Here is a 72,089-nt window from a genome sequence, read left to right on the forward strand (position 1 = left end):
TTTTTTTGTGTACAACAGTGTTGTTGTGAGGCAGTGCATGTAAATATAATGAGCAGAAATAGTGCGCCACAGCTGAAATCAATACAATGCTATCAATGGGAATACTTTTCCAATATTTGTGCAGATCAAGATCAAATGTATGCAAAATATTTTACAATCATAGATGGCATTCTTCTATGTATCTGTACAATATAAATGATCACTTAAAATGTGAACAATTTCTATTTCTAATTTTACAACAAACAACTCTGTTTTTTGCTGAATTATCTGACTGACAATCTGTTCTAGCATCTTTTTAAGAGATTTTTTAGCTGCACTATTTTCAATTAACTAATAAGACATAACAAGTTGTATTTTGTATCAAATTAGTCAAAAACTAGAAATAATATGTTCATTATTAGACATTATTAGACCCTTATTAGACTTTATTAGAGTGTCAGTTTGGACAGATTACAACAGAACTGTACTGTAAACTGTAATCCACATTTTATTTCTAGTTTTTATCTAGTTTAGTACAAAGTACAGCTTGATACATTAGTGTACTGTAAAATAAATTGCAGCCCAATTATTTGTAAGTAAAAACTGCTTCTTATTTATTTATTCATTTATTTCTTTTGCCGAAAAAGGATTTCAGGGGAATTCATACAGCCCTGAGTGTCTGCAGTCTTCTTCCTAAGCTGCATACAGCCTCATCAACCTCCACCAAGAAGGTCCGCCAGCTGGTATGTTACCTGAGAGGTGAAATCCTCCTGCTGTGAGCACACAGTGATAACAGGAGGAGACAGATGATTATAATATTTTGATAAACCCACATCCCATCTGGATTTTGGTGGCTCGACAGTAAGAGGACAATTTTAGTGGACTTTTGGTGAATTAATCAAATAGAAACTGGAAAAGTTAGGGGAGGGGAATAGGTTTTTGAGACGTAATTCACCTGCAAGGCCTGAACTGAGGCAAAGACATGTCTTTAAGAGTGGAAAATGTTTTAAGTGGAATATTTTGCTTATCCCCAAGTTTAAAGGTCCAGTGTGTAAGATTAATGTTTGTACATTAACTTAAAACAGCAAAACAGAGCTCAACAATAAGGACTACTCGCTTGCCTGGGGCAAATAAAACACTAGTAATTCTAACAACTCATTTGCATGACCGGGCAAGTAGTAAAACAGAATTAAAACAATTAAATATTTTTATTATAAATTAATTGGTTTTTCATGCAAAAATGACAGAAAATGCTGTTTTTGGCTTTTCAAAGGAGAATTAAATTGAATATCTTTGGTCATAGGCTGACAAATAAGACATTTAAAGACATCACCTTGGACTTTGCAGCCCTAGATTAAACATGATGATTAATTTTAGTCTTTGTTGTTATTTGATAACTGTTAGTAAATGTGACATTTTGTAGAGGTGCAAGTAAAAACTGACTTTGGGCGAGTAGATTTCTGACCTACTTGACCAACTGGGCAAGTGGAAAAAAATCATTAATGTTCAACCCTGGACTAACTAAACACTGGCTCTAGCCTTTTGCATTTTTGGCAGTTTCATGGCCTCCGTAGGTTCTCCTATGCGTTTGGAAGGGGAGGGTGAGGGGAGGTGTTTTAAGTCTGCAGTCTTCTCACCACTAGATGCCGTTTCATCAAAGGCTCATATTTCTCTAAAATGTCTCTGCTATGAATATCTATGAAGATTTCAGCATGTATTGGATTTGGGTTACAAAGTAAATGTTGGAGGAAGGGATGTCAGTGATTAATCATAACTCGATCAGTCACCATTAAAAATTTAACTGATTAAAGATGGATTATTTGGTAAACCATTTCTCTGGAGCTCACAGGTTTTCTCACGGTTGGGTTTGGTCTGCCTTGACCAGCATTTGACAGTTTTGTTTGGTGGCGTAATTTATTGAAGGACAGGCAAACAAGGGCAGCTGTTACTTATTATGTTTGTTTAGATTGTGATTTGTGAATTAATGTTTCACAGAACAAATGTGCTACTAGAATTGTTGAAACAAAACTTACAAAACATGCATTTTGTCCCTCATTAATTATTAATTATTAATCAATGGTTAGCAGTTGAGGAAAATGCACAAAATTTGCAACCCTAGTTGGGGGCGTGTTGATTAATAAAAGTTCAAGCCTCCAGCATCTTAAATCAACAAATTGGAAGCACGCAATAAATAAATCCTCTCTCACAAACACACATATATTTGCAGTGGTGTTATTGGGCACAATCCCAAAGGACTGAATGAGTAATAATGAGATGCTTGACAGTGAAGAATGTGTATTGGTCCGTTAATGACTACAATTCATGAACATACAGAGACAAGAAAGGGAGGAGAAAACTGGAGTTCCTATTGATTCAAGTTTAATCAAAGGCTTATATTTCCGCAAAATATCCCCGCTGTGCATATTTATCAAATATCCGTGAGTCTGGGATTTGTATTCCAAAGCAAATGTCGGAGGCATGTTGATTAATAAAAGTTCAAGCCACCAGCATCATAAAACGACAAATTGGCATCACACACTAAATGAATCCTCTCTCACAAACACACACAGATCTTAGCAGTGGTGTTATTGGGCACAGTCCCACAGGACTGAATGAGTAATAATGAGATGCTTGACAGCGAACGGTGCGCATGTGAGAGAGCATGACGCCTGTGGCTGCACATTTAGTTCGTGTCCATTCGTCAAAGGCATCAAATGGACATGCACACCTCCTGTCAGGAGTAAATCCATGCACTGCTACACCATCATTACATTTCACTCAACATTTCCTCTTATCTGTGGCACTCATAAATGAAAACTGAGAGTCTCAAACCTGTAAACATGAGTAATGGCTTTCCTCTACGCTCCATTTATCTATTCAGTCCCTTTTTTCCCCTCTTTATCTATTTATTTCTTTTTGGTTCCTCTCTGCTGTTTTATAGCTGCGTTCTCCTGGCTACATTGTGCCTGATAAGCACTTTTCCTCCCCGGACAACTCGTTTGTCTGACGCTACCTCTTCTGTGAAATTGTACTTGTCACATGCAGGCGTGCATTTTGACGAAATATGATTGCACAAATTCAAACGCACACACATCTCGCCATCGGAGGCTCAACCACAGGGAGAGCGAACACCCCCACTCGCCTTGTTTCCCACTTTTCAATTCCTCACTTCACAGCCTTCAGCAAGAAGCAGAAGAACTTTCTCTGAGACATTACTTGAAATCCATCTTCAGACACTGAAAAGTCTTTTACTTTTTAATAACACTCTTTCAGCAGACTTTTAATCATACTTTTCCTGCAGTGCACTGTATTGTAGTGTGTGTGTGTGTGTGTGTGTGTTGGTGGGTGAAGAGAGAAGCGTGGCAGTGATGTGGGCAGTGACTGAAAGCCAAGAGAATAAAAAGAGACCCCATCATTACACGCAGACGTTCTGTCGTTCCATTAGAAAGAACAAAATGACCCTTATCACCCTGTCTTCCCTACAGAGACATAATTGGGTTTTCAGGGGAAAATTTCTTAGGACCTAAATTGCATTTGTTCTGTCTCCTCCCCATGCTGCCCTGCTCAGCCCACCCCTGCAGCAAGCAGTCCACGAGGGCTCCACAGGAAATAATAATTCCTGTTGTCACACACTAATGGTCATTGCAGCATAACCGCATCGCCGCGTGGAGAATAATAACGTTAATCCTTTGGTGATGGGTGTCGTCAACTTACATATGAGGCCAATTTCTTTGGATCCGAGTGGGCTGTGGTTGTGAAATTATGAAACAAGTGCCGAATGACCCATCGCTCATTTGGGTTGGCTGATTGCTTTTTGTCCTCTGGTACTACTTGACACATAGGTGTGTTTAATCGCCTCAATTAAAATAACAGAAGGATTTATTCACACAACCAGAAAGTGAGCATGGCTGGATTAAACTGCTTAAGGGCCCTCGCAGAAATGAGCTATGGGCCACTATTGATTCATTAGGAGTGCATTATTTATAAGCGTAAATGTATGTAGAGTTATTGCCATATATTGTGCTATAGTGAAATTTCTGGAAAATCAGTTGGGAAATAATTTAAAATGGCCAAGTAGGAATTTAAGCAAATCAGATGAATTAATGGTATAGTGTTCAAGATTTTCCTTAGAAATAATGTATAGACTCATAAAAATAATCTCTGTAAGTCATCATCACTTATGAGCCACTACAAGTGTGTGATATTGTCTGTATCTGATTCTACACAGACCCTGCCCTCCACCTCTATTTTCTTATTTTCTTGTATTTTGCTGTGTTCTGGGCTTAAAAGGATAGTTCACACAAAATTGAAAATTCAGTCATTCTCATCATCATCCTCATACAGACTGAAGTTCAGGTTGTTTAGTCCACAAAACACTGCTGGAGTTTCACAGGAAAACAGCGTTGCAGAATCTCCCAAAATGATGCAAGTAAATGGTGACCAGTTTTCAAACATAGGTAGAAGTTGTTTTCCAGTAATTCTGTTCTGCCTCCCCAAAATCAGTGAAAAATCTACAGCATGAACTAGAACTTCAGTCATTACTGACCAGTCATTCAGGGTGTTGTTTCATGTGTTTGCTTAGTTGTAAATTTCATGGTCCCCCCGATTGTCAAAGACTAAAAAAATCTGTGGAAATCGCTATAAACAATCTTCATGTGCTGTCTTTGCAGGTTTCAGCTCGCTAGCAGTTCAAACGGCTCTGAACCGATATCTGGGCCGTCGGTGGAGGTGGAGGCTCTGCAAAACTGAAGTCACAGTCACTGCTTTCAATTTCAGAAAAAGACACCTTGGGTCGCTTGAGAGAAATATTACCGGATGGTTTGCTGCTCTCGTCCACACATATTTTTTTTTCCAAGTGTGTGTGAGATTGGCACAGGCTGGTGGAAGTCCGTGTACTACGGTAACAGCTCAGATCAGCAGAGGCCTTTAATCGATGTGACAAACAGTATCTGAGTGACCACTACCGCCGCAAGTGAAAATGACTTCTGTCAGACAGATATGCTTGTCACCTTTTGTCTTTGGTAACTACACCCTTCAAGAAAGAAATGGACTAACATCAACTGAATGAATGACGTGTCAATTCAGATCAGGTTAAACTTTATTAAAATCACAAATCAGGTTCTGCTTTAGCAGTCTTTACAATCTACCCTCTGTCCTGTGCACCCTTGTAAGAGTGAGGGGACCCCCCGCCCCCCCTATTTAAACAGCACTTATAAACACATCTTGTTAATCCAGCCTTTCTATACGACTGCTCACTACAATATGTTACACAGGCTCTTTTAATGGCCCTTTTATGGTGTTTTTAATTGGCTGCTAATGCACTTTAATCAACTTGCATGCTGTTTTTAAATGGCACTTTGTGAGTTAAATGACCTTTAATGCCTTAAAGTTTTGATTATGTCTTCAGTTGTATTTTTTCTGTATTTTTTTTTTTTTAACAATCTATCAATTAAAAAATAAAAATATAAACTTCCCAGGATGGAGAAACATGAAAATAAAGCTCAGCTTTTCCCCTCATTCATTCGTAGCTCTCTCTTCCTCCCTTTTCTGCTTATTCTCAATCAGCTGATTACTTGTCAGTTACCCAATCAGATGTAGCCGCTCTCTCCATCAGCCAATCATATCGTTGCCGACAAACTTTAAAATCTGTTCTCCTCTCTGCTGTTGTCAGCTGTCATTTCGGTGTGGAATCGTTGCGACCCTCCTCCATCCCGTTCACCTCCAGTCCTTCATATCCAGAGTCCAGGTTGAGCTCATCCTGATCTTAAAGCCATCCCTTCACCGCCACCACCAGTGTCTAGACTCCATCGGGGGATTCCTACTGTAATCGCGGCTTCACTTCCCCCTTATACATGATGACGTCACGATCGAGTCTAATCGCCAAAGACTAAGTGAGTTTCTGAAACACAAAAATTAAAAAAATATATGTAGAGAATGGATAGATGGACTAAGTGGAACTTTTTAAGTTATTAGTTATTGAATATACATCGATCACATGGAAATCTTTGAGCTACTATCACCTGGTTTTAATAATCCTGGCATTGGTTGACAGTTGACAGTGGGAAAATGAGTCCATGAATAGAAAAAGAGGCTGAAAACAGCCTAATTCAAAAAGTTAACTTTGCTACTTCAACTCTATTGATTAACAGAACCTGTAGGTCACATAATGAAAGCAATGATTAACTTAAGATGTGTTGAACAATGGGGCCACACTCATCAAGTGTTTGTGCTTTCAGTTAAATCATCACATTCAGTTTCATTATCAACCGTCTCCATGTTTCATCTGAGGTTGTCTGTCTTCTAATGAGCCTATTTCTATTCATTGTTGTGTTTGGCAAATCATAAGCAGCATGAGAACAGTGGCAAACTGCGCGTGTGTGTAGTGAGTGAGTGTACAAACACACACAGGTGGCTCTGTATGCGGCTAAATTGGAGGAATAAAGTGTACGGGAGCTGTTTAGTCTCTGTGTAAACTGAGTGGGTGGTCAAAGCTTCGGATTCCTAATGAGAGGGGGAAGGTCTCGGCAAGTGTGCGGTTGAAGCGGGGAAAACTCCCTCTTCCATTGATTTTCCTGTCTTTGTGCTGCTGCCGTGGGTGAAATTAAGGCTTAAGGTGTTTAAAAGTGCTTAAGATTCGCTGACACTGTGTTGCCGAAGGAGCTTTTTGCTGAGTTACATCTGTGCGGTGCAGTATGTTTATACCTGGATTTAGTTAATCCCTGTTTCTTCAGCTCTAATCTCAGTTTGTTTAACTGCAGTGCGTGAATGAATTAAACGTTTCTTATGATCAACCAAACATTTACTTTCGGCCGTTATTTTTCCGCGCATGACATCAACAACTCACCAAGTCATATATCAAAATGTCCAGCGACTTTCTGATCTGTTGTTCCAAATTGATGTGACGTTCACATGAATTTTCCCTGTCGGGAAGTCATTTTTCTGATTATTCTGACACCACATCACATTTTTTGCAACATCTGTTCAGCATCTTCTGCATGAAATTTCCTGTACTTTCTAAAATGACGTTGCTGCAACGTTGCCATACCGGGTGTCCGAACAAACACGGTACGTCGCTGCAACGTTGTAATTGTGACGTTCATTTATGTTTTGATGTAGTGACATTCCTGCAACATTACACATAAAACGTTATGTTGCAGCAAAATTCCAGAGACATACCATTTAAGATGCTATGTTGCATTTACGTTCCTGCAACATTACACTTAAAATGTGACATTGCAGTGATGTTTCAGCAACAACCCTAATTTTGTGGAAATGTTGGGACAACATACAGGCGGTGTTTACTATACATGCTGGCGAAATAAATAAATAAATAAATAAATGCTGGCAACCACACTCTGGAATTTCACTTGGCAGGTTGCCACAGCGTCACATGGTGCAAATATTTCATTGCAACTACGTTCTTGCAACAACTTCGTGTTAGTAGGGATTGCATAGGCAAAGTTTGTTGTCATTTGCTCAGATGTACACTGGAGACCACACAATCCATAATGGTTTTCAGACATGATGCCTCAGTGAACACATTACTCGTACGTCTGGAACGATGGGTTGACTATAATCAGCCTCCATTCTCCATTAAACACCCTTCATATTTCTCTCCCAGCAGCAGTGTAGCTCATTATCCTCTCTGTCTCTCTTATATGCACTTTATCCAGTGAGAAACGCTTGCCAAGAGGACAAAATTAGGGCATTAACAACAGCCTATTAAAACTGCATCGCATTGCACTGTTGGATTGCTTATTGACATCTGGCAAAGCTGTTGCACCAGCGATGTGATGACAGTAAAAACACAAGGAAGAGAAAGATCAAACAGCATTTATTATCATCTTAATATAATTTATATTTAGATAAAACTAAGATCGACTATAAGTGTAGTGTTGCATACATTAAACAATGGATTTAGTGTATACATGCACAACTCTGGCAGGATGATCAAGTTCCCATTAAGCATGATGTTTGTGTTGTTTTGTGTGTAACAAAGCCTGTATGAATGCCTCTGCTATGAAACAGAAAATCACAGTAATTCCAGTAAAGGTTGTGTCTCAAGAAAAAAAACAAATAAATTGTCAGTAAACCATCAGTTTTTCTCCAAAGTTCAGTACATCTCTGAATCTGTTTCCATCTCCTCCTGTCTGTGGTCAGAGGTCAGTGGGAGTCTCTTGTGGTCTGAGACTGTCTGGGTTTTAGCGGTCGGCGTTCATCTTCCGCAGCTTCGGCGGCAAGTTGTCCTCTGGCCTCCCTCCAGCTGAGAGGAGCGGGCTGTGCATGGGGACCGGAGCAGGGGACAGCGTGGGCGCCAGGCTGTGCTGGTACAGGTCTCCAGTAGACTGGGTCATGGGTTCGAAGCCCACCTTGAGGGACTTAAGTTGCAGGCGATTCTCCGCCTCGGGTCCTGGTGAGGAGGAGCTGAGGCGCTGGAGCTTCAGGGGCAGGTCTCCCGTGCTGCAGGCCTTCTCCGAGTGCTGAGAGCTGAGCAGAAGCACCTTCCTTTGCAGGTCCTCCTTCCCGGACGAACTCATCCTCTGCAGCTTACTCGGCAGTCGGCCCCCAGCCCCCCCCTGACGGCCCCTCTCCTCTGATGTGTTGATGCAATCCACGGAAAACACCCGGTCACGCCGGGTGCCATGGCTCTCAGTCAGTGCGGGTGTGGGAGTGGACAGAGGCGAGGGCAGCGAGTTCTTCTCTTCATGCTCTTTGACGCTGTACGGTGGTGTCGGCACCTCGAACGTGCTGTGGAACTGAGAGTAGTCGACCCTGAAGAAGCCCTCCTCCAGGGACATCACCGGCAGGAAACGATGGCCCCATAAAACCTCATCCTCGGTGTATGATGTCCGTGCCTGGCATGTCATACCTACGAGAGAGTGACAGAATGTAGTAATAATACATAAATAAATGGGATGTAGCTTCAACAAAACAATTACCGGCTGATAAGGAAGCATGTGAAAGGGCAGCATTCACTCCCATTATCTCTTTTTCCGCTCTGCTCTTTTTTATTGCTCGTGGAGTCACTGCTTCATGCTCCTTCCTGTGTAATCTACCACCTAGTCCCATTAAGTCACATACCAGAGATTTAAATAGTGTTTCAACAGTAAATCCACAGGGAAGGATTCTTACCATTTCCCCAGTGGTTCATGAAAGCAGTTAAACAATGAGATCGTATTTAATATACAATCTATGACTGAAGCAAGTTGTTCATGCTTCCCCCTCCTTCTCAAAACGAGCACAACTTTGTAATTTGACAATAACAAGTGTTGACGAGTCCTATACTCTGAGTCAATCAGTGGCTTATATCTATTAATCAACAATAATCAATAGTCTGTCAAACTAAACCTGAGCCTGACTGACTGCCAGACTCCATTAACTTGCTCAATTTAACAGTTATAAACATCTACTCCTTCTACAAGATTGTTAATAATTTGTTATGACTCATAAATGGATACTGACTCATTCATAATCATTTGGCTTTAATTTGAACTCTAATTAATATGAAGCAGTAAACAATACCCAGTTTCATCTATCATTTTGTCTATTAAAAGAAAATTGTGAAAAGCGCTCATCACAATTTCCCAGAGCCGAAAGTGACAATTTCAAACGGCTTCTTTTGTCCAACCAGCAGTCCAAAACCCAAAGAGTCTTCATTTATTCTCATGAATGACAAAGAAAAGCAGCAATTTTTAACATTTAACAGGACTCATACAGCTTTTTAGAGCGATATTAAGACACTTTTCTTGCACTTACAAGGTACCTAAACCAAAAATTTCCAGACTATCAAGGCCTTTATCACCACTCATCTAAACTGTTACTATAAATTGAACTGCAAATTCCTTTATAACCACAGAAACCAGGGTATGTTGTCACTTTGCTGATCCCAATTATTTAATGCTCGCTATCTTCTAGAGGACTTATTTTCATTATGACAAATAGGAAGACGGGATTGTTCATTTTAAATATTCAGGGCTCAACAGTACCACGCTGGGCTAGTAAATCTACCAACTCTCTTCCCCAATCTGGCAAGTGGTAAAAAAGAATGAAACTATTAAACCATTCTGATCACTGATTAATCACTAAAGTAATTTCTCATGCAAAAAAGACAAAAAATGTTGTTTTCAACCTGTCAAATACGAAGATTTCCTGCTTTTCTCTGTTTATATTCATATTAAAGTGAATTAGCAGCTGTACGGCACCATTCCCACATCAGTACATCAATGGCAGTCCTGGGTCCTGTCTTTACATGTTGTTATTGTACCTTGTGGTGCTGATTGTGTATTGTACCGGCCCGAACCTGTCCTCATCTCAAAGACAATCTTTGACTAATGTCTAATTCGTATGCGTGTTTTTGTCAATAATTCAAGCATGAAGTATTGAGAAGTAAAGATTTTCTACTAATGTCGGTGCCTGTGTGTCTGCTGTACACACAAACACTTCTTTCCGTTTGACCTCGGCCATTGTAAAATAATTTTCTTGACATTTGAATGCTTGTTGGAGGTCTTTCGCGATCGATAGGCTCTTAGTCCTTTTTTTTTTTTTCTGATCCACTGGCTCTGCTTCAACCTGAGCTTTTCTGTTAAACACTACAGTAAGCTGTAGAGTAGGAGTCTGATCCCGTCCCTCTGAGGGATGATATGTGCACTGTTATGTCATAGCCTGATGCTATTCCAGGCTCACTACTCATCTCTCTCCACTGAAAACCTTCAACACATCCACACAAAGGTCTTTTTCTTTTTCTTAATTGGCCGAGAGGCTTGGCTTTAATTGCACGGTTAGTCTGGCATCATTTTCCAGATGCGTTCTCCGTCTTACCAGGAGGATAACTGTATTTCTGCTGACTGAAGACACATAAGACAGCAGTAATGTCAGTGCCGTGGAAGCTCGTGGGTTTAGCGCCTGACAGGCATGCCAGTTTTGTTTCATCATTCAGGCGTCATATGGGTATTCAACCAGCTGGTTAATGTTTACCCCATCCATGAAAATAAAAGCCCTTAGCACAACTATGCAAACACTTGGCAGACAGCGAACAGGGCGTCCCTGAAGAAGACTTTATGTAAAATTCCTGCCAGTAGCCTTCACTACCACTGTTTACAGAGTGTATTATGATGCTCAGCAGGCATAGACAGAAATAATTTTAAGCACTGGCCCCCAGAGGCCAACAAGCTCCTGGCCATTTTTGGTGGCCCAAATATAAACTTGTGTAAGGCAATTTAACACAACTTAAAGGAGCAGTATGTAGTAATTGTGCGTGCCAAAATGAGTAAAGCAGTCCAAATAGTGAGTGGGAGCAAGTTGTTTCCCACCCACCCCCTCCTCCGAGTCCTCCACTGTGAGCTGATCAGCTGTCAGTTGTCTGTCAACGTAAAGTTAAGCCCGTTATCCTGAAAACAAAAGCGCACTACTCTGAAACACACTCTGGGGTTTGAGTGAAGTGTCTGCCTGTCTCACCGCCTGCCAGACTCCATTAAAATATTGCTCAATTTAACATTTACAGCTTTGATTAATGTGCTGTTTTTAGAGGTATTCACAATCCTTTTTGTTCCCATACAAACTGAGTTTAAATGACATTCAGTCTAATTGGGTCCAGGTAGGCATTTTTAATACCCGTGTGGATTTGAACAGAGTAGTTGTCTTTCTTTCCAAGCAGGAAATGCTTAAAGTCAATAAGTTATTGTGTTTAGCCTAGTTCGTCACAGTATTGAGTCAATAAGCGTAAAACAATAAACACTGTTACTGTGAAGGTCATTTTTTTCTATAGACTACGTTCTCTTCAGCCGCTCACACCTGTTCAGGCTAACATATTGTTTCAACCCTTTATTTTTGTGGAGAAACACTTATCTCTGTCTGCTTTTTTCCCCCCTGACATGTAAAAGGCAGAATCAATACCACCTCGAAGACGAGAACCAAAACTGACAACTATTAGAGTAACTGCAGGTCTGGTTGACACATTAGAATGAGTTTGGGAGACAATCAACTAGCTGAACAGCTGTGTCAGCAGCAGCTGGATGTGAGGGGATGACTCTTAATGTGTTTGGGTTAATGGGATGTGCGTTACTGTGAGGATAACAGGATATCGTGGCCCACTGAAGGTGACAGCGCCGGGGCTTCCCTCTTCTACTCTACTTGTGGCTGCTCTCTGATTTAATGGTATTATCACCAGAGCACAGACCGTGTTGCCTGCACGCCTGCTGATCCCTCCCTCCTGCTCTAAGCCTATTCAGCTCCGTGGTTCCTTCTACAGCAGTGAGGGTTACGGGGGATGGAGGGGAGCAGAGCTAAAAAGAAAAGAGCGAGATGGATTTATTTGTACTGGACTTCAGGGAAAAATCACTGTGTTAAATATACAAGAGAGAGAGCGTCGTCATCGCTGAGAGTACTCCAGCATGGCTGCCTGTAGTTTACAGTGGTGGCTTTATAACAATGTCTCTCAGGCTCAGAATTACCTCTGCTCTCAGCTGTCATCTGAAAAATGGAGTGGAACTTCTACTAAAACCCCAGCTCATTCATCATAGTGACACACGCATCTATGACCACAGGCTTTTATTATGCATAGGGTGGGCATAAACCGATTCTGCAGTAATAAAATATCCCTCATAATTCAATCAGCGTGTCATTCTCATGTGTTGTTCTCATTCCCAATTTTTTCCACCTCCTGCGTTCTTCAAATATGCTAAACTGAGAAGTCAGGGAAATGAGATTTCACAGTCTAGATTACGAGTATCTATTAGACAGAACTGTTATGTGGGTTGATATTAATATGAATTTACATTTAGATTGAGAGTGAGAGGAGTAAAGGAAATAAGCAGTGAGAGTGGGAAGGAGGTGGATGCAAAAAGTGAAAAAGGAAAGGGGTGAAAGAAGTGAAGATTAAATCAGGAGGAAGCCCTCACCGGTGGTCTCCACGATGCCCTCGAGAATAACGACAATCTCGAACTGTTCGTTCATGAGAGAGCGCTGGGATAAGTCGAAAAAGGGGCTCTTGGGATTGATTTCGTGGCAAATGGTGAGAGGGGACACCAGGAAGAGCTGGTCCGCACCCGTCCCGAAGCCAACATCCAATTCACACTGGTCCAGAGGCAAGAACTCGCCCTCGGGTGTCTGACGAGACTGAAAGACAGTGGACAACAAGAGAGAGGCGGAGAGAGAAGATGGAGGGAAGAGCCGGGAAAGTGAAGTAAAGACAGAAAAGAAGAAGAAAGAAACAGGAAAGTGAGGATTAGATGCATAAATATATAAAAGTCCTGTATTCATCGTGTTACTTAAAAGTAAAAGTTAATAGCAAAAACATGCTCTTATTAGATTGTTAATACTGATGCATCAATACATAAACAGCATTTTAGAGCCTCAACTAAAGTTAGCTAGCTAAGTCCAGTGGTTTGAAGGGTTAAATCTGATAGAAAATAAATCTGAGGAGTTTTAAGAAGAAAGAAAGTTATAATACACAATGCAATGGAAGCCAGTTCCTGCCAATGTGATGGGAATAAAAGATCCTGCAAGTCATTATAGTGAGAAACTTCCTAAAAATAGCGACGCAGTCTCTCAAAATATTGAGAAACTTTGACAAAATAATGGTATCTCAGTGTCATGAGAAACTTTCTGCTGATAAAGTTTCTCATTATTTTTGAGATACTGCATCATTATTTCGTGAAAGTTTCTCATTATACAGCGCGACCTCATACATCCACGACAGAATATGTCGGTTGCAAATGATGCCCAAAACTACATATATTATTACACACATGGTTTATGTTTTAAAACGTTCACAGTTTTGTTTCTTGGTGACTTGGTTAGGTTTAGGTCCTAAAACTACTTTGTTAGGTTAGGATTAGGAGAGACTGCATTTCAATAAGTTATAGGATTTTTTCCCCATCACATTGACGGCAATGAGCTTCCATACAAATCAGTTTTTAGACTTTTTTCTAACTTTTGTTTTTTAGCGTGGGAAATATCAGATAATTTTTATCTGTATTAAGTACCAGACAATGGAACTATTCAAGTAGCATAAGTACCTCAAAATCGTGCTCAAATGCAGTATTTGAGTAAATGTACTTTCCACAGTGCTTCAGCGTGGGCGTGATGGGTGTCATGGTGTCATTCTCTAAATAAACATACTGTATATATCACCCTCATAAAAAAGGTGATGGAAGATGTTTTCTGTTTCAATCTACTGCATCTCCTCTTTCTCAAATATCCATTAGTTCCGTGTTTGCAGTGGCCACAGACTTGGCACTTCACAATGATTTCTAGAAGAAGTTGCAGGCGGACGTATGAGACAGCCGTATTTGGACAGGACTTTCCCACAGAGTGTTAACTGGTGCGGAAGCATTTAATTGCCCAGATGAGGTTGGAGCGCAGCACTGAGGTCCTGGATGCATTTTCTCCTCTCCTGTCTTATTCTGTCTAATCAATCCGTTCACCTTTTCTCTTCCTGTTTGCTTCCCTCATTTAACAGTCTGCTTTACCCCTTTTTCTCTTCAATGCCTGGCCATTTTTTTTAAATCCTGCCTTCACAAAGAGCCTTGCAGCTTTTTCAAAAGCTTTAATACATTAATAATATTTCAATAAAAGCTTGAAGGAATGGCCAACCCTGCAAAAAAAAACAGCTTTTGTGTGTTCCAGAGTTAGATGAAAGGTTTTTTGCCGAGTCATTTAAGAGAAAAAAAAAACTTCAGATTTTAAGATTATCTTTACAAATCATCAGGTTTGAGATAACAAGGAGCAGAGCAGATTTGTTTTGTGGTAATGGTGAGATTAATTTTGTGTTTTTCTTTTTCTACTTATAGCATCACAAAAATTCTACACGCTTCTTTTTAAGCCAACAATTAACATTAGCATAACAACAACAACAAAAATCAGTGTCAAGTTGATTTTCTCATAAAAGATTTAATAGCAAAAGCTGATTTTTACACTCTTTTCTCTTTTTCTTCATTGTTACACCTCCAACCAATAATTGGGATGCGTCAGCCAACAGCCACCCACCCACACACACACAAAACACACACACACACACACACACACACTATCCTCTACCACACACAGCTTCATAATGATCTCCCACACAGATACACACACAGTCCCACCCCCTTCTCTACAACCCTTTCTGCCATTTCTGGATCTTTTGTTTTCGCTCTAAATCCTAAAATAATCGACACATTATTCTCACAAAGGCAGTTTCCTCTTTCAGCCTTTGTTACTGAGTCGGTGTCATCTGGTGATAAAATAGAAAAGTGGATAATCTTTGACTGCAACACAACGTAACTTGCTCTAGTTACATCATAGATACTGCTTTTTTATGCTGTTGCAGCATTGCGCAGACCCATAGACTGAATATATCATGTTTGCAATAATACTGGTGGCAGATTACCCATCAAACCAGGCGCCTAATCTCTAGCCAGCAATTGACCCTTTGCTTAGCCCCTCCTTCGAGTAGCAACAGTAACTAAGCACCACAGGCCTGTCAAGCTTTGCATTTCTCTACATGTTGAAACAGTGTGCATGCACTCTGTGTCTCATGAATTTGGAGGGTATTTCAAAAAATATAATACAAGACGTGTGAGGAGTGGATCTTCTGTAAGATAAGCTGCAAACTTTAGCATGTTTAGCTCACTCCCTCCAGCACTGTTACCTCAAGTCAACTTACATTAGATACCACCGTCTTTGCCAAGCTATGGCTTATTTCCAGGGGTTACATTGGGATTTGTTATATGGGGGACTGAGGAGGAGGATGTGGGCTGCAGAAAACGTGGCCCAACGACGATGCATCTCACTCTGGCTCACTCTCTTGGGTCTGAGCCGGTGCAGTTTAGTTCTTATTCTGGCGCTCTTCCTGTGGGCGATCACAGTCTGGCTGGGTGACCTGCTCAATGTCTGCTGCTACATCACATACACACACTGTACATGTCACATCTGACCAGTGTTTGCTGGGATATACTGTAACTTTAGCCTCTGTCTTTTGGGGTGTTTATATTAGCTAGCTACATTTCTGAACTCTGCTAGCAAGAGTCATAGCGGGACATGCTAACAATTGCAATATATGTTAGAGTAGTTACACAGTTTAATCATCAATAATACACTTTTGTTTCTCTTGTTCTCTTACTCTTGTGTCACTGCTTCAGCATGTTTTGAAATCCAAAGCTTCACAGACCTGCTGTGCCATGACTGGACAATTGCAATTTTGGGAGAATGTATATCTGTGGCCTCACAGATTATGTATGCCGTCACATTTACAGAGGTTTCTAACATTGTGTTAGGAATAAAGGACAAAAAGACAGGGACTTGTGTCAGGATTCAAGGGGTGAGCAAATGATTTTCATTCATAACTAAATGAGATTTCAGTGGGTTTACTACATCTCATTCACCCATCCAGACCACTGCTGGACTGCAGCTTCATCCTGACCTCCCTCTGACATTGCTTTATAGTTTATCCCTCCGAGACGCAAACTGTGACTGAAGTGTGAGTAAACAGACTTTGCATTGCCAGAAAACATTGCGTTCTATTTCTATCTCCTGTGAATATCAATGAGATGCTCTTCTGGATTTATGTTGGAGAACGACTTTCATGTCGGGGGGGGGGCATTGTTCACTTGTCAGGTGCTTACAGGCTGCTGAATACAGTTTGGCATCGCTCCTCCATGTGGGTTATCTCATGTTAGCTACGGGAAATTCTACTTTTCACTCTCTGTCTTTGTCGCTTAAGATTAAAAAGATGGATGACTATATGCAAACACTGACAGGCAAAGCTCCTTACACAGGCCCCCGTTGGCACTCTCCTACGCTTCTTCGTGTACAAAGATTCTGAGATAGCTGAGCTTGTTGAATTTTTTTTTCTTTTCTTTTCTGTAAACACATAAACAGATTTTTCTCCCGGAGCTCTGATGCATCCAGACAGGGACTTTTTTTTAAGATATTTTTCTTCGATACTTTTGAGGAGATTGTGCAGAAGAAAAAAAAAAAAAACGCTGGACACATCTCTGTTCAAAATTCTATCCTTCACGTCCGACCACTCACTGACCCAATCTACCTGTCAGCTGCTCATTATCATTAGAAAAGCAACATGGGTTTGTTTCATGCTCACAAAAGGAGCGTTTCAGTGCTTTGAGTGATGCTCATTCATGAAGACAGGTGATAAATAAAATTGATTAGACCTAGAGTGGCCTGATCTTCCTACTCAACTCCTCTCCATGCTCTGCCAGGCCTTCATCAATCAGTAGCCTGAGAGGGGGCTGGAGGAGCTTGTAGGCAATCAGGTCGACTGACAAGCCAGCCAATTCACGCAGGCTTTCACACTGCCAGATACCGTCTGACTCAGTACATCTCAGTACATTTGGGTCAGTCTAACATTTCTCCCAATGCAGCAAAGACTGAATGAGATGAACTGCTCAAATCAAATCAAGTCAAATGAATTGGACGTCTAATGTGGGATCGACTGCACAGTTTTCTCCTGGTCTCATGAGATGGGCATTTGTGCATGTGTCAAAGACAGTGGTGCAAAATACTTTACTTCATTACAATTTAAGCCTCAACACAACAATCCTGCAATAGAAAAAGAGGTTTTAATTTAGCTGCATTCATTTTGGAGGATGTAGTTTATGGTGTGTTACAAATGGGGTTGACAAAATAATAACACCTGTCAGTATAATCAGGTCCCACAGCTAAAAATGTATAGAAACTAGTTAGAAAGAGAGGTTCATGTTGCTAAAAGTAATGGATAATTGCCAAAACAGATAGCTACAAGTACCGATTACTACAGAGGAAACTGTGATCACATCTGTCTGCCTCAAATTGATCACTAAAGCCCCCTTTTACACTGGACCAATAATATCTGGCTTTTTACTTCAGTGAGAAAGGATGAACTCAGCATTCAGTCCCAGGTAAAATGACTCTGCGGTACTCATGGGTATTTATCGGCTCCAGCTCCGACTGATGGAAACATGGCACCTGGGTAAACACACTAATTTTGCTGCTTGGCTTGACTCGGTGTGTGTCAGCCCAGCACAGAGGAGTTTGCTCCCACTTGAAGGCGTGCACTCGACTGAAACGCAGCTGTCTTTTGTAGAACGTCTTTCTTTTAACTTAACACAACTGCTTTACAGCTGAAAGTGAACATGAAACAGTAAAATAAAGCAGATACCTGAAAGTATAAACCGTGATGCAGGAGACAAACTAAATCTCAAACCACAGACATTCAGGCCTTTTTTTTAACTGAGTTATCTTCAAATTCCTACAGTTCAAATTAGAAACTGTAATCCAGTTACAGAGTGTCAGGATCCCAAAGTTTCCCCATTCATCCTGCTGAAACCTCACATCTGTATTAATTTTTGTTGGTTTGGCAGCTAAGAAAAACTTAGTTCCGTGTTCTTTAACTTATTGATAGCTTAGTGATAGCTTTTAGTCATTTTTCTGTTGTTTGCTAGCAGACGGAAAGCGACCAGAGACACCATCATGCAACACAAGTCAGCAGAGAGCCATAATCCATCGCTCCATAATCACCCACACTGTGTTTTAATACAGCCATATGCATGATCTAGTTGTTATCATTTGACATGTTTCTGTTGTCAGACATCTGAACAAGAATATCTGTCGATTTGATTGCAGCTCATGAAAGCAATCTGGTATCCATGTAAATTTCTGTGCTGCTATAATTCACCATTTTATGACGATATAAACAGAAATACAGCTGTCTATGGCAACACTTGCGCTGTGTGATTGTTTTTGTTTGAGTGACCACAAAAGGGCTCTGGGGCAAAAGTGAGTTGCCCTCTAACTTTTATTGCCACAGAGCACCCAAAATTCACAGTAAATAAACAATAAACAAACTTTTACACAATAACAATGAGAGAAAGCTGCGGGCAAACCCATTAAAATGTCTGCAAGCTGTTTTTCTCAGGTTTATGTGTGTATTAATGGGACAGCTGTTCACGCACTTAATTGAGCCTTCTGCTGAATCTCCTCTTCTCTCCTGAATGATGACCTATCCAAATTTGGACCGACCAATTACTGTTTCACATTCCCAGCTCGCTAAAGTTAAAACTCACCAAGCTGACAAAGCAGACAACAATTGGTCCATCAAAAGTTTAGAAGAGACCACCTTCTCGCCAGAATTCAGATTGATTTTTAGGTGATCTCGTAAAAACCCTGCTCAGCAACAACATTCATTGCCGATGTTATTTTCGTCAGTAATTGGATACTAACTCAAGCCTCTGGCATTAAAGTCAGAAAAACTACAAGCTTATCCACCACTCCAACCTCCACACTCACTAAATTCCCACCTTGCTGAATAAAGGGCACACTATTACTTAAATTGTCAGCTTCAGAACTGTAACATCAAGGTCATTCTTGTGGATAACGGGCTGATTTTTCCACAGTAATGCTCCGAAAATACTAGCTGTGGTTCCATCAACGCATTTTTGTGTGCATTTTATAGTGTTGCAATAGAAAGGGACTACAGTTGTGCTGATTGTTGATTTTCGTCCATCGCCTAAGACAGTCATCGTAGTCACAGAAGAGGAGAAAAAGAAGCTGTTGCTGCCGGTTGTTGCGCTAACATTATGTCTACATGTCCCCTTTACTTTTTCTTATTAAACCTGGTCAGTTAGGCAAACTCAAGTTACATGTATGGCAGGAGTGTTCCTTTCAATTGACAAAAAAATATGCAATTAAATTACAGCTACTAATCAAAAGGGGTTGCATAGAAATGTTCCTTTCTGTTTTTTTGGCTGGTTGTTTTTTGGGTTGTGACCTCTAATCCTTCTTTGTTTATTATAGCCATGCGTATCATAGCCCATCTCTAGTTAACTGGCCATCACTCCACATCCAGTGACTGATCCACTGGCACCAGTTCATTTAGAAAAGCTACCACTGGAACCCATATTTCTGCTCACTACTCAATATCTCCAAAAGTTATCACTGTTTACACTCTAGCAGCTTCAATAACAAGGTCATCTCAAAAGTCTGCACCTCCTTCGGCTGTTTCTCATTCCAGTTTGTTGCCTTTTGTGGCTGGAAAGAGCTGCAAAAGAAGCTAAAAACTCCACAGCCTCATTCCTTTACCCGTATTTAATAAATGAGTCACCGATCACTGCACCATTGTTGTATTTACTGTATATATTGTGACGTTTTAATTTTGTATTTTTATTGTCATGTACTGTAAACAAGAATAGTCTCTCTATTGACTTATCTGGCTAAATAAAGGTGAAATGAGTGAGTAAATAAAATAAAAGATTGCCCATGAAGTCATGCTGATTAGGTGACTGTAGAGACTTACACCAAAATTCTGAATTAGACTTGTTGTTACAGTGATCAGGTCAGTCAAACCATATAGATATTATATGTTTGTTTGGAAATACTGAGCCTGAGATGCACGCTGCATGTCTTATTCTCTGATTTCGCTTTTTTTTTTTCCTCTCAAAGTGTTTTAATTCTCAGTGTGACTCTCAGTGACTTGGGCGGCAGTTGGCAGAAATGGTGTCACAATGTTCTTGGCCAAAAATGTGTTTTGTTGTCACCGTGCTGCCTCGGATTTTTACTTGGGTGTGGAACATACTGTAACAAGGCTCATACATTATTACTGTCAGGAGCCCGAGGACGTAGTGTTTATTCAAGCATAATAATGCTATATTTTATGGGTTGTAAATTTATGGCTCAGACATTACAAATAACGCACACTCCACCTCACAGATGCCCTCCTCTGAATGCCTCAGAAAGAAAACGTGTGTGTGTGTTTGTGCGTTTGTGAGCGTGCACACACCTACAGAAAAACATCCTATAGTGTCTGTATAGACTCTGAATTATTTAAGTGTAGAATACAAAGCAGAGACGACCATGAGCTGTCCACATCTTAAGGCTTTCTGGCTCTGTGGCTCACTAATCAATGACTGCAGGGCTTCAAACCGTTCTCTGGCCCTCCACAACCTGATAGTATAATTGCATCTCTATTCTTATTAGAAAAGAAATGGAAATCAATTCTAGTACTACTGACTGGTGTATGTAGCCCACCCTGCAATCCTCTGGGGAGACATGAGCTGAGAGGATTTCTCTCTCTTGTATATCTCTGAAATAGAAGGCACCATTCATACAATGAAAATATTAAGAAGAAAAAAAAAAAACTGTTGGTAATTCTTTTCATGTCTGCGAGTCTCTCACAAGCTCTTTCACCACTTTCCATCACTTTCAATCAATTCCTTCACTCTCTCGCCCTCCTCTCACCCTCCCAGTAACACCACAGTCATATTTTCAGCCGGGATGTTCCACCACGATGCCCTCTGAGGCTGTCATGGTTGCCCTGCAAAGCTGCATTTCAACTGCTTATGGCAGGCCTCTGTATGACAGCTCTCCCTTTTTTTTTCTGCCTGCTGTCACCCAGTAATCACGACAGTTCAACGGAGCTCTCGCACGCCGACTTACTGTCCAAACACAGCAGCACAAACAAGCAGTTCCAACTGAAACAAGCTTTGTCATCTAGATTTAAACCCCCCGTTTTTGCGGATGATTGAATTCGACACTTCAGGTGGTCTTGGTCCAGCTGTTTCGTCTGCGCCAGAGTTCGATTGAAATCTTTCGCAGCAGCCCAGATGAATCATACTAACCGGGCAGCGTTCGTTCTGTCTGAAACAGGTTACGCCTTGGTCACACGACATGACTTTCAGAGTCATAAGATCACTGTACCGTTCACACTACACAACTTTGTGTCTTGTAAAGGGGGATCTTGAAGTCTACATGACTGATCAGCAACAGGCTTTCACACATTACAACTACAGGAGGAATCCATGATGAGTCTGTCTGCTCTTCAAACTACATTTAGCAAAAACTAGCTTGAAATACTTTATAACTTTTTGTTACATAGCTGTGTTTAAATACTCGATTGTGATTGGTCAATTAGAACATTCTTAAGTCTGTTATTTCTTTCTAGCTTTATAGCTGAACTTTGCTATGTATAACAGACCATTGTTATGAAGAAGAGGAGCAATAAAATTCACCTTCAGGGTGATTCAAGACCTCACTGCTTTACGTCGGGATCCATTATAATTACCACTACCACTAGGATGACGTATTTTTGTAGACCAGCCTGGAAATTAGCATCATCGTGGTTACCGCCACAAAACTTTTGAATTAGTACAAAAATTAACCTTTGTGATAAACAAAGATTTATGATACTTGCATTTTTTGTTTAGACAAAACAAATTAATTTGATTTTGTTTACTCTTAACAAATGAACACCACTTTTATGATTTTTAAAGTGTAAATGCAATCACCAGAAGGCTAAAGTTAGGCTATAAACAAACCACACCTCAGCCACATGACTACAGCATTACTTTACATTACATTATAAACTCTGTAGTCTCATTTACCCACTTGTTAGCAAACACCTTTTTTAAGACACATAAAACTTAAAGGGATAGTTCATCCCATCATCAGAAATACATATTTTTCCTCTGGTCTGTAATACTATTCATCCATCTAGATTTTCTGGGTGTGAGTTGCAGGGTTTTGGAGACCGAAGAGATGTCTGCTTTCTCTCCAGTTTAATGGGACTAAATGGTCCTCTGTTTGTTGTGCTCAAAGAGGGAAAAAACCCAACAGCAGTGTCTCTTTCCAGAAATCATGACCCACTTACTCAAGATAATCCACAGACCTCGTTGTGAGCAGTTTTGTGTAGGAGCAACATTCTTCCTATAGTAGAATCTACCAGAACTGAACTTAACGTAGTTCCTTCATGAACCTGTTGGTTTTCATGATTTCTGGAAAGAGACACTGGTGTTGAGTTTTTCAAATGTATTTTTTGGTGCTTTGAGTACCACAAGTCTTATACTGAAGAGAAGGCAGACTAGTTATATTCAAAACACAGAATCTCACACCAAAACAATCTACATGGATAAATAGCACTACGGGTATGAGGAAAAATATTTATTTTTGATTTTAGAGTCAGCTGTCCCTCTTAAAATTCACATGTAGGTTATTTACAGATGTTTTTTTTTTTAATTTTGCAGGCTCCCGGCTCATATCTTTGAACTATTCACACATAAGTGTGATTTGCTTCTGATCCGGGAGCTTTTGCTGAGATCTCCCAAGTGCCACCAAGTAGAAAATCCGGGCTAAAATCCTGCAGCGTGAACTCTGCATTAGTGTGAAAGCAGTAATTTCAGCTGACACACTGAGCAGCAAAAAAGCTTGTGAGTAGAAAAAGGGCACTATTTGCCTTCTTGCTCTCCAGAAGGGTGCAAAGTCTGTGGAAAACAGAAAGTGGCTGCATATTTTAACCTTTATTCTATGAAAACATCTTGACAGCAACTACCCCTAATTCCCCAGCATCCATGCAGACTCGGATACTCGGAGAACCACCATGAGCGTTTTTGAAATGAAACATTTTGCCTGGCTGATATTGTTGACTTACGCAGATTTTGTTGATTTGGTCATTTTTCACTGATTTTTATACAGGCTACATAGTTAAATGGTTTCTTTTTTGGGAGAGTCCATTCCTTCCATTCCTGCGTCTGGCTTGCTGTGCTCGATCTGCTCTGTGCAGTTACAGGCAGCTTCCTCCATAAATAGACTCTGGGCATATTTGAAGCAGAGCAGAGCAGAGGGCCGCCTTTTGGATGCTTCTGAAACACGCTGCGATACTTCTGGTACAATCATAAGTATTGTCTAAAATGGTCAGCAAATGTGATGCAGCTGTGTCCGGTGGATTCAACCCTCGAGAAACATGCCGCTGCCATCCACCACTACTTCAAGGCTTAAAAAAAAACTTTAGAAAGGTTCAACTTCATGCAAATGTTCTAACTACAGAAAAGTACTTATTGATGGTTTTAGTCAATGACTTCCTAATTCCCTCTGATACAATTTTAATGAGTTCAGTGAGAAAAATGATGCTTGGAATAACTCACATGAGGAATGACAATGAAAGCGAACAAGCTATCATTATTATAGTTCAAAATGGCAACATGCAAAGTTGTCTTTATCATACAAGATCGAACAAAACAGCACAGCTGATTCTAAACAAGTCACGTTTGTCACCGTGATAGCAAGTGGACTTTGAAGCTGAAATAACAAGTGGGTCAGCCATACTCAGGGGTGCAACCTTTACTATCAATAGAGCAATTTTTGTCCAAAAAAAGGGGAAAAAACAGTTTGAAAAATGTTCAAAGCTACAACTAGTCTATTAAATTCTCTGGTTTCCTCAGAGACTTTTCTTTTTTTGAATTTGACATCCTGAGGTTGCCTCGGGAGACTCAGGACTAGCCACCAGCAGAAAAGGCCCTGAGCCATAAAGGAATGAAACACATTTTTTAAAAGATTTTTTTTGGGGGGGCTTTTTGCCTTCGCTCTGATAGAGACAGACAAAGAACAGACAGGTAAGAATGGAAGACATGCAGTAAGGGGCCACAGGTGGGAGTCAAACCAGTAACCACTGCACATGGACTGCATCTTCTACCAACTGAGCCACAGAGACGCCCTGAATGATGCACATTTTGATCGATTAAATATTGAACTTTTTTCAGTTTATAAGCTGTTTCATGATTGGAAATGTATAAGAATCACTTTTGCCTACAACAATGAGAAATTAAAAATAATAAAATGTAAAAAAAAAAAACAGTTATTAAATCATTTCCATAATATTTTTTTTTTTTTTTTGTCAAAGCCACAGGGAGCCACTGGAGGGGGGCAAAAAAGCAGCACGCGGCCCCGGATGGTGATGCTGGTTCAATCAGCAAGAGAGGAAGAACAGAAAACGTGAATGTTTTTTAACAACTTTCCTGGTAAGAAGGATGGATTTTATGTGTCACGACCAAGCACAAGGGCTACTAATGTTATATTAGGTAAAACACAAATTTGGTTTTGAAAACTTGATGAACATTATTTTGTTAATAGCAAGCAGCTGGGAAGTCGGCTGCGATTGGGTCTGTGTCTCCTGAGTGGCTTAAGGTTGACATTTGTCGGTTCTGTAGCTTTCAAATTATAGGTGGGTCTGTTTTTTGGTTGATTTTCCTTTTCTTTTTGGGTTTAGGCTCGAATTCTTGGACCCGCGAAGACCTCAACTTTTTTCTTTGACTCCATGTGTGAGCAAGGTTAATACTGTAGTTAGTAGTCAGGTCCATCCTTTATTTATACATGCAAAGCTTCTGTCCTCACATGCAGAGGTGAGTCATCTATAGTCGCATTGGAGGACTTGGACCATGTTCATAGAACTAGTTTTACCGTACTTCTTCTCTGTTTACAAGATATGACTCTTGGTGTTCCAATTTAAGTGCAGTCAGCGGGAAATCCTAATCATAAAACCCTGCAAAAGTTTCAGAGAATAATCAAAAACATTTTCATAAGTTGTGCTGAAAGAAATTGTTTTTGTTTTGTAGAGGAGTTTGAGTGCACCTGCTTAGAGCTCATTTGCTCTGTTTTAGATGAAGCTTGGTCACAAAAACCAACAAACTCTCTTTCACATAAATACACACAGTTTCTCCACAAATTAAAATCATTCCTCTGCCAGTGTTTTAGATGACGAGTTCAGACTTGAAGAGGGCTGCAGTTCAACAGCACCACCAACATTTCTACACAGGAACTGCACCGGGAGCATCCAGTCTAAAATAAAATGACTGATTAAGTTTTTTATTTGAGGGATTTTAAACACTGTACGTGACATGTAACATTTAAGGGTATGTTCAGCTAAAACAACAGCATTTTGACTCAGTTATTCTTTCTTTTTTTGTGTGGTCTGTGCTCCGGCAGAGCTGCTGTAAAAAAAATCTTTCTCGGTAAGAGAGGCTCTGAAGCGAAAGAATAAGGTTAGACCACAAAGCCCTGGAGCAAAACTAAAAAAAAAAAAAAAAAAAAAAAAAAAACAACACTAAGGAGCACACAGTGGATGCTGTATTTATTGTATTTCACAGAGAGAGAGAGGGAGTGTAAAACTGATGTGGGGTTGGTAGAGAGGTCTTGGAATTTATACTGATTGTGTTTCTTACAGTCCAGAAGGAAAGGTAAAAGGAGAGCGGCTCTACGGGATAAAAATTCCCCGAGCCTCTATTATATGTCTTTTTGAAGCTGTGTCTTTCCTTGTTTCTTTTTCTTTTAGTTCTGCTTTAATAAATCCTCTTGTAGTCCATTTTTTACACATTTAAAATAGACTGTATCGTTCCACAGTGCTGATACACTGAAATATCCTAGTGCGTACACATGTGACTGTACTCTGTGCCTATGGGGCTGTTCATGTCCTCCATGCTTGCAACAGTGGAGCAGCTCCTCGGTCCTGCCTCTCCCTGCCTGCATGCATCATTAAGCTGACCATCGCTGTGCTGGATGTGGCTGTGCAGAGGGGAACACAGACATAAACAACCTCCAAGCACCTCACTAATGCTGTTTGTCTTCTTTATGGCCCATTTTGCACACTGAACATGGAAGTGGCTGAAAGGATCTCTATTATGATAATTAAAAGAGGAGCCAGTGGGGCTTGCTGATGTTTGTGGTAATTTTCTGCATTGTTGCTTGTTTTCAGAGTGCGAGCTTTATTAGCTGTGTTCTGCATTAGTAGCGAACCAATGTGGCACAGCATTGTGACTAACAGTGGACTTTTTGTCTTTTTACTGACATTTCAATGCTTTCCAAGGCATTTATATCTCAGAGAAGATAGATAAAAAGAATGCACCCTAAAGAAAATGCATTTCTTTATGGATGCTTTTTTTTTTTTTTTTTTTATCTCTGCACACTCTCTCCCAGGAGTGCTGTTTTACTGACTCCAGTGAAGCTCCCTCCTCTCTGAGCCTTCCTCAGGGGCCAATCTTTGTGTCACATCCACTTACTGACACACACCTATCTGTCCAGGTGAAGAGGAGCTGATGCCAGACACGGTGTCGACCATTCTCACTGCAAAGACCAACAGCGTTTTACGCTCTTATCTCAGTGGTTTGAGATGCACCTGGCTGCCACTCAGCCTCACCGCCCTGCAGCTGGAGGATTATGGTAATGCCACCTTAAGCCGGTTTTGTTTAACAGGGCATATATTGTGTAGTGGGACCTGCTTACATTTAAGCTTTGCATAAAGAAAAGGCTGATTTTAACCATTGATATGCAACTGTTCCTTCTGCTTGTGTGCTCAGATGAGAAGGGAATAAAGAGTCTTCAGAGACACCAGATGTCAGTCAAGAGTGCAGTCACTGTGCAAGAGAGAAATTGCTGTTTATCTTTTTTATTTTCCCTAAGATTGTTCCACTATTTGCATGGGTCTTCAGTGTGCAATACTTTGATTTCTGTTTAATTATTTCCACACTGCTAAGACTATCTAATGTTGAAGGAGGGAATCTTATAAGTTAATTGTACTGTATGTTTATCTTCATATTGTTGATGATTCTTTGTAGAGTATCTATCTGTCTTTTTCAGTGATGAAAGAAGTTGTGATTTATGTGCAGCACAAACTTAACTTCCACTCAGTTTAGTTCAGGGAGTTATTATTATCTGAAGCTTACCTTTATGAGTTTGCACCTGATCTGCGCGGAAACCATGTGGCTGTTCCGCAGGTTGCCCACCCGGAACATGAGGCACAGTTTGCCGTCTCGCTGAGAAATCACCGCGTCCTGACTGAACATGAGCGTCTCTGCGCGCTTCTTCGGCTGGGACATTTTAATGAACATGCAGCCGATGAGAAAAGCGTCCACTATGGAGCCCAGCAGCGACTGGAACAAGAAGAGGATGATGCCCTCGGGGCACTTCTCGGTGATGTACCGGTAGCCGTAGCCGATCGTGGCCTCGGTCTCGATGAAGAAGAGAAAAGCTGAGGGGAAGTTGTAAACATTGGCCACGCAGGGGGTGTAGGACGAGTCGTGGCCGTGGTTCAGGTCTCCTCTGATGTACGCGATGATCCACCACATGGATGCCATGACCAGCCAGGCAATCGTGTACGTGAGGATGAAGATAAGCAGGTTCCACCGCCACTTCAGGTCCACCAGCGTGGTGAAGAGGTCAGAGAGGTACCTGCTGGTCTCCCCGCCGAGGTTTCCATGCTGCACGTTGCAGCGACCGTTCTTGTCCACGAAGCGCTGCCGTTTCTTCTTCACCGGAGCTGAAAAAGTGGTCGCCCGGTTTGTGTTAACCACCTGGTAGTCTTCGCCAAATTTTCTCCGAAGTGCCGCCATTTGAGTTCTCCTTACGTAAATAATTTACTCACTATTTAATCCATGTTTTTGTTTGTTTTAGCCTCCAAAACACCGGTTACCTGCAGTGCGTAAAATGCGCCATGGCCACTTCAGTGCGCACAGTAAATCCTCGGAGTTGAAAAAAAAAAATCAAAAAAAAAATCAGTGTTTGTCAGTGGTTTTAAAGCACTGATGTGATCCGTTTATTTTAAAACCTCCACTTCTATTCTTCCAGTTACTTCACATGAGAAGCGGAGGTCGCTGAGTGCGGCTGGCTGCTGTGCGCTCTGCTCAGCCTCCACTCTGACTGACTGGCGAGTTGCTCACCAGTGGAGCCAGATAGGAGGAGCTGCCAACCATTCACAGCTTCTGGTGGGCTGTGAGGGATGAAGAGGGAAGTGTGAGTGTGTGTGAGGGAGAGGAGAGGAGAGGTGAGGAGAGAGAGGGAAGAGGAGGAGGGGGAGTTACACAAGACTGCGTTTCTGTGTAAAGAGAAAGAGTGGTGGAGAGTTTGATTCTACTGCGTAAGTAATTTGGTCGATTAGATCAGTGGGCGACTCAATTTATATTTTAATTAATTAGTTGATTAATTTATTCATTTACTCCTCATTTTATTACCTTTACATTGCAGCTGATCCTCTGTATGATTAACATGAAGAGTCACACAGAGATCCAAAGTGATGAGGCTGGAGATTCTTTGTGCTTCTAGTTAAACTGCGCCATCTAATGGAAGGACGAGCCACGTGCAGATTTGCATTAATAATACACGCGGTTTCTTATGGGCAACATCAGGTGCTGTAAAACCAAATTGTAAGTAAATACATAAAATGTGTTTAGAAATGATAAAAACTTAAAAATGTTGAATTAGAATATTCTTTCCGCCAACTCCATCAGATTTGACAAAAGCATCATTTAATCAGATATAAAAACGGTTAGCTACGTAATAATAATAAAACTTAAACTGTTCCCAGAATAGACTTTTATCCCTATTCTCAATAATGATTTATTAAACTCATGTTTTTATGATGATAATAATAATAATAATAATAATAATAATAATAATAATAATAATAATAAGAGCCTGCATTAGTGAAAAACAGATTTTACAAAGTGTTTTGACAGACAAAGCAAAAGAGTGAGATACCCAGGAGGCAAGAGAACAACAGGAAGCAAAGCAACGAGGCCACACAGAGGCAAGATAAGATTATGCTTAAGTTAAGGTTAAATTAAAACACAAGCAAAAGACCAGTTACTGAACTTTACTGAGCATGAAATAATAATATTTGAATTTATTCAGTTCTATTAACTTATATCAAAGAGTAGATGTAACAACACCAAACATTTAAGCACTAATAACCTCCAGCTTTTGAGTTTATGAGCTCAAAAAATTGTAGCAACAGTTTGACTCAATTTTAACTGCTAACTTATTCAGGTTTACACTGGGGACACTGACTAATTGAATTGCAAATGGACGGCAGTGATTCTTTGTGCTTCTGTTAACCTGTGCAAAAAGGCTAAAGATTATTAAATTGAGGTAATAATGCAATGTAAATGAACAGTAACAGAAAAATTATACAGTAGCCTATTCATTTGAATTTTAAATGTTTTCCTAAAATCTTCCATTTTTCCTTACTTGCTTTAAATAAATGAAATTTTACAACTCAGTGTCCGAAGGCTTTGCCATTAAATCCGTGCTTCTCCTCTTTCCTGTGAAGCCTTCTTATTGATTTGGATATTGGACCACAGTGGAGGATTTCCTGGACTAGCATCCTCCCAGAGGACAGTCCTAAATGGGATGGCTCGTCCCTGCCTCTTTGTTGCCCTTGTTTTAATCAGATAGAACACAAAGGTTCACAGTGCACGCAAGTACGACTGTAATTAACTTGTGCATAATTACAGTTTCAATCACACAGGTAGTGTGAAGACGCCCCAGACTGATCTCATCAGATGACACTCGACTGAAGTAAGTTTTATTCAGACATTTAATTTGAGCGGAGTGTTTCTGAGAGACGTTGACACTCTGAGAATATAAGATCAAAAATCAGTTCAGTGCTTTCATTTTTTGATAAAGTGCTGTTAAGAAAGTCTTGCAGCATATTTCCAGCCATTTATCAATAAATTATGTAACAAACTGAATTTGTGCCTTGTGCCTTTTTTGCTTCTGTGTTTTTAAAGCTTTCTGCTTTAGTGACCTCAGTCTATTTTTGTTCAGTATAACAAATATGTCTGACATCAAGACGTCCATGTCTTTTCCAGATTTGCCCCCCTGCAGTTTAGTCTGTCTGGTCCACCTGAATTGGGTTTTCGTAAACTCGCTGAACCAAACTAATTATTGTTAAGTCAGGCTAATGTTAGGGAACATTAGTTACACTTTAAACATACTGTTCCTGAAATCATAACAGCCTCTTTTCTGTTTACGGTCAGATCTCTGTGTTATAAACAAACCAACTAGCCAAAAGGTTGTAAGGCTGGGGTAGAGAAAGAAAAGCCCACATTTATGGTTTGAAGGAGACAAACACCTTCTTTTAAATGTTATGAAAGACTTGGTTGTCAACAGGTTTTTGGATATTTACAAACATCACAAGGCTGACCTTTTCAAGAAGGTGGTTGAATGAATGAAAAGGGAAGGCTGCGTTCACACGGTGGAACAAGTCCACCAAAAAATCCTATTCTAAAGTGGCTACAATTAATTTAATGTTATATTAATTTTGGAGGCTCCTGTAGACAAAAGCAGTTGTGTTTTCACCACCATTATCTCAAAATATAACATCGAAAATTAAATTATCTAAAGAAAACTTTCCTCATTTTTCCTTTTAAATGGCCTCTTACTGTAGGTTTGCCTGGGGGAATGTAAACACAGGCTCATTTCATCGGACTTAAAGGACAATTCGACCTGGTTGCAGATATTAAGAATAACTATACAGAAATAGGAGTCTTGCTGATGGTCTCGCTTTTATATGTAGGTCATTTGAGCATCAGTATTAAATCAAACTGAGACAGTTTCATAACCACTTTTAAAAAAAATCATTGTTGTACATTTAATGCAAAGAAGCAAACTGGCTCAAGTGGCTCCAGCTGTTCCACTTTTCCATAATCAGAGTATGCACGGCTGCATGTAGATGGGAATATCAGTGGAGTATTCATCTTCATTAGCTGTGTAAATAGCGTAGGAATATCATCTTTTTCAGAACAAGGGCAAAAACTGTAGTGCATATAAACAAAAAATAAACACCTGCCATGGCCTTGCAGGACTGTCCTTTTATCTTATGTAAATGCTGTTAGATAAAAAAAAAAAAAAAAAGCATAGCAGAAAGAGAAAAGAAACACCAAAGGTTTCTGAAAGAAGAAAATAAACGGAAAAAAGGGGAAATTAAGACCTGATGTTCGCCAACTCATCTGCCGTGAAGGGAGATTATTGATGGGCTGGTTCAGGAGATATTTGTAATAGTATTTGTATTGGTAAATAAACTTGATGTTAGTATTTTCAGTGTGAGGGGGCGCGTTCCAGTGGGAGAATGATATACCCTCTATCCCCATCCCTTCTAGAGCGTGTAGGTGAAGGTATATGTGCAAACAGACTTTATTTGATCTGTTGGAGTATGACTGCAACCACTAAACAGGTTTGCATGTGTATACAGCAGGCTGTGAGTTCGCCTCCAACCTGGTCTAACACCTAATGCTATCAGTGCACCAAATAAAATCATCCAAATGTTATTTTATCACCACAAGACAAGTCTCACCACAGCACAGGTTCCTAATAACTGACAGGGGACTTCTGTCTCAATAGAGAGAACTCGTATACGGCTGTGATCCTCCTAACAATTGAGGATTAAAGCGTAGATGGCCAGGATTGCCATCTGTTGTGTGCAGGCATCAGGCTTTCCCAGTAAGAGGAATCCAAATCAGCACAACACAGGCAATCAGCAGGCCTTGGCTCTCCACTGTTCACAGTTTTCTTGGGTCCCATTATCAGACGAGGAAAGAAATTTGACAATTCACATCCAAATAAATTGTGGTGTGAGCGCGTGGTGAGGTTGGAACAGATTCAGGGGAGGGGGAAGAGGGGAACAAAGACATGCTGCACAGGCTGAATTATTAATGAGGAGTTTGAATTGATAACCATCTGTGTCATATGATACACAAATTACCACAGATTGCGGACATGAAAATATTGGCCCGTGTTTCATGTTCGTCCTGTGCTCTGTGTGCAGGTAGAGATGCGCTCACTCCTTTGTCTCCTTCACAATGAGGCCACATTACTCTGTTCAAAGTGGAGTGCGCGGCGTATGATATGACTCAAAGTGCAGGAGTCTTAATGTCTCCGACCTTAATGTCCCAAACACTCAGCTCATAGCGGGGACTGAGGGAAAGTTGAGCCATACAGTGACATTTTCTAACCTTAGCTGACATTTGACATATAAGACTCAGAACGTGACATTGAAATCACACCACACTTACAGGATGTTCTGTTTTTGTGTCTGTTAGCGTGAGATGTGCCTTTATGTGTGTTTGTGCTGATGCTTGAAAGGATTTTATCAGCACGGGACAACCTGACCTGAAAGATGCTTAAAGCTGTCACAGGTGGTGATGATGTGTTTTCTGTACTAAGGCAGCAATACTGGATATTTTTGTATTAACACTGGATCACATGTCTTGATCGACACACGTTTTCTGTTGAGGATGGGTTGAACTAAAGTAATTGCTAAATTCTATCAAGGCTGCCAACATTAGAAAAGTAATAGTCTTCTTTTCAAGTCTTTCAAGGCCACTTTTCAAGTTTTTTGAAGCATAACTTGTGTTTTGTGGGAAGGCTGCAAATGCAGGTTTTTTCTTAAAGGACCAGTGTCTAAGATTTAGTTTGCAGTTTGCAAAAACCTTGTCTCACTCCCCCTTCAAAGTGCAGAGGACAGTGTTTGGCCAGAACGCTGAAGGCTGTATCTAGAGCCAGTGTTTGGTTTGTCTGTTCTGGGCTACTGTAGAGAAATGGCGGACTCATTGAGGAGGGCCCACACTCTCCAGGTGATTATATACTAATGAAAACATACTTAAATCTTACACAAGTATAAAGAAAAGAAGCACTTTGTTAAATAAAATGTTATTGACTAAATGCAGGTCAAAGACACACTGCAGACATTGCTGACTTATTCATTGAAGGTAGCTAGCTAATGTTAGCTTAATTAACCACTGGGTGGAGTTATTAAAAATATAATGTTTTATTCATATTTTATATTTTGCATTTCGCCTTAACGCCATTTTAGTTTAAACACACATGTGTAAGTCTAAAATAGCAATCATGCTTAAGTGGGTCTGGAGATGTATGGCTGGCTCTCCGTACACTATCTACACAGTTAGCAACTAGCTGGTAAACACAGTGGAGCATTTGCAGCTAAAAAAAGCCAGATATTTGCTTTGGAGGGTGGTGGAGACCAAAAACGGAGCCAAAAGCTGAATGAATATTGGATTAAGATTCATCAGGCGAATGATTCTGAATGAATGCTAATGTAGCTCTGTCGCCCACATGTGTAAATAGGCAACTATTGGCTAACATATTGGCTAACTCTTAGCTAACAACTTTACTTTTATAGTCATGCATGGCTGTAGCCAGGCACACATTTGATCATTACACGTGAATTTCCCACATTCAATCTCTAAAAAGTTTGGATTTTTATGTTGTTCTTTCAATTAACTGTGTTTTCCAAGTCTCTGCCCTGTCAGTCTGCCTTTTTGTTTTTTGGCCTGAGGGTAGTCAAACCTAAGTATGTTACATTTAAAAATGCTGGAAGGAGCTGTATTCATTCATTAATTGTAGAGTAGAATTTCTTCAGGGTGCTAAAATCTCTGAAAAATACAGAGGACATAACCTCGGTGTCCTCAGTGACTTTCAAATATGAATACATTATTCATTTTTCAATAAAGTTGACATTGTTCTTATCTCATGTCCTCCATAGAGATACTGTATAAGCCAAAACATTACTTGATTAATATCTATTTCTTAATAATGTTCAAACTGTAAATAGATGAGCCTTAATTTGCACCATATTCTCAAATTCTAATCACTGATTTTCATCTAGACTCTGTTCATCAGGCCATCATACATATTTAAACGCTCCAAGATGAGAGTGATTTCAAAGATATTACTGTCAGATGTGTGGGTTGTCATCATGGACATATAAAAGGAGCAGGGACATCAAAAATGCACTCGCTGCCCCTTTTTTTTGCATTACTCTACTGTCTGCATTTCAATTATGCTCTGCTTTCTGAATTAATTGGTTCATTAGGAAAGGCAATTAAGAGTGGGGGCGCGAGGCCTGACTCTGATGTGCTTTTAGATGTATACACAGTCATTCATCCGGCAGATTTAAGAGCTTTACTTTTAAATACATCTGTCATGATCGTCTGAATGGCCGGTCTGAGACTGGCTCCGTTATTCTGGTGGTTTGAACAATCAGCCGAAGCCATTTGAATTGTGAGGATCTTTATTCACACTAATGCGATTCAAGGCCGTTTGTTTTCTTCCTTTCACTGAAATAACACTACATTAGCTACTTGTTGAAAGTGAACAAAAAGTGTTTTTCCTCGACAAACATTACTGAAGTACAAATCCAAAACAAGGCAGTGACAAAAGAAAGCAGCCATTAGTTGCTCCATGTGAAAACTTGTCATAACCAGCATTTTGAAACACTGCATTCTGGATATGTGCAGTAACCTGTGCTTAGTGATGCAAAGCAATGAAGTATGTTTATTCATGGTAATTTTTTTCAGCTTTGTGGCATTTTTCTATTTCAGAGATAAAAAACTGTACTTTACACTCCTCTACATTTTAGTACCTACAGTTTGTCTGCAGGTAAAGAATTCATACAAAAGTCATATAATCATCTTGTATATACTGCATTTATTATATCAAACTATATAACTGTGACATTAAAATGCTTTAAATGCTGCTTACATATTACATGAGTAATAATAAGACAATAGTGTAATAGTGTATTTTATGATGTCTCTGTACAATATACAAATCTTTATGCTTCATTTGAAATAGCTCTTCATTTTAAAAACAGACATATTCAACATATTTTTTATTGTAATGTTTCTGTTTTATATGTATGATTCTGGACTTTTGCACTTGTTTAATGTTATGCACCAAAGTACTGAGGCAAATTCCTACACTATAGGGAGAAATCTACTTTGGCTAACTAGAGCTGTTATAAAGTATTTCAGACTACTTTGTAAAAAAAAAAAAATCTAATTGACAGTGTACTTGTGATATGAAATTATAACAAAACCTGGTTCAGAAACGTCACATTTTCAGCATCTCCTATAATTTACATAATTCACACAACCTGTCGTCCTCCTGGATGTTTTAAATCTGCCAGCTTCAAGGTTCAGAGGAAGGATTTCTGCTGTAATCTGTGCAATTAAAGCGCTTCGACTTGTTACTTTTGCTGTAACAAGATTCAGGGCCATAATTGTGCTTGATTTTAATATATGTTCATGATTTTGGTTTTAACAACCTGACTTTAAATCTAGTGAGTAACTTTCTTCTAATAATGTGTATGCAACATGATAAATTATTAGTATACATATATTTTATAACTCTGCTTCCACAAAATTGTCATGAATCTCTTTGGTCCACAGAGAATTATTCGATTTACACCAAATAAAACCCTTCTTATTGACCCTGTTTTCTGACATATTAAGCAAACAAAACCACAGTTTTAACATTTCACATTTTTGCCTTATTGATCCAGAAATACAACCCAAATCACCCTGAACAGCCAAAATAGGAGCAAACAAAATACATAAAAGACTGTGCAGTTCTACTCTGTATGGAGTCTGCTATTTTATATTTTTTAAGGCCCCATATATCTGAAACATAATTTAAAATGGGGGAGGCACATGCATCATAAAGTTGAGAGTAAGTAAAATAGCCAAGATCTTTACATATTTTTAAACGCCAACGCTTAAATTAGACTTCATAAATTATAAATTAATCAAAAGCAAATCCCAAATATTTAAGTAAAATACAAAATATTAAAGTCAATCAGAAAGTAGAGAAACAAGGGGAAAATTAAAAATAAAAGTTACTCCTTTCATTTTGTAATATCAGTAGTTAACCTCAATATTATTTTCTATTATTACACGTAGGTCACTACTTCCCTACGCTGGCAAATTCACTTGGCAATAAACTTTGTTCAAATTTTCATTGGTATTTATTTTATATAGATAAATGAATATATGTTGTGTATGAATTGTGATAATATTTTTAATGCTGTCAAAATGCTATGAATAACTTGAATACATAATGTTATGTAATAAGAGATAAAAAAAAATCTTTTTCTTTTTTTTTTCTTTAATTAATTGCGTCTCTTTTCAGGACGCGTCCGTCTGCGGGACCCAGAATCCCCTGCGCCGAGGCAAGATGGAAGAACCCAGCAGCTGCAGGAGAACAATGTTTTGGCTCTAGTTATTGAAACGGACAGCTGAGGGTGAACCACGCCAGCTCACACGGCAGGTCATGGTCCTGCACCGGTAAGGGACACTCATGAGATCCGACTTTGGGGTCTGGTCGGCGGTTGTAGCAGTTTAAACTCGTCGTACGGGACAGACAACAAAGCGCAGTTACCGCACCGCTAGTTAGCTGCTAAGTTAGCTGTCTCGGCTAGTCCGACGAGCATCATTGTTCGCTGGAGTTGTATGGGCCGTTTGTTATGGCTCGTGCTTGTGTTGTCGCTCCATCACTTACAGTCGGTTCACTGTCCGGGAAACGAAGCCAGCAACTCGGAGAAAACCGCGGAGAATAAGTGCAGACGATGTAAGATGAACTCATGTTGTTTATTTAATTTCTCGGGCTCAAACCAACCTTCGTCCTTGATCATTTCTCCAGCTCGCAGATTTAACGTTAGTGTCTTGTGTGACGTTAACGCCAGTGTGCTCTTATATATGCCACTAAATCCTTTAAATGAAACTAGAAAGAAGTGCAAGCTAACTTTGTGAACGTGTCCGAAAGGCTCCGGCTTTCCTCGTGTTATTTTTAGCTAGTTTTCTCGTTCACATTCGCACGATTCGGTGTTCATGAGCGCTGATCTGCTGCTGTTATTGCATGGCCATATTAATTATTGCCTGATCCTGCATCACAAAGAAGAAGGGCCCCGCAAGAGTGGTTAGCCAGATGGTTAGCTAGGTAGCTAATTGCATAGCGAACAAGCTCGTTTAGTTTTCGTAAATGTACGCAGACTACAGGCTCCACTCAGCACACAGTCGGTCTGCTGAAACACACCAGAGAAAGCTGAAGTTGGTCTGAGAGGCTGGAGTCTCGTTTCTGCTGTTAAAAGTTGTCTTTGTGTTAGCTGAGGTGGAGGTTATTGCTGCTAACGCACCATCAGAGCTGAAGGCATTTGGCAGCAGTCAGATAGCACTCATTAGCTGGATGGGTCGTTCATGCGGTGGCCACAGATCATTACAGGGCATATATTAATGATTTATAACACATTTCAATGCAACTTTAATAGAAAAATGTGAAATCATGCCTCCAAAGACACGCGTTCACAATTAGGGCTGCAGCAAAAGATTATTTTCATTGTTGATTTTTTTGATATTCTTGAATCAATTTGTTGTTTCATCCATAAAATGTCAGAAAATTGTGAAAAATGTAGATCAAGGTTTCCCAAAGGCTAAGATGACATCCCCAAATGTCTTATTTTATCCACAACCTCAAGATATTTAGTTTACTGTCATAGAAGAGGAAGGAAACTAGAAAATGTTCACATTTCAGGGCTTGGCAATAAGGCTTGCCCACTTGTTCAGGGTATGTACAGTGCTATGTTGGGCAAGTAAATCTGGCAATTCACTGTCATTCACTCACTGATAATTGATTAATTAAGATAATTTTTTTGCAAAAATGGGAGAAAATGCAGTTTTCAGTCATTCAAAATGGAAATTTCCATATTTTCATATTAAACTGAATATCTTTGAGTTTTGAACTGACAAAACACTTAAAGACATCACCTTGAACTTTGATAAACTGGGATGGATGTTTTCTGACTTTTTAAAGACATTGCAACCCTAGACTAAACATGACAATTACTTTAGTCTTTGTTGGTATTTGATAACTGCTAATAAACAAAACAAATTATGTAGGAAAATGTAAAAATGTACAACAGACGAGTTGATTTTTGAAAAAAACATTAATGTTGAACCCTGCATTTAAGAAACAGGAAATCAGAATAGAGAAGACTTTGAGGACTTTTCTCAGCTTGTGGTGCTCAAAGGGCCAAAAAACTCAAAAGCAGTGTCACTCAAGATAATCCACAGACCCTATTGTGAGTGGTTTCATGTCAGAACCATTTTCTTTCTACCCAACTATCCACCAAATCTATCCCCAGACAGAAGGAAGCATGCGTTTAATCATGGACAAGAGGCTTGTGTTCGTGACAGCACGGGATGTAAACATTAATGGCGTTCTCCTCGACCGAGCTGTAATGTTAGCACCACTGAGCTAGAAAATAGTTCCTACATGAAACTGCTCACAACAAGGACTGTGGATTATCTTATGTAACCAGGTCATGATTTCTGTAAAAAAGATATTTATGCATATTCTTTTTTTGCTTTGAGTGCCAAAAGCCAAGTGCTAACTAGTTCCTTTATATTTGAGAGAAGACAGACATCTCTGCGGCTGGTATCGCCAAAACTCAAACACCAGAAACAATCTAGATGGATAAATAACACTTCTGTTAAGTGGAAAAAATATGTATTTTTTAATTTTGGCATGAATGTCCCTCTTAACACGTTATTGCTCGTTTCAAATGTCTGCATTAAATATCACATTCAGAGCTGTTACGGAAACATTCACTTGATTTGTTTATGCAGCAGCCACATAATTACACCAACAGTCTTTCTAATGCAGTCTGTGTGCACTCTCATTGGCAGATAAGCTCATGCAAATAGGATGACTGGGTCAGACAGGGCCCATCAAACAGATTAACATACAACTTCAATCCTCTCATTCCTCATCTCATGTTGTGTCTGGCAGTGCCGCCACAGTGACCTTTTTGCACTGTAATATACTGTGACTGTACATACACACACACACACACACACAGTCATCAACCAGAGAGAATTTTGTACAGTGTTGCCTCAGTGTTTTTTCTTGTTTCCTCTTGTCATTGTGCCAGACTGTAGTTCTTTGCTGACCCACAAACCAACGGTTTTAATCCCACTAAGCGCCCAGTTGTTAGATCAGAGGCCGTGACACTGATTCCTGAAGACCGAGCTTAACTGCCTCCATAATTGTTGTCTGTTAGCTATTATTTGTGTGTCTATAACTAGCAATCAATCTATGAGGTTGATCGCTAGTTACAGTACTTCCTTGAAACAGTATGTTCTGACATTGACTGGGGCTGTTTTTGTCCTCACAGGATGACACTGATTGCCGCCCCATAGTTTTCCTGCCTGCCAGCATCCACCATGAGCATCATTCAAGACAAACTAGGCAATGAATTCCTGCGCTCCAACGGGAGCATGGACTCCAATTTCGGCCCCGGCATGATTATGTTCAGCCACCTCCCGCCGGTGACCAGCTTCACCCGGCTGGCCGCCCACACCGTCATGCAGGACCTTCCACCGCAGGAAATGATCCTAAAGAAGGAGCGTGACTCGCCTGACTGCAGCATGGGCACACAGGGTGGCCGCATGGGGTGCATGGGGGTGGGAGACTATGTTCACAGCATGGGTATCAAGCAGGAGAAGCTGTCGGAGCACGATTATCGCCTGCCGGTTTACCCTGGAGGACTGGGGAAGAGCACAGAGCTGCTGGAGGTGACAGTCAGCAACAACCAGAGCCTGCTGGTGCAGGACCTCAACATGGGCAACGTAAGTTTCGTGATGGGAACTCATGAGGGGGAGTTTATGAAGGAAGGGGCTGTGCTATTGAGTTTGGAGGATTTTCACTTACATTTCCATGAAACAATTAGTTGATTGACAGAAAAATTGTCTAGTTTTAATAATTTATTAATTGTTTAAGCAGAGGTTCTCAAACTTTGCTTTCTGCCAAGGCCCCCCAAATAGTACTAGCTTATGGCTGGACCACCCGTTTGCAAGATGTCTTTTAAAAAAAGAAAACAAAAAAAAAAACGAAGTCGACTGTTTTTCCAGTCTCTGTATGGTGCTTTTGGTTGAAATGACGCTGAAGTTTTGATGTTTTTTTAACACTACTTTGAGAGGATCACAAAGCAGAGCACACATCAGAGTCTTGGCTTTCTTTGTGCAGCGGTGAATCAATACTGAATCTATGCTGCGTCATACTTACGAGTTTAACTTAACCTGGTGTTCTTTGTATTTTTTGCAGCTGGGCTGTTGGTCTTCTTTTTTTTTAAATTAGCTTGGAATTTAAGGAGCAGAGAAGCTTTGTGGCAGGTAGCAGTCCAGGTCAACACGGACAGCTTGTGACTCATGTTCTGACTGACAGGCAATTAAAAAGATGGGCACAGCAAATAAGATTTTAATATATATTATAATGTTTTAATAATTCATATAATAATAATTTTGTTTTAAAAATCACTGCACCAGAACACCAGACTATTTCATATCTTTGTAAATTCCATATTTATGTGGTTTCTGACTGTTGATTGGACAAAACGGGTATTTTGAAGATGTCTTTAAAAAGTTAAGGATATAGATAAAAGGTTATTAGACAAGTCAAAAATATAATTAAATTGATTAATAAATAATATCATTAGTTAGATATTTAAAATAAAAGTACAAAAAGAAATATGAAGGATTTCCTGTAAGCACTAATTGATAATAGTAATAAAAAATAACAAAAAGCTTTTAATTTATTTCCCTTAACCTCCCCTTTAAGTTCATCAGATAACTTAAAACTGAATTTTATTTCTCTGAATCTGAACTGAATCTTATTTCTAACTCATTTACTCTTGTGCCACATTTTTGATTAATTATGTATTTGCCTCAGGCAACATTTGTCATTTTTCTTGTCACATTTCATCAGACTGTCTGTCTGGTTAGTAGGGTTGGGTGATTGCTACCAAATCAGCATATGACGATGTTCACAGTAACTAGCATAGTGCAATGAAAAACCACAACAGCTTTGTCAACACATGTCAAAAACTGAACTTAGGCAACAACTCTATGGCAACTCTGTGGTGACAGTATTTAAAATACAAAAGGCTTTTAAATCCTGATGTTATAATCATAGAGGGCCCAGTGGCTGATTACTGCCAGTCATCATGATCGGCACAACCCTACTAGCTAGCTTAACTGAAAACACTGATAGCTAAACACACTGAGCACTTGGCATTTCAGCTAGCTACCTCACTGAACCTAACCTTTGTGAACTACACAGCAAGTGCAGTTAATGTTGATCATCCATATAGTTAGTATCAACCCTTCAAGGCAATGGTAGGGTAATACTGGTCCTGCTGGTGCTGCAGCTCATATTTTTCTCTTCGAGGCGCCTGCCTTGATACTGACAACTACATCAACATTTATACCTGAGCTGAATTGTAATAAATTGCTATAAATGCTTTACATGTTATAGTCTGATGAAAAACATTGTCACATTAATAGAGTCATTATGGTGTTTATTCTTTGCCATTTCAAGCTTTATTTCCAACACTTTCTTGCAGGTATACAGTTCAATACATAGCAAATAAGAGCTGTACATAAACACTGAAGTTGAAATTTCAGCCCCTTTACTACCCCTGCAGCTAACACAGATGTGGGCAAAGGTAAAATATTAACATATCTTAAAGTTCTCATGAAAGTATGGATTTTACTGTCTCCCAGGCCCCCAGCACCTCCTGATTTAGCCACAGATAACTGCTTTGTCAACATATTTATACATACAACGCACCATTACCAAATGGAAAGAAAAGGTGGAGGTTTCCATCTGTGTTTGCCACTAGAATCATAACTTATTATTACTTGTAAGAGAAAAGTAAAGTGTTTATAGCCTTTTCTGTTTGTTTATTACTGTGTGATAAGCCACTTTTTTATTTGTTTGTTCCCATGACCAATGTAGAATCAAACATGGGCAATATACACCCAGATTAGTTACAAAGAATTCTGTGCAGGTTTAATTTTGAATGATTTTGGCTTAGTATGCCCCCCCCCAAAAAAAACAACAAAAGAAAAACAACAACCCTGCTGTGATGTCAAGCGGCTCATTTTTTAAAGGCCTGGGAGGGAGGAGCCTGAGAAAGGACGGTGCAGGGGAGGAGCTTGTGGGAAACTGGTTATGGCGACATAAATCCGGCTCGAGATGCAAAATATAAAAGATCCCTCCCCTCCTTCCCTCCCTCCTTCTGTTTCTCATTCTGGGTAGAAGGATGATGTCATTCAGCCTCGGTGTGAATGAAAACGTCATGGCAAGGACACAGCTGTCTTGTTTGAGCTTGCACTTCATTTCAGACGTCTTTTGTGCTCATTCAAATAGAAATACACACAACCACACACTTCTAACAATGGCCAGGCAACAGAGGTCACCAGGGCCTCTAGATTCAAGTTCGCTGAAAAACAGAATGCATTATTGTCTTCACAGTGGCAGGTTTTTCAAAACTGTCTACTAAATTTTGTGTTTTAAGATTATAATTTAATATATCGTTTGGAGCATTTTAGAAGCTGTTTTTTTGTACGGAAGCTCAGTTCTGTGAATTTGATGAGGAAAAAACAGATCTCAGAAGTCATTATTGCAACTTTATCAAAATAATTAGTTAGTATCTCATGATAATGACTTAGTATAAACAAGAGAGAGTAAGTGAGTATTGCTAGACATGAGAAACTATCTCAAAATATTGAGTTAGTCTTGCTATGTCATTATTTTGAGATACAAACTCATCATGTCAAGATAGTACCTTATTATTTTTAGATACAGCCTCGTTAGTTTGTGATACTGACTTATTATTTTCAGAATCGGTTTTATTGCCATGTAAGTTTCCACATACAATGAATTTGCTGTGGCATGTTGGTGCATAACAACATAGTACAAACAAAGTACTAAAAATCTAAATAAAGATTAAGGGAAGTTGGTTAAAACAGCATAAATAGAAAAAGAGACAATGGATGATAATGGATAGACAATGCATGAAAAAAATAAAATAAGGAACAATATGTACAAGTGTAACTGTTATTTAAATAGAGGAAGAAGCTGAACAGAGTCTGCCTCATTATTTCAAGATACTGCCTTGTTATTTTGAGATACTAACACATTATTTCAAGATAGAAACTCTTTATTTCAAGATACTAACAAAATATTTTGCAACAGTTTCTCACCACATTGACTTGAAGGATTTAGTTTTTTTTTTTAAATACATTGGCAGAACTGGACTTGGATAGTTTTTCACCCACTTACGCCTAAAATTGGGCTGATTTTGAGAACGGCAGGTGCACCCACATTTACCCTGTCAGTCTCCATATGGCACTGAGGTGCAGCATGTTAACAGAGAAAGAAAAGGGAGTGCAGGGATGGTAAATAGAAGAAAAGAAGGGAATCAGGAACTCTGCTCCTTCATGAATGAATACCCCACGCTGATTGTTTGTGTTGGAGTTTAGTGAAAAATAATAGTCTTGAATGTTTAGTTTAGTATGTGAGGTGTGTGGTTTGTCTGTTTCTTTGGTTAGAATAGCAGAAGAAAGGCTCTCACAGTGAATTATGGGCCGCTTATGCATAGAGGCGCCGTAAATTTAAAGCATTGTTATTTCGCCCACTAGAACCACATTTTGCACAATGACTTTCCAACACACAATCACTTGACATTGTCAAAGTGTTCTGTTTGTTTGCATCAGCGACAAACACGCACTTGTTTGCAGGATAGTTTTAGACTGAAGGCCCTTAACCTTCAATCAAGTAATTTCCCTGTCATGGCTCGCTCTCACGGCCCTCTCCCTGTCCCTTTGTCATCCTCACAGCTGCCGAGTCAGTTAGGAAAGGAGCCCACTGGGAGGAAAGGTCGAAGGTCAAACGGTGATGGACAGGAGGGTAAACCAAGAAAGAAGAGAAGCGAAGCAAAGGTTTGTCATACATTTATATATCTGTGAATGTAGTAATATTTTGTGTAATTACATTTGTGCAAATAAGTAAGTGTTTATCAATACAAAGAAAAGTATATTAACAAGAAACTTGATATAATAAACTTTATTTATAAAGTGCTTCACAAAAAGAATACAATAAAACTTTGATTATAAAATATGAATAAATAAAATTCACACCAAAAAAAGTTTTTAAAAGAATGTTTTAAGAAGAGATTTCAAAGTAGTGATGGATTTAGCAAACTTAATCTGTTGTCACACAGCAGTGATAAGTGTGGGTGAAAGTGAAAGTAACATTACCACCTGCGCGACGTTGGAGGTGTTAGTTCTAAAAAGGGGAGCGGCTTCAGTAGTGTGGAAGTGGTTTAGTTATAAACGATCCCATGTACAATAAAACCACGACAACATGTAAGAAGTGCAAGACGACAATAACAAAGGGAGGGAATACAGCAAACTAATTTCACCACCTCAAGCAAGAGCATCTGTTTGACTGCAGAGAGAGACAAATACAGCTGCTGTAAATTCTAAACCAAAAATATTTTTCAGTAATATTATTTTAGGAAAAACTTTGATATATCTTTGATATAAATAGGGGCCCGGTCTTATAAAACCTTAGGTCAACCATAAAATTTTAAAATCACTATGGCATTGAACGGGATGCCAATACAGGGAAGCCAGAATTGGGGTTATATGATGTCTTTTTCTTGAATCTGTGATAATCCTGGTGGCAGCATTTTTAGCCAGTTGAAGGCAAGAGAGAGAAGCCTGAGAGGTTCCCGTTCGGAGTGAATTATAGTCAGCTAAAAATAAAGGCATGGACAACCCTGTGTAAATCATCAAAGCAGGAGAATATTTAAATTTTTGAAATTAACTTGTTAGAGTTAGAAACATGACTGAACAACCTTCTATACTTGGTCATCAAAACAAAGGCCAAAATCAAATAAAACACTAAATTGCAAATTCACACTATCTGCCTGAAATTATTTATTTTTTAATCATTATTGTAAATTATCTATTACTAATATGTTCCTGTTTTTTTTTTTTTTGCTAAAAAAATGATAAGCCTTATCTATGGGTGAATGCATCAGTAATTGCACTTTCTACCCAACCTGAACAATATGAACTGATCCTTTAAATACATTCAAATGATATAGAAGACAGCTGACTGAATCTGACCCTTTGTGTTTTCTCTCTTATTGTTCTGCAGCAATCAATGATGCTGGATGGAGATGGAGGCAGCCTCTCGCCGGGAACCAAGCCTCACATCTGTGAGCACTGCTCTGCATCCTTCAGGAGCTCCTATCACCTACGCAGACATGTCCTCATTCACACAGGTACCGTATTTTCTCCTCTGTGTGCTTCTTGATCTGGAGTTTTGTCACTTTTTTTGATAGTTGCACAATCAGCGCAAAAAGAAATGTTGACGTCATTATGCCTCCAGCTGAAGGAACTGAAAGTAATGTTAGTATTACTGCTTGTACAGTTTATCTGGCACTATCTTTAGATAGTTCTCTGTGTACTTGCTGAACACAGCTTTTTGCATAATAGTTCCCATGATCCCCGGCCTTCAGCATCACTGCTGTCTTATCATTAAAGACTGTAATAACACGCTATCTTGTCCATAATCAATTCTGGTCCTTGGTTGCAGTTTTGTGCAGCGTTTTGATCTTACAAATAGTTAATTAAGACACACATGATCTCAGATATAGTGAGGCCAGAAGTGGGACTCTTCAATTGCATCACTGCCCTTTTTTTGTACCGCCTCGCTGTGCACAGAGCATCACAAGATAACAGCATGACAGGCTGTACTTTTACAAACCCAACTATATTATTTCCACTAGGTGGAAATCATATATTTTTCATAATTGTAGGTATGTTGACAAAATAAACATGAGTCATGAGTAACTGTGTTCATAAAAATTAAGCTGAATAATATTCAAAAAACCCACACATTGTGAATATTTTGATTAATTTGATTATGTGATATGAGTCATGATTTTACTGGTAATGGTAATATTTGTGTTTAATTTTCACTGAAAAAAATCCAAAAATAATGATGGGTGTTTTGTTAGGTTCTGTACCAAACAAGTATGTTCCCTAATGGTATGTTGTTACACATTTTACCTTTATTGAAAAATTGCAGCTTCTGCAATTTGACCATATTGCAATTTCGATAATATTTTGATTAATTCTTTAGCCTTATACTATATTATAATTACTTATTCATCCACATAATTGACTGTATGATGTCCTTATTTGAGAATCAGTCTGTCTTAAAATTATTGTCTGTTTGATAACTGCTTTCATCACCACGCTGTAGAGTTTTGAAATTTTATTTTAAAAGTTAAGTATCAGCTCAAGGTCACTCGCTACTGATCACTTTTTAAAGTTTTTTTTCCAGGTGGTTTTTGTTTTGTGCTCTTTTCAGAACCTTTTGAGAAATATTAACTTAACAAAGATTTTTTTTGTTTCTTGCTTTAATGTTTGTCTTTTGTGTTATGGCACACGGAGTTGTTCTGACAAAAATATCATCATCATTATAGTCAGTGTTGATCAACCAGGAGACAGTATTTTAGAAAGAACACAATGACATGACGGCACCCTTGAAATACAAAGAAATCCACTGCATTAGCAATGCAACACACGCTGCTTTTGGTGAAGAGTGTTTGTTTGACTACAGCCTGAAGAATTACCTTGAAAAGAAACAAACACCTCAAAAAATCCATATAATGAAAATAAGTTGGTAAATATTTTGTTGGGTTACATCACATTGTACAAGTGCTTTTGTATTTTACAAATATGTGAAACTTATCAGAGAACTTAAATGATCGTCTGAAGGACACAACCAAGTAACTGTATATATCTCTGTGGTTATGTTTCAGGTGAAAGACCCTTCAGATGTAATCAGTGCAACATGAGTTTCATTCAGAAGTACCTTCTCCAGCGACACGAGAAAATCCACAGTGGTGAGTGATAAAAAGACAACCATTCATCAAACCAGACGACTCAGTTCAACATGTGAGTCATCTTGTGCTTTGAATGTCAGCTAACCTTGAGCGGTGCTATTCTTGTATGTCAGGAGAGAAGCCATTCAGCTGTGACCAGTGTAACATGCGTTTCATTCAGAAGTACCACATGGAGAGGCACAAGAGGACTCACAGCGGAGAAAAGCCGTACAGATGTGAGACCTGCCAACAGGTTAGTAAGCTGCCTGGTGTCCTGCACAGGGTGTTTTGATGATTATCTAACGTGACATTTATGCTGTATATCAAGGACTTTAAATCCACTGAAAGCCCAAATGTACAATAATCTTCCAACTATGAAGTTTGGAGTCTTATGTACATACAACCCCAATTCTAAAACAGTTGGGATGTTGTGTAAAATGTAAAAGTGGGTTTTGTGTAAATATGCATTCACTCTGAATTTGGCACCGTAAGTCGTATATCAAGCAAGAAAAGAAAGAATATCACTTTTAAAACTTCAACAGTTATTGTCCTCAGTTCCCAAATGCTTACTGAGTTAAAAGAAAAGTTGATTTAACAGAGTGGTGAACATGCTCCTGTTCCTGTGTTTTTGAACATGTTGCAGGTGTCAAGTCAGAATGAGTGTATATTTATAAAAAATAACAGTGTAATGGTTTGAAGATAGAATACATTATACTGTATTCAGCTGAATATAGGTCAGTGTTTTTGCAACTCATTGCAATTAGTTTTTATTTACATTTCACAACTTTTTTTTGGAATTGGGGTTAGATTAGTAAGCATTTAAAAGTACTAAAAACTAGTTTTAATCCAAATTGGAAATACTGTCATTACACTTTTGTACACTTTTCCTGTTAATTGGTTTGAATAGTGCATGATATTGTTCTTATACTGTATGTTTATCACCAAAACACCAAGGCAGAATCCTTGTATGTGTAAACCTGCTTGACAATAAACCTGATTCTGATTATTAAACATTTGGTGTTTGTTCCCTTCAGTATTTTTCTAGGACAGACCGACTGCTTAAGCACAAGCGAACCTGTGGAGAAGCCATAAAGAAGGGGCTGGATCCCGGGATGATGGACTTGGGTTGTGTAGACATGGGACACGGCAGCTATGGAATCACTCAGGGAAATGCTGGGAGTACTGGGAGAAAGAGGGGAAGGTCCAAAAATCCTGGAGAGGGAGGCGAGCGGAAGAAGAAGAAGGGCGACGGAGGAGGGCTGAGGGTACCGCACATTCATGGAGCTGTATCTGGAGGCTACAGCATCCATGAATTCTCAGTGGAGAATCAAACGGTGTCTTCCTCCACTGAGCCAGGACCCAGCATGCAGCAGGTCCACCACGGCCGGGCTCCAAAGATGGCGTTCAAGAAGGCTAATCGAAAGAGCCCAGACAAAGAGGGTCTGGATCAGAACAAAGTGGGCTCACTGGAGCAGAGCGGGGGCATGGATGGCCTCGGCCTAATGCAGGGGAACGGGGCAAAAGTAGGTTCCACCAGCAGCAACTACGACGACGCCATGCAGTTCCTCAAGAAGAGACGCTACCTTCACGCAGCAAACAATGCAAACTCATCTGGGCCGGTGGGAGTGGGAGGAGCCAGCAGCGAGTACGACGTTGGCATGGGCCACTTGTCTTCCCAGCAGTCCGTCATTCAGGGCGTCGTCTCCAGTGTGATGGACAGCGACGCGCCGCTGAGTCTCGACAAGTCAGGGATCCCGGACGAGGTGCTGCAGAGCATCCTCGACCACTACACCCAGAAACCTGACGGCTCGCACCATGACGTCCACTTCGACATCAATGACCACCATGTGGAGCTGACCCCCGCCTCAGCCGATGGCACTGACATCGGCCACAGCACCGACACCCCCAGCCCATCAGGAGACAAGACCGTCATGATGCACGAGTACTCCCGCTTCCTGCTACAGGCTTTGGAGCGCACCAGCCACAGTGCCATCTTCCCTCTGGGCCCCGAGCCCCCCGCCTCAGGACCGTTCACCAGTTCCCACTCGGGGAACCCCCTCTACGCCGACAAGAACATCTACACTACGTCCCCGCTGGAGTGTGGGTTCAGCCAGTCGGTGGCCTCGCCGTCGCTGCCCTCCTCTGTGCCAAAGTCTCACTTCGCAATGCTGACTGGCTCCTCGCCGCAGCACAGCTACCACCTGAGTGGCCTGGAGGCCCCCACGCACCAGCAGCTCACCCCTTCTCAGGAGCTCACCGAGCAGATGGAGAAGCAGCACTCCTCCACCCCTCCTTCTTCCTATCAGATCAGCCCGTCTGACCTGAGCAGCCAGAAGGACCACCCACCAGTGAAGAACGGCACGGCGGCGGTCTACCCTCTGGCCCCGTCACAGGATCTGGCCTCTCTGGACTCCTCCAAGCCTTCCTACCAGATAGAAAACTTTGCTCAGGCCTTCGGCTCCCAGTTCAAGTCAGACGGCCGCGGTTTGTCTTACGGCACTGACTCTGGCGGGGAGGTGGATCACAGGATACGGACGCCTGTGTCTGAATTCTCAGGGTATAGTAGTTTGTTATCTGATGTCAATGAGCCAGTAAGTACAGGTTCCAAAACTACAACAAGCCAAAGCTACAGATGAGAGCCTGAGAGGGAGAGAACACTCTGTCGTTAAAGTTAATGTTCTTATTTTAATTTTCTAGTGCTCCTATTTTATTATTATTATTATTATTATTGTTATTGTTATTATTTTTTTAAGTGTCATCTTTCTTTTAATTATACTGATGCTCTGTTTTTGTGCCCACTCCTCTCCCCACAATAAGCCTGCAAGGCTTCCTGCAAATGCAATTTTTTTTTAAGTACCTGTTATTTTTAAGTTAAATATGTATTTACTGTTCTTCTTGTCATATTAGTGACAGTAAGTCTGGTCATTAATCATGAACTGAAAGTACTTTTTAAAAGCGTAGAGTAGCACCGGACGTATTTTTCTTTTCCAATGAGCTGAAGTGTTTGAGCAATCAACTTTACAAGTGTAAAATCATAATGAAAATAACCCACGATGGCAGGGAATAGCCCAGAATTGAAATAGCAAAAAAAGAAAACAACAAAAAAACGTTACTGTCTGTTACAAGGTTGAAAGTATTACTCAGGAAAACGTGGAAAAGGAGAAGCCTACGAGGTGCAGTGAGCACTCTTTTCAGAAGTTTAAAGAGGATTTTTCTTATGTTTTATTACTTGTTGAATGAGTGTGACATAAACAGACTGCTGCCAGCTCACTCGAGCACTGAAAACACTTTCTACTTGGCTATATAGAGATTATGGTACTTTCGTGTCAATGTGAAACTCATGTTTTCTTCAATAAGGGCCATATATATATCTATATATATTTATAAAAATATATATTAATGTAAAATAACAGATTTAATCATTCTGGGGAACTGCCAGTTGAAGTAGAGGAAGAATGAGGGCTGGTTTTGGGGGTAAAATGTTGTCCTTGGTATATTTTTGGAGAACAAAAGTGATGTTAGGGCTTTTCTTTGGCCAATAGAGGTTGCTGTTGGACAGCGATAGAATGGCCTTACCCCCCCTTTTTCCTGCCCTCCACTTCTTCCTCGGTTCTCTTATTTCTTTAAAAGAATCCAATTAGCACTTTGAGCCGTTTTTCTTACATTGAGTAAAGAAAGTACCCCGTCGGATCAAGGAAGCTCGAACGTCAGGAATGGACTGGCTTTTTGACAGAGATGAGTTGTTGTTTGGGCATATGCAGATGGGCTTTCTGGGTTGAACATATTCTCGCTGTATGATTCGGGGGGTGGGAGGGGTACCCTTTGTTTGGGTCGCATGGTTTATATGGGGGGGGTGGGAGGGGTGGGGTTGATATGTGAAAGTGGGATTTTTCATTAATGTTTTCTCTTTCTCCTTACTTTTAGGAAGGGTTTAGCGCGGGAGGGAGGGGGGGCTTTTAAAATACAGTAACATTTAATCGGGAGGATAATGTAAATGTAATTCAAACCCCTAGTTTTAGTTTGACTTGTTACCCAACTTAGAGGCTTTGCTTTCTTATTGAATTTGATTGCAAATGTGTTAGTGATCGGGCTGTACCGAATAGTTCCAGGCTTCGTTCATAACGTTGACATTCATTCTGTTTGAACACAGTTTTTCTGCACAAATGAAGACAAAGATCAGGCTACACTAATGTTATTAGTATTCTACAATTTGTGGAATTGGATTCCAGTGGGGGCTGCAGAGGACATACTTGCCAACCGTTGCAATTTTCCCAGGAGACTCCTGTTTTTATTGCCGTCTTCTGCTTTCCTCTCAAGGTTACAATTCTCCCAATTTATGACCAAATTTCCACACCATTTTTTCTTTTTGTCATCACAACCTGGCACTGCGCAGCTTGTATAAACTCTACAACTCTAAAATGTTAGTGTCTCCATCCGCATAGCAATACAATTTAATCAATTCACTCGATTCAATTGCCTCGTGTCCTTGAACTTCAGACTTCCCAGAAAGAAGACCTTCTCTTTCTTACAGGAAAAAGGGGCACATGTTTTATATCTTTACAAAAACATTTGCAAAATGTGTTATTGTAATCAAATTTGAAGTATGGACTAGAAGAATCATGACACCCAAAGCTCACACTCCTGCTTTGTGTAGAAGTCCTCCATATTTTTGAGGTCTCAAGGTTGGCAAGTATGGCACAGGATTGTTTCCAACTTGTGTGATCCAAACAGTTCCAGAAACTCCACCTGGAAAAAGATAGATGTAGTCATTTTCAAAATATACAAGATGTATTTTATCTAACGAAATATTCTGCTTTAATCTGTATTTGTCTGTGTTTTGCCTTTCAAAAACATTTTCACTGTGGTCGCACAAAAAGGGAGGCGCGCACCTGTAATTAACGAAACTGACGAGCCATATGTATTGAAGAAAGTTGATTGAATAAAAACATTCAATCCGATGAATCGCTTTATTCAGATTAAGGGTTTTATATGAGAATTTTGTTTTTCTTAAAGGATGATGATGCCATAAATATGACAGCAGACACTCAAAGCTTCATGTGAAAACCTCAAATGTAAAAACAACAAACAAAACCAGACATTCGGTACAGCCCTAGTTAGTGATCAAGTATTTCTTCAGCTGTTACTGAGGCAGCCATACGCGGTATAAGCAAAAACAAAAAAAAGAATGTGGCTGTCCAAATATTTGTATGCATTTAGATCTTGTCACATGTGCTGACAGTACCAAGCATATATGTCCCATGAGAGGTTGGGTGCCTATTCCTGAAAAGCACGGGTGCTAGATATCGTCTAGTAAATGTTTAAATGTAACTTCTTGCTGATTTTTAAACGTATTTAATGCTGTACATGTTTTTTTTTTGTAAAGACAACAATAATTGCGCTGTCTTCCATAGCTGCGACTGGCCTTGAGTGCTGGAGCTGATATCACTCTGCTGCTGTCTTTAAAGCCCTTTTTACGCCCCGATGGCCTGTTGTTTTAAGCAATCATTAAACATGGCAGAGTGAATGCAATGCTGTAATATCTTAAGTAATACGTTGCCATGTTGAGGCGTGAGCAAGAATTAGCCTCGCATATACCTCATATCACAATAAACCAGGGACAAAGGAGTGAAGGTTCGATGTATGTAGCAGAGATGCTGTTGTATGTAAAAAAGAAACAAATGTCATGTGTCAGTGTGACTATTTTTAAACGTGTGTACATGACATTTCTGTGACCCAGTAAGACGTTGTTGCTTTAAGGGTTTCTGTAAATGTGTCATGCCAGCCAGTGTTGAGTTTCTTCAGTTCCTCTCTCCTCCACATCTGATTTGCCATATTGTTTCAATATGCTTGTTGTTTACAAAAAAAATGTACAAAACACTAAATCTTACTTTTACTGAATTTTGACCCCCTGTACAAATTTTATTTTACTATATCTCTTTCCCTTTTTTTTGTATCACCGCCAAATTTTGTAGCTGATGATACCTTCCATTTTTATGTTCTTTCAGGCTCTTGTGACGTGTCTCACAAGACTGTACTTGTCCAATGAATTTAAAAGTGATTAGGGAGAAAACAATAAAAAAAATAACTGTCACCAGGAGCTGTTACTGTCATCTTTTATGTGCCGAGCGCTGTTCAACATGTTGACACATTAATGCATTCTTATGTGTACGCTGAATGAAATTTATCAGCTGTTATCAGAGGTGTTGATAGGATTCTGTTAATGACTGCATGTGACCTGCCAGCCATTACACTCTGCATGTTAGTGTTTGGTAAAGCATTAGTTTTTTTTGCTAACAAACAACACTTTTTCCGAGCTCCTCTTCTTCATGCTCTAACTATCAAAACATGGCAAACTCAACTCAGTTTATCGAATCATTCTTTCAAAATACAGTTCATGACATTACAAGAACTGTAGTGTTTTTCATGTTTCAGTAAACCACTTTTTATTCATATGCCAACATGTTGGTGACAGCTGTGGCTGGAGACATGTTGTTTACCTGCACAGACTCTTGGCAACACACTTTCTAGAAGTGAATCAGTCATCTTCACTTTATAAAACGTACAGTCGGAAAAAAAAAGTAAGTGACACACTGTAATTGCTGCTGTAAAAGCTTCATTAACCCTCTATGGTACACATTATGATGCCAGTGAGGGAAAAAATGTTTGGAGTGTTTTTATGTCTCAAAATAGACTAAATAAACATAATCTGAAGAAATTTTATTTTTATTTTTATTTTTGGAAGTTTTTGGGGTTTGTTGTCTGTAGGCAACATTGTACCATAATGGTGCATAAGTGAAAAAGAACGTTCCTTTTCCAATTTGAACATTGTTTATTTCATAAACATATGCAAAAATATTCAAAAACATCAAGAAGTCACAATTCATTTTAAATTTTAAATTAAAAAGAATTATGAAAAGAATTTAAATATATATGTATGTATGTATGTATGTATGTATGGTCATATATATGTATTTATGTATGTATGGTCATAAGTATGTATGTATGTATGTTCATATGTATGTATGCATGGTCATATGTATGGCCGTATGTATGTATGTATGTATGGTTACATGGTCATATGTATGTATGTATGTATGGTCATATGTATGTATGCTCATATTTAGTATGTATGTATGCTCATATGTATGTATGCTCATATGTGTGTATGTATGTATGTATGTATGTATGTATGTATGTATGCTCATATGTATGTATGTATGTATGTATGGTCATATGTATGTATGCATGGTCGTATGTATGTATGCTCATATGTATGTATGTATGCATGGTCATATGTATGGCCATATTTATGTATGTATGTATGTATTCTCATATGTATGTATGTATACATGGCCATATGTATGTATGTATGCTCATATGTATGTATGTATGCATGGTCATATGTATGTCTGTATGTATGTATGTATGTATGTATGTATGTATGTATGTATGCATGGTCATATGTATGTATGTATGCTCATATGTATGTATGTATGTATGTATGTATGCATGGTCATATGTATGTATGTATGCTCATATGTATGTATGTATGTATGCATGGTCATATGTATGTATGTATATATGTATGTATGTGTGTATGTATGTATGGTCATATGAATGTATGCATGGTCATATGTATGTATGCTCATATATATGTATGTATGCATGGTCACATGTATGTATGCTCATATGTATGTATGCATGTATGCTCATATGTATGTATGTATGTATGTATGCATGGTCATATGTATGACCGTATGTATGTATGTGTGTATGTATGTATGGTCATATGAATGTATGCATGGTCATATGTATGTATGGTCATATGTATGTATGTATGTATGTATGGTCATATGTATGCATGTATGGTCATAAGTATGTATGTATGTATGTATGGTCATATGTATGTATGTACGCATGGTCATATGTATATATGGTCATATGTATGTATGTATGTATGGTCATATGTTTGTATGTTTGTATGCATGGTCATATGTTTGGCCATATGTATGAATGTATGCTCATATGTATGTATGCTCATATGTATGTACGTATGTATGTATGTATGCTCATATGTATGTATGCTCATATGTATGTATGTATGTATGTATGTATGGTCACATGTATCTATGTATGCATGGTCATATGTATGACCATATGTATGTATGTATGTGTGTATGTATGTATAGTCATATGAATGTATGCATGGTCATATGTATGTATGTATGTATGTATGTATGTATGGTCATATGTAGCATGTATGTATGTATGTATGTTCATATGTATGTATGTATGCATGGTCATATGTATGTATGGTCATATGTATGTATATACGTATGTATGTATGTATGCTCATATGTATGTATGTATGTATGTATGTATGTATGTTCATATGTATGTATGCATGGTCATATGTATGTATGTACGTATGTATGTATGCTCATATGTATGTATGTATGTATGTATGTATGCTCATATGTATGTATGTATGTATGTATGTATGTGTATGTATGTATGTACGGTCATATGTATGTATGTATGTATGTATGTATGTATGTATGCTCATATGTATGTATGTATGTATGTATGCTCATATGTATGTATGTATGTATGTATGTGTATGTATGTATGTATGTATATATGTATGTATGTATGCTCATATGTATGTATGTATGTATGTATGTATGCTCGTATGTATGTATGTATGTATGTGTATGTATGTATGTACGGTCATATGTATGTATGTATGTATGTATGTATGTATGTATGTATGGTCATATCCCTCTATGGTACACATTATGATGCCAGTGAGGGAAATGTGTTTTTATGTCTCAAAATAGACTAAATAAACATAATCTGAAGAAATTTTATTTTTATTTTTATTTTTATTTTTGGAAGTTTTTGGGGTTCGTTGCCTGTAGGCAACATTGTACCATAATGGTGCATAAGTGAAAAAGAACGTTCCTTTTCCAATTTCAACATTGTATATTTCATAAACATATGCAAAAATATTCAATAACATCAAGAAGTCACAATTAATTTTAAATTTTAAATTTAAAAGAATCATAAAAATAATTTATATATATGTATATATGTATGTATGTATGTATGTATGTATGGTCATATATATGTATGTATGTATGTATGTATGTATGTATGGTCATATGTATGTATGTATGCCCATATGTATGTATGCATGGTCATATGTATGTATGTATGCTCATATGTATGTATGCATGGTCATATGTATGTATGTATTCTCATATGTATGTATGTACGTATGTATGTATGTATGGTCATATGTATGTATCTATATATGCTCATATGTATGTATGCTCATATGTATGTATGTATGCATGTATGCTCATATGTATGTATGTATGTATGTATGCATGGTCATATGTATGACCATATGTATGTATGTATGTGTGTATGTATGTATGGTTATATGAAAGTATGCATAGTCATATGTATGTATGGTCATACGTATGTATGTATATATGTATGTATGTATGGTCATAAGTATGTATGTATGTATGTATGTATGTATGTATATATGTATGGTCATATGTATGTATGTATGCATGGTCATATGTATGTATGGTCATATGTATGTATGGTCATATGTATGTATGTATGTATGTATGTATGGTCATATGTATGCATGTATGGTCATAAGTATGTATGTATGTATGTATGCATGTATGTATGTATGTATGGTCATATGTATGTATGTATGTATGGTCATATGTATGTATGTATGTATGTATGTATGGTCATATGTATGTATGTTTGTATGCATGGTCATATGTTTGGCCATGTGTATGAATGTATGGTCATATGTATGTATGGTCATATGTATGTACGTATGTATGTATGTATGCTCATATGTATGTATGGTCATATGTATTTATGGTCATATGTATGTATGTATGTATGGTCATATGTATGTATGTATGTATGTATGTATTTATGCTCATATGTATGTATGTATGTATGTATGTATGTATGTATGCTCATATGTATGTATGTGTATGTATGTATGTACGGTCATATGTATGTATGTATGTATGTGTGTATGTATGTATGTATGTATGTATGTATGTATGGTCATATCCCTCTATGGTACACATTATGATGCCAGTGAGGGAAATGTGTTTTTATGTCTCAAAATAGACTAAATAAACATAATCTGAAGAAATTTTATTTTTATTTTTATTTTTGGAAGTTTTTGGGGTTCGTTGCCTGTAGGCAACATTGTACCATAATGGTGCATAAGTGAAAAAGAACGTTCCTTTTCCAATTTGAATATTGTTTATTTCATAAACATATGCAAAAATATTCAATAACATCAAGAAGTCACAATTCATTTTAAATTTTAAATTAAAAATAATTATAAAAAGAATTTATATATATATGTATATATGTATGTATGTATGTTCATATATATGTATGTATGTATGTATGTATGTATGTATGTATGTATGTATGTATGGTCATATGTATGTATGTATATATGCTCATATGTATGTATGTATGTATGTATGGTCACATGTATGTATGTATGCATGGTCATATGTATGTATGTATGCATGTATGCTCATTTGTATGTATGTATGTATGTATGTATGTATGTATGTATGTATGTATGTATGCATGCATGGTCATATGTATGGTCATATGTATGTATGTATGTGTGTATGTATGTATGGTCATATGAATGCATGCATGGTCATAAGTATGTATGTATCTATGTATGGTCATATGTATGCATGTATGGTCATAAGTATGTATGTATGTATGTATATATGTATGGTCATATGTATGTGTGTATGCATGGTCATATGTATGTATGGTCATATGTATGTATGTATGTATGTATGTATGTATGGTCATAAGTATGTATGTATGTATGTATATATGTATGGTCATATGTATGTTTGTATGCACAGTCATATGTTTGGCCATATGTATGAATGTATGCTCATATGTATGTATGCTCATATGTATGTATATATGTATGCTCATATGTATGTATGTATGTAATTATGCTCATATGTATGTATGTATGTATGTATGTATGCTCATATGTATGTATGTATGTATGCTCATATGTATGTATGTATGTATGCATGTATGGTCATATGTATGTATGTATGTATGTATGCTCATATGTATGTATGTGTATGTATGTATGTACGGTCATATGGATTTATGTATGTATGTATGCTCATATGTATGGATGTATGAATGTATGTATGTATGTATGTATGCATGTATGGTCATATGTATGTATGTATTTATGCTCATATGTATGTATGTATGTATGCATGCTCATATGTATGTATGTATGTCTGTATGTATGTATGCATGTATAGTCATATGTATGTATGTATGTATGCTCATATGTATGTATGTATGTATGTATGTATGTATGTACGGTCATATGTATGTATGTATGTATGTATGTATGTATGGTCATATCCCTCTATGGTACACATTATGATGCCAGTGAGGGAAATGTGTTTTTATGTCTCAAAATAGACTAAATAAACATAATCTGAAGAAATTTTATTTTTATTTTTATTTTTGGAAGTTATTGGGGTTCGTTGCCTGTAGGCAACATTGTACCATAATGGTGCATAAGTGAAAAAGAACGTTCCTTTTCCAATTTGAACATTGTTTATTTCATAAACATATGCAAAAATATTCAATAACATCAAGAAGTCACAATTCATTTTAAATTTTAAATTAAAAAGAATTATAAAAAGAATTTATATATATATGTATATATATGTATGTATATATGTATGTATGGTCATATATATGTATGTATGTATGTATGTATGTATGTATGTATGTATGTATGGTCATATGTATGTATGTATGCATGGTGATATGTATGTATGTATGTATGCATGTATGCTCATATGTATGTATGTATGTATGTATGTATGTATGTATGTATGTATGCATGGTCATATGTATGACCATATGTATGTATGTATGTATGTATGTGTGTATGTATGTATGGTCATATGAATGTATACATGGTCATATGTATTTATGGTCATATGTATGTATGTATGTATGTATGGTCATATGTATGCATGTATGGTCATAAGTATGTATGTATGTATGTATGTATGTATGTATGTATGTATGGTCATATGTATGTATGTACGCATGGTCATATGTATATATGGTCATATGTATGTATGTATGTATGTATGTATGTATGTATGGTCATATGTATGTATGTTTGTATGCATGGTCATATGTTTGGCCATATGTATGAATATATGCTCTTATGTATGTATGCTCATATGTATGTACGTATGTATGTATGTATGCTCATATGTATGTATGCATGGTCATATGTATGTATGTATTCTCATATGTATGTATGTACGTATGTATGTATGTATGCTCATATGTATGTATGTATGTATGGTCACATGTATGTATGTATGCATGGTCATATGTATGTATGTATGTATGTATGCATGTATTCTCATATGTATGTATGTATGTATGCATGGTCATATGAATGTATGCATGGTCATATGTATGTATGGTCATATGTATGTATGTATGTACGTATGTATGGTCATATGTATGCATGTATGGTCATAAGTATGTATGTACGTATGTATGTATGTATGTATGTATGGTCATATGTATATATGTATGTATGGTCATATGTATGTATGTATGTATGTATGTATGTATGGTCATATGTATGTATGTTTGTATGCATGGTCATATGTTTGGCCATATGTATGAATGTTTGGTCATATGTATGTATGCTCATATGTATGTACGTATGTATGTATGCTCATATGTATGTATGGTCATATGTATGTATGCTCATATGTATGTATGTATGTATGGTCATATGTATGTATGTATGTATGTATTTATGTTCATATTTATGTATGTATGGTCACATGTATCCATGTATGCATGGTCATATGTATGACCATATGTATGTATGTATGTGTGTATGTATGTATGCATGGTCATATGTATGACCATATGTATGTATGCTCATATGTATGTATGTACGTATGTATGTATGGTCATATGTAGCATGTATGTATGTATGTATGTAGGTTCATATGTATGTATGTATGCATGTTCATATGTATGTATGGTCATATGTATGTATGTACGTATGTATGTATGTATGCTCATATGTATGTATGTATGTATGTATGTATGTATATATGTATTTATGTATGCTCGTATGTATGTATGTATGTATGCTCATATGTATGTATGTATGTATGTATGTGTATGTATGTATGTACGGTCATATGTATGTATGTATGTATGTATGTATGTATGGTCATATCCCTCTATGGTACACATTATGATGCCAGTGAGGGAAATGTGTTTTTATGTCTCAAAATAGACTAAATAAACATAATCTGAAGAAATTTTATTTTTATTTTTATTTTTATTTTTGGAAATTTTTGGGGTTCGTTGCCTGTAGGCAACATTGTACCATAATGGTGCATAAGTGAAAAAGAACGTTCCTTTTCCAATTTGAACATTGTTTATTTCATAAACATATGCAAAAATATTCAATAACATCAAGAAGTCACAATTAATTTTAAATTTTAAATTTAAAAGAATCATAAAAATAATTTATATATATATGTATATATGTATGTATGTATGTATGTATGGTCATATATATGTATGTATGTATGTATGGACGTATGGATGGATGTATGGTCATATGTATGTATGTATGCCCATATGTATGTATGCATGGTCATATGTATGTATGTATGCTCATATGTATGTATGCATGGTCATATGTATGTATGTATTCTCATATGTATGTATGTACGTATGTATGTATGTATGGTCATATGTATGTATGTATATATGCTCATATGTATGTATGCCCATATGTATGTATGTATGTATGGTCACATGTATGTATGTATGCATGGTCATATGTATGTATGTATGTATGTATGCATGGTCATATGTATGTATGTATGTATGCATGGTCATATGAATGTATGCATGGTCATATGTATGTATGGTCATATGTATGTATGTATGTATGTATGTATGTATGTATGTATGATCATATGTATGTATGTATATATGGTCATATGTATGTATGTATGTATGTATGTATGGTCATATGTATGTATGTTTGTATGCATGGTCACATGTTTGGCCATATGTATGAATGTATGGTCATATGTATGTATGGTCATATGTATGTACGTATGTATGTATGGTCATATGTATGTATGTATGTATGGTCATATGTATGTATGTATGTATGTATTTATGCTCATATGTATGTATGTATGCTCATATGTATATATGTATGTATGTATGTATGTATGCATGTATGGTCATATGCATGTATGTATGTATGTATGCTCATATGTATGTATGTGTATGTATGTATGTACGGTCATATGTATGTATGTATGTATGGTCATATGTATGTATGTATGTATGCTCATATGTATGCATGTATGTATGTGTATGTATGTATATATGGTCATACGTATGTATGTATGTATGTATGGTCATATCCCTCTATGGTACACATTATGATGCCAGTGAGGGAAATGTGTTTTTATGTCTCAAAATAGACTAAATCAACATAATCTGAAGAAATTTTATTTTTATTTTTATTCTTGGAAGTTTTTGGGGTTCGTTGCCTGTAGGCAACATTGTACCATAATGGTGCATAAGTGAAAAAGAACGTTCCTTTTCCAATTTGAACATTGTTTATTTCATAAACATATGCAAAAATATTCAATAACATCAAGAAGTCACAATTAATTTTAAATTTTAAATTTAAAAGAATCATAAAAATAATTTATATATATATATGTATATATGTATGTATGTATGTATGTATGTATGGTCATATATATGTATGTATGTATGTATGTATGTATGGATGGATGTATGGTCATATGTATGTATGTATGCCCATATGTATGTATGCATGGTCATATGTATGTATGTATGCTCATATGTATGTATGCATGGTCATATGTATGTATGTATTCTCATATGTATGTATGTACGTATGTATGTATGTATGGTCATATGTAAGTATGCTCATATGTATGTATGTATGTATGGTCACATGTATGTATGTATGCATGGTCATATGTATGTATGTATGTATGCATGTATGCTCATATGTATGTATGTATGTATGCATGGTCATATGAATGTATGCCTGGTCATATGTATGTATGGTCATATGTATGTATGTATGTACGTATGTATGTATGTATGGTTATATGTATGCATGTATGGTCATAAGTATGTATGTACGTATGTATGTATGTATGTATGTTTGTATGTATGTATGTATGTATGGTCATATGTATATATGTATGTATGGTCATATGTATGTATGTATGTATGTATGGTCATATGTATGTATGTATGTATGCATGGTCATATGAATGTATGCATGGTCATATGTATGTATGGTCATATGTATGTATGTATGTATGTATGTATGGTCATATGTTTGGCCATATGTATGAATGTATGCTCATATGTATGTATGCTCATATGTATGTATGTATGTATGTATGGTCATATGTATGCATGTATGGTCATAAGTATGTATGTATGTATGTATGTATGTATGTATGCATGTATGGTCATATGTATGTATGTATGTATGTATGCTCATATGTATGTATGTGTATGTTTGTATGTACGGTCATATGTATGTATGTATGTATGTATGTATGTATGTATGGTCATATCCCTCTATGGTACACATTATGATGCCAATGAGGGAAATGTGTTTTTATGTCTCAAAATAGACTAAATAAACATAATCTGAAGAAATTTTATTTTTATTTTTATTTTTATTTTTGGAAGTTGTTGGGGTTCGTTGCCTGTAGGCAACATTGTACCATAATGGTGCATAAGTGAAAAAGAACCTTCCTTTTCCAATTTGAACATTGTTTATTTCATAAACATATGCAAAAATATTCAATAACACCAAGAAGTCACAATTCATTTTAAATTTTAAATTAAAAAGAATTTTAAAAAGAATTTAAAAAGTTTCTTGGCTAAATGTTGCCTGTAGGCAACATTGTACTATTTAGGAACAACCCATTGAAATAAATGTGTAAAGTTTAAAACTTTAAACTACTTAAATCAACAAAGATAACCATTACCATAACCATTTGAAAAGGACAGGGCAAAAATGGGTTTGTTGCCTGAGGGCAACATGGTACCATAGAGGGTTAAGGACATTAAATTGCTGCAAGTGATCAACAAAATGTCCAGCGTATATGGCCTTTGGTTCCACATTTGTACAAACAAATTAAACACTGTAAGCAGCAGAAAGAACAAAAATGCTCAGTCTTGTTCCAGTCTATACGACCTTCAGCATTTTTCCACTGAGGTGCTATTAAATATGTACATAAGGACAGCATCATCAGTTCTCCACTCAGTCCTTTTGAATATTGGGTTTTCATTTCTGACATGCTATATGCGAGCATTTGTAAATAAGTCAAGAAAGATCCTTCAGTTTGGTTTTGATTAAACTTATATGTAAAGAAAATGTAAGCATTTCAGAAACGCGATAATTGAATGAATATTCTGTGAAAACAACATTAAGTGTGTTAATGGTATGGTCCACGACAGATGGAGGGTTTTGAAAATGTGACTACAGATTGGTCAAAAGGATGCTAGTGTTCATTTCCACCACTGGGTGGCGATGATGTTCTTCTAGAAGTGGGGCTGTGGGCTGTGTGAGGTTTGGTGCAGTAAAAATATGCTTTAGTGTTTATCTAGTAATAATGACTCCCTTTTGACAGTTGTTCAGCTTTGTCTTTATCAATCACATTTTCCGATTTTGTTTGAAGTACACATGGACTTAAACTGCTGGACTGTCTGATATGTTTCTAACTGCAGCCTGATTTACAGATAGTCGTGCCACCCACTTGGCTCATCCAACGGCTCGTCTCAGGATTAAAAGCAGCAAGTCTTTACTTTTTATGACAGGGGCTTAATGGATCGGACAGTTTATATTCACGCCTATAAAATCACATCCCACCTCGTAAAACACTGATCTGTGAGCCGGTGTTTCAGGACGCGACATGAATACTAAAACTTCACCTTCAAATTAGTCTGTCCCTGTTCCACTTTTTTTTTCCCCTTAAAAATCTATTTAATGCAAGAATTCATCAGTTAAGTAGTCAGTTTTGTCCCCTTTATATTTTTTTAGAGCACGTACAGTTCACCACTCTTTATGTTTTCATTTAAATATTTGCCTAAAGATTAACTCAGTGAATGTTAGTGGTTCTGTAAACAGAAGTTATGTAAGCAAACCATTGAAAATAAATGAATGTAGATATTCATTTGTGGTGAGCCTCAGTTAATCATTCCTACACCAGGTTTTTTTTTTCCAGTGATGATCTATTCTAAACTGCGAAAATCTTCAACGTTCTAATTTCCATGATCCTTCTTTGCCCACCAGTGATAGTTTATTTTCAGCATCTCCTATATCGTGCCTGAATGTTCAGTGATAAGTAAATTTAAAGACAGAAAATTACCATCATGCCATTACTTTGTTCATATTCCTCTTTTATTTTACATGGACACGTCAGTGTTTTGACCACAAATGATCTTTCCGAGATAAAGGTTATGGTGTAAATACATCTGTGTACATAGCAGGGACGTCTCTGAAAAAGACGTCGTCTGGATGGCGGCGTAGCACCAGAGACGCCTGCAGCATTTATTGGCTTTGCATGGTCGAGTCCTGATTTGCATCTGTTGACATGCTGATGAATATTTTGGAAAAAATTGTTAGTAAACATGAACTGTGTGTACTGACAATGGTTTCAAAATATTCCCCAGCCTATGTAGCATCCTCTGTATAGTTATGTGGATTTTTAATGCAGTGCCACCCGAGGGGTCAAAGGTCACATGTATTCCGTGCTGGTTTTCAACTTTGCTCTTTTACATGCAGATATTTCTTCTTGTAGATGGTGAAATCCACAAATTCCTGCAGTTTTGTGTTGAAAAACATTCTTAAACTGTTGGATTATTTGCTCACAAAGTGGTTAACCTCAGCCCGTCCTTGCTTGTGACACGCTGAGCTTTTCAAAGATGCCTCCGTCATACCCAATCATGATCCTATCACCTGTTACCAGTTAACCTGCTCACCTGTCAAACGTTTCAAACAGGTGCTTTTGAGCATTCCACAGTTTTCACAGTCTGTTGTTGCACCTGTCCCAACTTTATTGTAACATGTTGCAAATAACAGATTTAGAATGAGTGCATATTTACAAAAAACAATAAAGTTAAATGGTATGAACATTAAATATCTTGTCTTTGTGGTGTATTATATTGACTATAGGTCAAACAAGTATTTGCAAATCATTGCATTCTGTTTTTATTTACATTTTACACAATGTGTCAGCATTGTTGGAAGCTGTGAATCAGTTCAGAGTCATATTAAATAATTTAGGAATCATGATTCTGATGTCAAAAGGAAGAAGAAAAGTAACACCGTAACAGACTTCAGGTATCTTAGAATACATGCACATATTTCATACATTAAACTGATCAATGTCAAAATAAGTTTAACCTTTAACTTTAATTCATTTCCTTTTCAGTTTTTCTGTGGGGAATAAAATTACTTCCTTAAACCAAACAGAGAAGTGGGATGTCTTCCCATTACCATAGAATCAAACCTGCTTTTTATGTATGCTTTGTTTGCGAAACAAAAGACTTTGAAAATCTTTCTTCTTCTTCTTTTGTACTTTGGCACACACCCGAAACTTGCGTGATTCAGCTGCCAAGCAGAGACGTTTCTGTACATCATTGTGAGTCAGTATTGATAAGAGCTTTGTGCTCATTGTTGACGGTAAAATAAGAAACCGGGCCATAAAAGTTAAACCAAGACCAGTAAGGGTGTGATCAGGAGGAATGTGGCTTGATTTCAGTCACCAAGGAGTCGTGTTGCTCAGACCTGTTGCAGTGAAACAGTGATCCATATTCCCTGAGCTAAATGTCAAAGAGGTGTATTTGGCTCAGCGACCCACAGCAGACGCTGAGTTAACCCTGTGGGAGTCCTGCCAACCAGTTAGTTGGTTAGTAAGCTGTCTGGCTTGCCCTTGCTGCCTCTTTCTTCTTCAAGAGGTCACAGGTCTGTTGACTGAGTGGATGTGAGAGTGACGTGCATGATGGTCTTATCTCAAAAGCCGGGAAGAGGCTACAGTTTGGGTTGTGTACATAGAGAGATTGTGAACAGGGAACCACAGCAATAAAAAAGAGGAGTGACTTTCATTGATGCTGGAACATGAGCCATTTGTAAGAAGAGGGAAATAAAGGATGCAAAAAAGTATTCTTTACCCATGTTATCTTCAGAGGGGGCAGCATGGCTAAAGAACACTTATTTGCATTTCTGGTGGTCTATTTCTGAAATATCTCAACAGCTATCAAATGAATTCCCATGAACTTTGGTTCAGACGTTCATGTTCACTTAAAGATATTTTCTAAAAACTTTGGCAAACCCATCACTGTTATTGTAGCGCCATCACCGGGTCAAAGTTTTACAATTTGTCCGATTCTTTTGTTGTACAGCAAATGTATTGGACCCAGTAATGGTGTTTATTAACCCTCTATGGTACCATGTTGCCCTCAGGCAACAAACCCATTTTTGCCCTGTCACATCTCCACAATGCATCCCTTTAAATGATGCGATACTTTAAAAAAGAGGTAAAACCATAGGGAACCATTAATAATGCTTTAAGTTGTCACATGACCTCCAGGAAGCGATTTTGAAACCCTTCTTGGCGGGCTTTTTCTAAGGAGACAGCTCTGCTATCTTGCTGCAAAAAAAAGACTCTCAAAAAGTTATTTTTTTGTCCCTTTTCCACCTGGAAAAATTTTTTTTCACACTAATAGGTGAGTAAACTTTAAGTTTTGATAGTTTCATGCAACTTATTTACTAATTTAATAGTGGAAACTTGTTAAAATGCAGCTGTTGCCCTGAGGCAACAACGTGCCATCATGGAAAGTTGCAATGTTGCCTGCAACAGTGAACCATTATGGAATCACTATAGCAAACACAACACTGACCACTGGCCTATTTGGGTGGAGAAAAAGGGCAGATGCAGATACCCTGGATGTAAGGGTACAGTGCACAAAATGTGTCACCTGCCTGTGCTTCACTCCTGAAAAAAACTGCTTCATTGAGTTCCATAAGCACTGAGCAGCAACACCACAAGTGATGGCAACACATGTCAGGAAAGACACAGGGGACTGACAGAAAACATGCACTGAAATGAAGCAGTGATGATCAAACACTGGAATTTGTTGTTTTTGTTTTTCAAATGGTTATGGTAATGGTTATCTTTGTTGATTTAAGTAGTTTAAAGTTTTATACTTTACACATTTATTTCAATGGGTTGTTCCTAAATAGTACAATGTTGCCTACAGGCAACATTTAGCCAAGAAACTTTTTAAATTCTTTTTTAAATTCTTTTTAATTTAAAATTTAAAATGAATTGTGACTTCTTGATGTTATTGAATATTTTTGCATATGTTTATGAAATAAACAATGTTCAAATTGGAAAAGGAACGTTCTTTTTCACTTACGCACCATTATGGTACAATGTTGCCTACAGGCAACAAACCCCAAAAACTTCCAAAAATAAAAATAAAAATAAAAATAAAATTTCTTCAGATTATGTTTATTTAGTCTATTTTGAGACATAAAAACACATTTCCCTCACTGGCATCATAATGTGTACCATAGAGGGATATGACCATACATACATACATACATACATACATACATATGACCGTACATACAAACACACATACATACATATGAGCATACATACATACATACATACATATGACCATACATGCATACATACATACATACATACATACTTATGACCATACATGCATACATATGACCATACATACATACACACATACATACATATGAGCATACATACATACATACATACTTATGACCATACATGCATACATATGACCGTACATACAAACACACATACATACATATGAGCATACATACATACATACATACATATGACCATACATACATACATACATACATACATACATACATATGACCATGCATACATTCATATGACCATACATACATACACACATACATACATACATATGGTCATACATATGACCATGCATACATACATACATACATACATACATACATACATACATATGAGCATACATGCATACATACATACATACATATGAGCATATATACATACATACATATGACCATACATACATACATACATACATACATATATATGACCATACATACATACATATATACATATATATATGAATTCTTTTTATAATTCTTTAAAATTTAAAATTTAAAATGAATTGTGACTTCTTGATGTTATTGAATATTTTTGCATATGTTTATGAAATAAACAATGTTCAAATTGGAAAAGGAACGTTCTTTTTCACTTATGCACCATTATGGTACAATGTTGCCTACAGGCAACAAAACCCAAAAACTTCCAAAAATAAAAATAAAAATAAAAATAAAATTTCTTCAGATTATGTTTATTTAGTCTATTTTGAGACATAAAAACACATTTCCCTCACTGGCATCATAATGTGTACCATAGAGGGATATGACCATACATACATACATACATACATACATACATACATATGACCGTACATACATACATACATACATACATACATATGAGCATACATACATACATTCATACATATGACCATACATGCATACATACATACATACATACATATGAGCATACATACATACATACATACATACATACATACATATGAGCATACATACATACATACATATGAGCATAAATACATACATACATACATATGAGCATACATACATACATACATATGAGCATACATACATATGAGCATACATACATATGAGCATACATACATACATACGTACATACATATGAGCATACATACATATGACCATACATTCATACATATGGCCAAACATAAGACCATGCATACAAACATACATACATATGACCATACATACATACATACATACATACATACATACATACATACATACTTATGACCATACATGCATACATATGACCATACATACATACATACATACATTCATATGACCGTACATACATACATACACATACATACATACATACATACATACATATGAGCATACATACATACATATGACCATACATTCATACATACATACATACATATGAGCATACATACATACATACATACATACATATGAGCATACATACATACATACATATGACCATGCATACAAACATACATACATATGACCATACATACATACATACATACATACATACATACATACATACATACTTATGACCATACATGCATACATACATACATACATACATATGACCATACATACATATGACCATGCATACATACACACATACATACATACATATGGTCATACATATGACCATGCATACATACATACATATGAGCATACATACATACATACATACATACATACATACATACATACATACATACATACATATGAGCATACTTACATACATACATATATACATACATACATACATACATATGACCATACATACATACATACATACATACATATGACCATACATATATATGACCATGCATACATACATACATATGACCATACATACATACATACATACATACTTATGACCATACATGCATACATATGACCATACATACATACATACATACATACATACATACATACATACGTACATACATACATATGAGCATACATACATATGACCATGCATACATTCATATGACTATACATACATATACACATACATACATACATATCGTCATACATACATACATACATACATACATACATACATACATAAATATGACCATACATACATACATACATACATACATACATACATATATATATATATAAATCCTTTTTATAATTCTTTTTAATTTAAAATTTAAAATGAATTGTGACTTCTTGATGTTATTGAATATTTTTGCATATGTTTATGAAATAAACAATGTTCAAATTGGAAAAGGAACATTCTTTTTCACTTATGCACCATTATGGTACAATGTTGCCTACAGGCAACGAACCCCAAAAACTTCCAAAAATAAAAATAAAAATAAAAATAAAATTTCTTCAGATTATGTTTATTTAGTCTATTTTGAGACATAAAAACACATTTCGCTGACTGGCATCATAATGTGTACCATAGAGGGATATGACCATACATACATACATACATACATACATACATATGACCATACATGCATACATACATACATACATGTGACCATGCATACATACATACATATGAGCATAAATACATACATACATACATATGAGCATACATACATACATATATACATACATACATACATATGACCATATATACATATGACCATGCATACATACATATGACCATACATACATACATACATACATACTTATGACCATACATACATACATATGACCATACATACATACATACATACATACATACATACATATGACCATACATACATATGACCATGTATACATTGATATGACCATACATACATACACACATACATACATACATATGGTCATACATATGACCATGCATACATACATATATACATACATATGAGCATACATGCATACATACATACATACATACATATGAGCATGCATACATTCATACATGTGACCATACATACATACATATGAGCATACATACATATGAGCATATATACATACATACATATGACCATACATACATACATACATGCACATGAGAATACATACATACATATGAGCATGCATACATACATATGAGCATACATACATACATATGACCATACATACATACATACATACATATGACCATACATACATACATATATATATGACCATACATACATACATACATATATTTATATATAAATTCTTTTTATAATTCTTTTTAATTTAAAATTTAAAATGAATTGTGACTTCTTGATGTTATTGAATATTTTTGCATATGTTTATGAAATAAACAATGTTCAAATTGGAAAAGGAACATTCTTTTTCACTTATGCACCATTATGGTACAATGTTGCCTACAGGCAACAAACCCCAAAAACTTTCAAAAATAAAAATAAAAATCAAAATAAAATTTCTTCAGATTATGTTTATTTAGTCTATTTTGAGACATAAAAACACATTTCCCTCACTGGCATCATAATGTGTACCATAGAGGGATATGACCATACATACATACATACATACATACATACATATGACCGTACATACAAACATACACATACATATGAGCATACATACATACATACATACATATGACCATACATGCATACATACATATATACATACATACATACATACTTATGAGCATACATGCAAACATACATATGAGCATACATACATACATACGTACATACATATGAGCATAAATACATACATACATACATATGAGCATACATACATACATACATATGAGCATACATACATACATACGTACATACATATGAGCATACATACATATGAGCATACATTCATACATATGACCAAACATATGACCATGCATACAAACATACATACATATGACCATACATACATACATACATACATACATACATATGACCATACATACATATGACCATGCATACATACATACATATGACCATACATATATACATACATACATACATACATACTTATGACCATACATACATACATACATACATACATACGTATGACCATACATTCATACATATGACCATACATACATACGTACATACATATGACCATACATACATACATACATACATATGACCATACATACATACATACATACATATATATTTAAATTCTTTTCATAATTCTTTTTAATTTAAAATTTAAAATGAATTGTGACTTCTTGATGTTATTGAATAT

General features: G+C 37.6%; 2 protein-coding genes across 3 annotated transcripts; one reads left to right on the plus strand and one right to left on the minus strand.

The window, feature by feature from the left end:
- Positions 1 to 8,141: 8,141 nt before the first annotated feature.
- On the minus strand, positions 8,142 to 28,250 carry LOC146309259 (G protein-activated inward rectifier potassium channel 1-like). Its single transcript, XM_084743933.1, has 3 exons — positions 27,438 to 28,250; positions 12,876 to 13,092; positions 8,142 to 8,848 (listed from the first exon to the last, which is right to left on the minus strand). The coding sequence occupies exons 1-3, from the start codon at positions 28,101 to 28,103 to the stop codon at positions 8,181 to 8,183; spliced, it is 1,551 nt and encodes a 516-aa protein (XP_084600059.1). The 5' UTR covers positions 28,104 to 28,250; the 3' UTR covers positions 8,142 to 8,180.
- Positions 28,251 to 36,478: 8,228 nt separating this feature from the next.
- znf281a (zinc finger protein 281a) lies at positions 36,479 to 50,859 on the plus strand. Of its 2 annotated transcripts, none has more exons than XM_084744903.1 (7): positions 36,479 to 36,632; positions 39,518 to 39,971; positions 44,025 to 44,126; positions 45,352 to 45,478; positions 47,027 to 47,110; positions 47,224 to 47,342; positions 48,124 to 50,859. In XM_084744903.1, the coding sequence occupies exons 2-7, from the start codon at positions 39,567 to 39,569 to the stop codon at positions 49,723 to 49,725; spliced, it is 2,439 nt and encodes an 812-aa protein (XP_084601029.1). In that variant the 5' UTR covers positions 36,479 to 36,632; positions 39,518 to 39,566; the 3' UTR covers positions 49,726 to 50,859. The 2 variants fall into 2 exon arrangements, with proteins under 2 accessions (XP_084601029.1, XP_084601030.1); XM_084744904.1 differs by lacking the exon at positions 36,479 to 36,632 and adding an exon at positions 36,688 to 36,915.
- The last annotated feature ends 21,230 nt before the right edge of the window (positions 50,860 to 72,089 follow it).

This window comes from Lutjanus erythropterus, chromosome 19, assembly GCF_056507025.1.
Source record: "Lutjanus erythropterus isolate fLutEry1 chromosome 19, fLutEry1.hap2, whole genome shotgun sequence".
Lineage (NCBI taxonomy): Eukaryota > Metazoa > Chordata > Actinopteri > Lutjaniformes > Lutjanidae > Lutjanus > Lutjanus erythropterus.

Excerpts from the sequence above, each read along its gene's own strand:
- LOC146309259 (XM_084743933.1), bottom strand. The coding sequence starts at position 28,103 with ATGGCGGCACTTCGGAGAAAATTTGGCGAAGACTACCAGGTGGTTAAC. Across the intron at positions 13,093-27,437 it reads TCAGGTGCAAACTCATAAAG|TCTCGTCAGACACCCGAGGG; the intron begins GTAAGCTTCAGA and ends ACTGTCTTTCAG. Across the intron at positions 8,849-12,875 it reads GGGCATCGTGGAGACCACCG|GTATGACATGCCAGGCACGG; the intron begins GTGAGGGCTTCC and ends ACTCTCTCGTAG.
- znf281a (XM_084744903.1), top strand. The coding sequence starts at position 39,567 with ATGAGCATCATTCAAGACAAACTAGGCAATGAATTCCTGCGCTCCAAC. Across the intron at positions 45,479-47,026 it reads ACATGTCCTCATTCACACAG|GTGAAAGACCCTTCAGATGT; the intron begins GTACCGTATTTT and ends GTTATGTTTCAG. Across the intron at positions 47,111-47,223 it reads ACACGAGAAAATCCACAGTG|GAGAGAAGCCATTCAGCTGT; the intron begins GTGAGTGATAAA and ends CTTGTATGTCAG.